This window comes from Thamnophis sirtalis, unplaced genomic scaffold (genome assembly GCF_051295495.1).
Source record: "Thamnophis sirtalis isolate CommonGarterSnake01/CBP01778 unplaced genomic scaffold, rThaSir2_p1.2 scaffold_10, whole genome shotgun sequence".
Taxonomy (NCBI): domain Eukaryota; kingdom Metazoa; phylum Chordata; class Lepidosauria; order Squamata; family Natricidae; genus Thamnophis; species Thamnophis sirtalis.
Window position 1 is genome coordinate 63,321,971 of NW_028261390.1, and position 72,089 is coordinate 63,394,059.

At 41.8% G+C, this 72,089-nt stretch overlaps 1 protein-coding gene across 1 annotated transcript; it reads left to right on the top strand.

Moving 5' to 3' along the window:
* Positions 1-18,184: 18,184 nt before the first annotated feature.
* CHIC2 (cysteine rich hydrophobic domain 2) lies at positions 18,185-50,240 on the top strand. The gene is made up of 6 exons (XM_087724734.1): positions 18,185-18,475; positions 37,549-37,603; positions 37,769-37,924; positions 44,963-45,019; positions 45,189-45,248; positions 47,946-50,240. The coding sequence occupies exons 1-6, from the start codon at positions 18,357-18,359 to the stop codon at positions 47,994-47,996; spliced, it is 498 nt and encodes a 165-aa protein (XP_087580860.1). The 5' UTR covers positions 18,185-18,356; the 3' UTR covers positions 47,997-50,240.
* Positions 50,241-72,089: the final 21,849 nt, after the last annotated feature.

Here is a 72,089-nt window from a genome sequence, read left to right on the forward strand (position 1 = left end):
CTCAGAAACTCTGGCATTTGAAGCACGCAAAGTCTTAAAGCTGTCAAGTGACAAGACCCTCGCACCCCTAACCCTTTAGAAAAAAAAAACCCAGGGGTGTTCAAACTTGACAGCTTTAAGACTTGTGGACTTCAACTCCCAGAATTCCTCCTCCAGTCATGTTGGCTCAGGAACTCTGGCATTGAAGTGTGCAAGTCTTAAAGCTGTCAAGTTACAAGCACCCCTAACCCTTTAGAAAAAAACCCCAGGGGTGTTCAAACTTGACAGCTTTTAGACTTTAAGGTTTAGATAGGACTCTTAGAGGCGGGCGGGGAGCCAGCCAATCAGTGAGCGGTGGGCGGGGCAAGCATGGTGTGGACGGGCGGGGGAGGGAGCTGGAACCGGTTCTAAACGGCATGGTAGATTTGTGGAACCTCTTCTATAGAAGAGGTTAGAACTGGCAGGAACCCACCCCTGAGGCACGCGCATCCCTGCGCATGCACATGCATCCCCAAGCACGTGCACACACATCCTCTGCGCATGCGCCCCATTCTCCCTTGCCTGTTTTTTGCTTCCAGGTTGGTGCAGGAGGCCTTCCAGGCCCAAAATGGGGTACAGTGTGTGTGTGTGTTGTGTATGTGTGTGTGCCTGCATGTAGATAGCCCCCCAAAATGCAATGCTAGTGCCCACCACCCATGTGCCCTGCCCTCCAAAGAATGCGGGCACGGGTCCCCCATATGCACTCCGCCCCCACCCCCACGCATGCGCAGCAGAGACCCAAAGACTCCGCTCTGACTTCCAGTGAAGTCAGGAAGTGAAGAAGCTTCTTGGATGAGAAGCAAAACCTCTTCAAAGCAAAAAAACCAGAAAGTCCAAAAGCCCCTTGGGAAAAGCACCTTTGGGAGATAGGGGTGAAATAAAATTCAAACCTCTGGTATCTTACGTATATGAGAATTCTGAGAGTAAGTGCTATTTAAGTGACTGGGTCATACCATTCTATCTAAGAATGAGAATGGTGGCTGGGTCCACGTGGGAAACTTCCATCACTTAATAGGCTAAATAGATTTTAGCTTACTGGGTGGTGCATACCCAGCCAATGACATTACAGTAGTTTATTCTGCAAACTCAGAAAATTAGGTTAAGGGAGCAAAAGGTGCTTCATCTATTCATGGATAAGTAGCAGTGGTGGGTTTCAAAATTTTTTGAACCTACTCTGTAGGTGTGGCCTCCTTTGTGGGAGTGGCTTGCCGACCATGTGTTCTCTCTCTCTCTCTCTCTCTCTCTCTCCTCTCTCTCTCTCTCTCTCTCTCTCTCTCTTTCCTTTTGTCTCTCTGTCCCTTTTTCCTTTTTTTCTTTCATCTCTCTCACTTTTTCTTTCTTTTTTCTTTTTTTCTTTCTTCCTTCCTTCCTTTCTCTTTCTCTCTCTCTCTTTCTCTCTCTGTCAATGGTGGGTTTCAAAAATTTTTGGAACCTCTTCTGTAGGTGTGGCCTGTTTTCTGGTGGAACCTCTTCTAACCGGTTCAGTAGATTTGACAAACCGGTTCTACCAAACTGGTAGGAACCCACCTCTGATAAGTAGGTAATAGGAACAGAAGTTGTGTGTTTGTGTGTGTGAGTGGTGGGATTCAAATAATTTAACAACCGGTTCTCTGCCCTAATGACTGGCTGGGTGGGCGTGGCTCAGTGGTCATGTGACTGGGTGGGCATGGCCAACTCAATGTCACTCACATCGATGGGTGCTTCGCCTTAGCTGTTACAATTTAATGAGGGTTAACCGGAGAGGCAGTTTCTGTAAGCAGGGCAATAAAGATTAGGCTAGAAACAACACCAGAATGTTTCCTTCCTGCCTTCCTTACAGGATTAGCCCTGTAAAGTGGGGGGAAAAATCAGATTTCTTCCAACAACTGGTTCTCCGAACTGCTTAGAAAGTTAACAACCGGTTCTCCCGAATAGGTGCGAACTGGCTGAATCCCACCACTGGTGTGTGTGTGTGTGTATGGTCAGTCTGTCATTCATATCTGAAGGAGAAGCCCATGTGTAAATGAAACCGAGCCAAGTGGCATTTATAGAAGGAATGAGGTAAATGTTGCATATTACTTTTTCCTCTCTGACTTCCAAGGAGTTCACCTCAATGGGGAATTATGAAAACTGTTGGGAAGGGCGGTGTTCTGACGTAGGCTTCCCCCAAAAAGCACCAAGCAGATTCCTGGTCCTGGTAAAACCCCTTTTATTAAACGAATGTGAATTCCTCTCATTCACATTCAGCGAAGGCCTGGCAAACAGTCTTTCAAAGGTGGAGTTATGACCACAGACCTTATCTAGCTTGGAAAGCTGCCATGCGAATGTTTTACAAACGCCAAGGAAAGATTTGACGCAGAGTCTCTGAGATTCACGGACAGATCTTCACACTCCTGAAATGAATGAACAAACGAACAAATTGTTTCCCACAAAAGCCCACTCCCCTTTCATTCCTTTTATTTCCTATGGGAGGGGCCATTCACCATCCACCTGTGGCTTTACTCCCACGTCGACCCTGATTTCTTAACTGTTCTTTTCTTCTGGTAGCTCTGCACATGCACACACTAGGAACAGGCTCCAGCTGTTCTTCTGCCTCATTTCTGTCTAGCTCCGAAGGCAGCTGAGAACTGCCAGGTGGCCTTGGCCCCATCTCTGCAGAGCCCTCGTCCAAGCCTTCCCCAGCCTCCAGGACTGGCCCATGCTCCTCCCCAACTTCCTCACTGTCTGACTTTGCTGCCAGCTCTGCTGGTGGGCCGCAACAGGCAGAAAAGGTTTCTGGGGATGGTGGTAGATTGAACGGTTCCACCACAAAACCGCGTTCGACTAAAGGGCGCTCGACGAAACCGCGTAGCTGACGTCATCACAGCGTGACAACAGCGCGGAGAAAAAAGCACGCTGTAAATGCTAAACCTAAAATTAACCCCTAAACCTAAACCTAACCCCCCTAAACCTAAACCTAACCCCCTAAACCTAATCCTAAACCTAACCCTAAACCTAACCCTTAACCTAACACTAAACCTAATCCTAACCCTTAACCTAACCCTAACCCTAACCCTAACCCTAACCCTAACCCTAACCCTAACCCTAACCCTAACCCTAACCCTAACCCTAACCCTAACCCTTAACCTAACCCTAACCCTAACCCTAACCCTAACCCTAACCCTAACCCTAACCCTAAACCTAAACCTAACCCTAAACCTAACCCTAAACCTAACCCTTACCTTAACTTGAATCGGCTTGCTTTCAAAGCGCTATTTAAAGCGCCCTTCTTTCTCCGCGCTCGCTGTTGTCGCCCTGCTGATGACGTCAGCGACGCGGTTTAATCGGGCGCGCTTTAGTCGAGCGTGGTTTTGTCGTGCCACGGATTGAACACTCCATCTTAAAAGTTCAGGAGCTCAGCCTTCCATGAGCCCCGATAAAAAAAGGAAGACTGAAGATAAATGCAATGATCATCCTTATCCTTGGGATGATCTATTTCAAGTAGGCCCAGTTGAAAACCAACCCATTCCTGGCTGCATTCTCCAAAGATTTATCAGCGAGTTGTTTCAGCATCACAGGAATAAGTGATCCCAGATCCTGGGTTACTGGGGATCTTACTCCCAACCTCTTAGGCCCTGTTACGACACGCAGCCTGTTTCAAAACTGTTCTTTAAACTCTCGGCCGTCCCACACCTGGGCAATCACTTAACTTGCTCGCACAAAAGGAAAGGAGAGCTAGGTCACTGAACAATTTATGGGTGGCAATCAAAGCTGGATGCCAGACCGCTATTTGAAGGCGATTAGGATTCAATTAGAAAAAGTTTCCTGGACGGAGGGGTCCCGGGAGGGTAAACAGGCAGCTATTTCAGAAATGCGCTAATCCCAGGTCTTATGACATCCATCAGGCCAGCCCAGCGGCGTGGATCAGCTGGGGAGAGCCCAGGGATGGCTTGCAAAGCCCATGTGAGACACAGCAGCAGCGGAAGGAGGTTTTCTGTCCCCATTTAGGCTCCTTTCTGGGGTAGAGAAAGCCATATTGCACCCCAGGTTTCGATGAGTGGGTCAGCCCCATTGCTATTCCTTTAAGGAATTCAGATAAGAGCCCAATGCATTCCGATGCCCCTCCATTTTATTAGATTGATTTGGTCCTTGCAAGGTTCAGACAAGTGTACAACTTCTTGACATCTCGGGGCCCAACTGGAAAAGGCCTCCCTCTGAATCCTCACTCTTTGGAATACAGATTCAAACATTCCTTTTCTGCAGTCCCGCTTCCTTTGGAGCTTCCAAAACTAAACATCTTGGGGATCTTGGAGGCCTAGTGGACAACCATTTAAACATGAGCCAGCCGTGTGCAGCAGCAGCTGCCAAAAAAGCCAACACAGTTCTAGGCTGCATAAACAGAGGGATAGAATCAAGATCAGGTGGAGTGTTAATACCACTTTATAATGCCTTGGTAAGGCCACCCTTGGAATACGGCGTCCAGTTTTGGTTGCCACAATGTAAAAAAAAAGATGTGGAGATTCTAGAATGAGTGCAAAGAAGAACAACAAAGATGATTAGGGGGTTCCACCACAAATGCGCGCACAACAAAAGCGCGCCTGACTAAACCGCAGTGTCTAAACCGCGGTGACAAAACCGCGCGACGAATGAGTGACTAATTAGCCCTAAAGTGCGCCGACAAAAGCGCGCCGACAGAAGCGCGCTGTAACGTAACCCTAAACCTAACCCTAAACCTAACCCTAAACCTAACCCTAAACCTAACCCTAAACCTAACCCTAAACCTAACCCTAACCCTAAACCTAACCCTAAACCTAACCCTAAACCTAACCCTAAACCTAACCCTAAACCTAACCCTAAACCTAACTGTAAATCTTACCTTAAATGAAATCGCGCTTCTTTCGGCGCGCTGTTGTCGGCACGCTGTTGTCGGCGCGCTTTTGAAATCGCGGTTTTAGCGCCGCGGTGTTGTCGGCGTGCTTATGACGTTCACGCTTTTGACGGGTCACGGATTAGGGGACTGGTGGCTAAAACATATGAAGAACGGTTGCAGCAACTGGGTTATGTATAGTTTAATGAAAAGAAGGACTGGGGGAGACATGATAGCAGTGTTTCGATATCTCAGGGGTTGGCACAAAGAAGAGGGAGTCAAGCTATTCGCCAAAGCACCTGAGGGTAGGCCAAGAAGCAATGGGTGGAAACTAATCAAGGAGAGAAGCAATCTAGAACTAAGGAGAGATTTCCTGACAGAACAATTGATCAGTGGAACAACTTGCCTCCAGAATTTGTGAATGCTCCAACATTGGAAGTTTTAAAGAAGAGATTGGATAACAGTTTGCCTGAAATGGTATAAGGTTTCCTGCCCTAAGCAGGAGGTTGGACTAGAAGACCTCCAAGATCCCTTCCAACTCTGTTATTCTATTCTATTCTATTCTATTCTAAACACCTTTCCTCAGACCCATTGGGTTTGGGTCGAGTAAATGGTTCAGGGCATTTTGTGAAAAAAGATCCCAGCAGCTGCTGCCTTGGATTTCAGTTTCCTACCCTAGACTCATCTACCAAATTCTTTCTACAATACAAATGAAAACAAAAATTAGCCAATTCCACAAGGATGCTTCCAGGCCTTCTGGTTTAAATAAGCATTTTCAGTTTTTGTAACGTGATGTTTTTTCACTTAGTTTATCCTAATATATATTCTGCCAGGCATAATACCTGGGGAGAGAGGAAATGAATAGAATAGAATTTGAATTATTTGAATTTGAATAGGAACAGAAGAGAAATAAATAGAACAGAATAGAATAGAATTAGAATAGAGGAAAAAGAATAGGATGGGATTAGAGTAGAATAGAATATGAATTTGAATTTGAATAAGAACAGAAAGGAATAGAATTAGAAGTAGAATAGAGAAAAAGGATAGGATGGGAATAGAGTAGAATAGAATAGAATTTGAATTTGAATAAGAGCAGAACAGAATAGAATTAGAGTAGAGGAAAAAGAATAGGATGGGATTAGAGTAGAATAGAATATGAATTTGAATTTGAATAAGAACAGAAAGGAATAGAATTAGAAGTAGAATAGAGAAAAAGAATAGGATGGGAATAGAGTAGAATAGAATAGAATATGAATTTGAATAAGAGCAGAACAGAATAGAATTAGAATAGAGAAAAATAGGATGGGAACAGAGTAGAACAGAATAGAGTAGAGTAGAGTAGAATAGAATGGAATTGGAATTGGAATTAGAATGGAATAGAATTAGAAATGAAATAGAATTAGAATTAGAAATAAAATAGAATTAGAATAGAGAAAAATAATGGGATGGGATTAGAATAGAATAGAATAAGTTTATTGCCACTTTGAATGCACACTAATTGGCATACATTAAGAATGAGATTTCGTTGCATACAACTCTTAAAGAGTCACCACCTCCAATTTTACATGATAAAGATAAATAAAGATAAATAAATAAACACAAAATTATGTATATACCCACATATACCCCCATTTACTACTGGTTCTGTAGGTGTGGCTTGGGGGGCATGGCATGGCTTGGTGGGTGTGGCAGGGGAAGGTTACTGTAAAATTTCCATTCCCTCCCGATCAGCTGGGACTCGGGAGGCAGAGAATAGATGGGGGCGAGGCCAGCCAGAGGTGGTATTTGCCGGTTCTCCGAACTATTCAACATTTCTGCTACCGGTTCTCCAGAAATGGTCAGAACCTGCTGAATACCACCTCTGCATTTTAACTTACGGTACAGGAGAAGTCTCTGTATAAACTGAATTCAGGCAGATCATCAGAGAGGGTATCCTTTCCCTTAAAGACTTCTCAAAGGCAGTAAGAAATGTGGGTCATCGGCCTTTAAATTGTTTTGACAAATCAAATGGAAAGGAGCAAAAGAGGAAATAGGAACCAGCCCAAGGTATTTCCAACCCAGGCGGAACGATGCAAGGCATGCGCCCAAATCACATTGGCCCCTTCCTGGCATTTTTTATTTTTATTTTTCGAGAATTCTGTCCGATAAAATTTCATTGTCCATTAAGTAATCCCTGAAACGAGCCTATAATGGGCTCTAATTGCTACAACTAGTTGAGCCACGTGGAAGGATTTAGAAGGTATTAAGGCAGTTGGGTACATAGCGTGGGTTGTTACCTAGCCATTACTTTCATAATTCAAGGAGAAAATTAGTCCTTTTAAGGGAAAATCCTTTGATTCCCCTTCATCCTGCTTGGGGTGACAGAATATAGCTTTGTCTGCTTTCAGTTCAAGACGGTGTAACAAATGAGAATGTAACAAAACCGCTCCTCTCTCTCTCTCTCTCTCTCCTTTTTTTTTTAATCACTAAAAGGAGAAAGGAGAAGAAAAGGGGGGAGAAAAAGAAGAAAAAAGAGCCAGAGCTTTTAAAAAGAACATCAGCAATTCCTGCATTGCCTCATTCACACAAATCATGTTTCCCCGCTCCTAGAAAAGAAAGCAATCATAAGCCAACAGGCATGTATGAAAGGGATTCATTCTTTTGAACTCACTACTAGGATACTCTTTTGAGGGCTTTTTCCCATCTCAGTGTAACCCTGAGTTTCATAACTTTAAGATGTATGGGCATATACTCCCAGAAATCCCCAGGAAATTCTGGGAGTTGAAGTCCACAATCCTGGAACACTGTAACCAATTTTGGTCACCATACTACAAAAGAAAAAATATGTCACCATAGCAGGGGGTGAAATCCAGCAGGTTCTGACAGGTTCTGGAGAACCAGTAGTGGAAATTTTGAGTACTTCGGAGAACTGGAGGGAGACATTTTGAATAGTTCGGAGAACTGGCAAATGCCACCTCTGGCTGGCTCCAGAGTAGGGTGGGAATGGCGATTTTGCAGTATCCTTCCCCCAGGAGTGTGGAGGGAATGGGGATTTTGCTGGAGTGGGCTGGGAATGTGCAATATCCTTCCCCTGGAGTGGGGTGGGAATGGCGATTTTGCAGTATCCTTCCCCTGGAATGGGGTGGGAATGGCGATTTTGCAGTATCCTTCCCCTGGAATGGGGTGGGAATGGCAATTTTGCAGTATCCTTCCCCTGGAGTGGGGTGGGAATGGCGATTTTGCAGTATCCTTCCCCTGGAGTGGGGTGGGAATGGCGATTTTGCAGTATCCTTCCCCTGGAGTGGGGTGGGAATGGAGATTTTGCAGTATCCTTCCCCTGCCATTCCCACCAAACCACGCCCACCAAGCCACGCCCACAGAACTGGTAGTAAAAAAAAATGAATTTCACCATTGCACCATAGCCATCCATGGGTTGGGTCCAGGTTCGGCCAAGTGTGAGGTTAGAACCGCACTCCTTGATACCAGCAGTGACTTTTGCTTCGGCCCCAGTGGCACAGCGGTTAGAGTGCAGGCTACGTCTGCTGACTGACAACTGTGGTTGTAAGTCGAGGAGTACCCACATTCCTGGGGGTGACAGGGGGAAAGGAGTGGTGGCGGTGGAGGTTTTATTTTTATCCCCCCCCCTCGAAAGTTTGCAAGCCAGTGGTTGTCTCTTCTTCAGGCACTCCCCCTGAGGTGTAGTGTGTGTGCATTGTGTGTGTGAGTGTGTGTGTGTGTGCATGCACACGCCTATGCATCAGCTTTCCCCACCTCCCTTTCATGAGGCCATTCCCGAAGCGTGAAGAAGCCCTGGAATGTTTTATTGAAAGCTCTTCGATGACTTGCAGCCATCCTTTTTCTGCTAAGCGTGGCATTGTGAGATGGCTGCTGTGGCACCTCTTCCCAATCTATCCGCCCCCCCCCCCCAAGATTGCTCCATTTCCCCCCCTCCCGTAACCAGGCAACACTTTCTGAATACCCAAAAATTGAAAAGAACCGCTTCGTCTTCCAGAAAGTCCTCAATAATAGTAGGGAAAAGAACAAAGATCCAGGAGACAACAAAATGCCACAGGGGTGACTTTTCAAGAGCAATTATCTCTCATTAATCAGAAGAACAGCTGCAATATTAATTTTCTCGCTTTCTTCCTCGCTTTTCAAAGTGTTGTCTTCCCCCTCCCCACAGCCCTCCCCGACATCTGAATCATCATAGATTTTTGGCTTCACAGAGAAGCCACCGATTCAGGGGCGGAAAAACTGCACACTGAAGAAAAAGTTGGCTGCTTTAAGGTTTTGGGGAGGGAATCAGAGTGACAATGTTAATCACAACTCTCTTTTTCTCTCTCTCTTTAAAAAAGAGAGAGAGAGAGATTTACTTTGGATCAAACCAATCCATTAGCCTGTAAAGATTCTGAGTCATCCAGATTACGGTTGTCCCAAAGGTGCTTTTTCAGGAGGCAACTGGCCTTTCTTGTTTTCCTTTCTGAAGAGGTTTCGCTTCTCATCCAAGAAGCTTCTTCAGTTCTGACAGGATGGTGGAGAATGGAAGGATTTATATTCCCTGCAGACAGCTGGTCATTTGCCTCCTTTTAGAAGGCCTTGGAGATTTATCTGCGTCCTCAGGGTCTACTATAGTGGTGGGTTTCAAAAAAGTTTGGAACCTCTTCTGTAGGTGTGGCCTGCTTTCCGGGTCCACTGGTGGAAACCTCTTCTAACCAGTTCGGTAGAGTTGACAAACCGGTTCTACCGAGTAGGTGAGAACTGGTAGGAACCCACCTCTGGTCTACTACAGGGGTGGGTTGCTAATCCCGTTCCAACCGGTTCGGTTGGAACAGGGCCGGTGTCGTCGTCGTGCACGCGCGCAGTTCACGCATGCGTCTTAGCGCCTGCATGATGCTCCAGCTGCTCGCGGAGACTCGCGCAGGCGCTGTATGTGCCACGCGCCTGCGTGGAAGCGCAGAAGCCTTCAAAGACCGGTAAGGAGCACGGGCGGGCGGGTGGGCCCTTCGCCGTTCCCGGAAGTTACTTACTTCCAGGTTCGCCGACCAACCGGTTCGCGGGGACCGCCGCAAACCGGTTGAAACCCACCCCTGGTCTACTACCACTCACTACTCAGGAGACCCTGACGGAAAGAGTGTTTCTGAGAACATGGACTACCATGGAGATGACTCACCTGGAAATAACCACAAGGGGATGTTCTGCCAATCTTTAAACACTGATTGGACCTCCTCCTCCATCAATGCGATGTACTGTAATGGCAAAGGTGATGTTAGGTATCCTGACCTCAAATGGTGTGTTTATAAACCACCAGCAAGACGATTAAAAAGAATGTAGTTCCTGTATCAACGCATACAACTCAAGACTGCTGATACAATTCTACGGAGGAATTATTCAGTCTGTCACAGAATCAAAATCACGTGAAGCACTGAGCCAAGGTGGCACAGTGGTTAAATGCAGCACTGCAGGCTATTTCAGCTGACTGTTATCTGCAGTTCAGCGGTTCTAATCTCACCGGCTCAAGGTTGACTCAGGCTTCCATCCTTCCGAGGTGGGTGAAATGAGGACCCAGATTGTTGGGGGCAATATATGCTGACTCTGTAAACCGCTTAGAGAGGGCTGAAAGCCCTATGAAGCGGTATATAAGTCTAATTGCTATTACTATTAGTACCACTTTATAAAGTCTTAGTAAGGCCGCACCTGGAATACTCCATCTAATCTTGGTCTCTGCATTGCAAAAAAAGATGTTGAGACTTTGGAAAAAGTGAAAAGAAGGGCAACAAGGACGATTAAAGGCTCGGAGACCAAAACATATGAAGAACGGTTGCAGGATTTTGGGCTTGGCTAGTCTATACAGTACGCGGTGGCTCAGTGGCTACGATGCTGAGCTTGTCGGTCAGAAAGGACGGCAGTTCGGTGGTTCGAATCCCTAGCGCCGCGTAACGGAGTGAGCTCCCGTGACTTGTTCCAGCTTCTGCCAACCTAGCAGTTCGAAAGCACATTTAAAAAATGCAAGTAGAAAAAAAGTAGGGAACACCTTTGGTGCGGAGGTAACAACATTCCGTGCACCTTCGGCATTTAGTCATGCCGGCCACATGACCACGGAGACATCTTCAGACAGTGCTGGCTCTTCGGCTTTGAAACGGAGATGAGCACCGCCCCCTAGAGGTAGGAACGACTAGCATGCATGTGCAAGGGGAACCTTTACCTTTTATCTTTAGTCTAGAGAAAAGAAGGACTGGGCGGGGGCGGGGGAGCACGATAGCAGCAATCCATTTATTTGAGAAGCTGCCACAAAGAGGAGGGGGTCAATTTATTTTCCAAAGCCTTAGAGGGCAGGACAAGAAACAATGAATGGAAACTAACCAAGGAGAGAAGCAACCTGAAATTAAGGAAAAACTTCCCAACAGCGAGGATACTCAACCAGTGGAACAGCTTGCCCTCAGGGGTTGTGGGTGCTTCATCACTGGAGGCTTTTAAGAATAACAATAGCAATAGCAGTTAGACTTATATACCGCTTCATAGGGCTTTCAGCCCTCTCTAAGCGGTTTACAGAGTCAGCATAATGCCCCCAACAACAATCCGGGTCCTCATTTTACCCACCTCGGAAGGATGGAAGGCTGAGTCAACTCTGAGCCGGTGAGATTTGAACAGCCGAACTGCAGAACTGCAGTCAGCTGAAGAACCTGCTGTGCTGCATTTAACCACTGCGCCACCTTGGCTCTATACTGGACAGTCACGTGTCTGAAATGGTATACGGCAGTAATGGCGAACCTTTTTTGGCTCGTGTGCCAAAAGTGGGAGGAGCGCAAGGGGGTCATGCGAGGGCGTGCCACACCCATAATGCTATGCACACGCCCCCCAGTGCACATGCGCGCACAACCAGTGCTCCCCCCCATTTTTTGGCGTGCTCTTTTCACCCTCCCCAGGCTCCAGTGGCTTTATAGGAGCCTGGAGTGGGCGAAAACAGCCTCCCCTGTCCTCCGGAGTGTGAAAAACCGGCCCTACGGACAAACCGGAAGTTCAGGAACGGACTTCCGGTTTGCTCGTAGGGCTGATTTTAGCCCTTTGGAGCCTTCAGGAGGCTTCCCTAAAGGCTCTGGATTGCAAAAAAACAACCCTACGAGCAAACTCAAAGTGACTTCCGGTTCGTCCGTAGGTCGTTTTTCGTCCTCTGAGCCCTCAGGGAAGCCTCCTGAAGGTCCCTGAAAGCTCCGGAGGGCGAAAACCGACCCTACGAGCAAACCGGAAGTGACTTCCAGTTTGTCCGTAGGTCGTTTTTTGCCCTCCGGAGTCTTCAGGGAAGCCTCCTGAAGGCTCCGGAGGGCTAAAACCGACCCTACGAGCAAACTGGAAGTTTATTCCCGAGCTTCTGGTTTGCCCGTAGGGCCGGTTTTTCGCGAAAAATGGCCTCAAAAGAAGGCTGAAGCATGCACGCTGGCCAGCTGACAGGGCAACGCCTCGTGTGCCCTGAGAGATGGCTCTGCGTGCCACCTGTGATACGCGTGCCATAGGTTCGGCATCGCAGGTATAGGGACTCCTTTCCAGCTCTATTCTGGTTTATTCCTCTTTAACTGTCTAGTTTGGTACCTGTCTTAAATAGGACAGGTACAAACTTTGAGAAAAAACAGCTGCAACCAGCCTACCATCCATTGAGAATCTGTATACTCCGCGAGCCAGAAAGAGGGCTGAAAAAAATATCTCCGGACGCCCTCACATCCCAGACAGAAATTGTTTCAACTCCTCCCCTCAGGATACGACTACAGAGCATCGCAAGCCGAAAAACAACTAGACACAGGGAGTCTGCTGAACACCGAATTCCCACACCTCAGTCTGAGGATGTTTACCCATGTAGTAGGACTGCATTGCTATTATTCTTCTCATCTTTCCTATTATCGTCTCCTATTGGTCTCTTACGATTATATTACTTTGTTGTTTATATGTACCCTGAGAATTTATGCACCAGAGACAAATTCCTTGTGTGCCCAATTACACTTGGCCAATAAAGAATATTATGTATTGTGAAGTTGGCTGAGCTGTGCAGCTGGTTTTGCAGAAGTGAAATAAGTAATGGGTGTGTAATGTCCCGCAGTTATCTATGCATTAATAATGATCTAGTAATATTTCCTTATACATTTTAGGGACCTTTCCTTACATAATTGGTGTTTTCTTTCATACTTTTGGATTTCTAATTTCTGTTTCCGTTAGTTGGCAATTGCTAAAATCAATCCCACGTGAAAAAGGATTCAAAGCCTTCTTGATTTTAATTGTCAATTTATTTAGTCCTGCACATTGTAATATTTATTCATTTACATATCTCTGTTTTTGCACTGTTGTGCAAACACAATTCCAGCAGCTGTTAACATGTGTAAAATTAAATATATATTATACTCCCTTTCAAATAGCCAAAAAAAATATTTCTGGTTTTAATTCCATATCTTGCTTTACGATTGCTTCTAACCACTAACTTCTGAATAGCTACTTGGACCGACCTAAGTACTAATTCATAATTTCATATCCGGTCACATGGGTGGCAAGCCACTCCCATCCGGTCACATGGGTGGCAAGCCACTCCCACAAAGGGGGCCACACCCACAGAGTAGGTTCCAACAATTTTTGAAACCCACCACTGATGTACACCATGTTTCCCCGAAAATAAGTCCGAAAATAAATGCTTGGCCTTATTTTCGGGGAGGTCTTATTATTTTTGAGGTGCCGGAGGCAGGCGAGCGTGGTCACCTCATGGCGGCTGCTGCTGTGTTGCACGTCGCTGGGCCTGCTGCTCTTTTTGCGGTGGCCATTAGCGTGAGAGAAGAAGCATGGTAGCTAGGTAGTTAGGTAAGGGAATATAGGGTGCATGGGGCATGTTCCCCACCCCTTTCCCCCATCTCCGGCCTCACCTCACCTCGTGTTCTTTGGATGGCAACCAAGCAGAGGAAATGGTAGGGACATATTTAAATAGTTTCGGGGAGGGCTTATTTTAGCACATGCGCTCAAAAGCCCAATTGGGCTTATTATCCAGGGAGGTCTTATTTTGGGGGGAAACAGGATACTATATGACAGTAGTAGGTTCCGGCTCCCATTCCAACCAATACAGTGCATGCGTCTTAGCGCCTCCATGAGCCTCCGTGACGCTCCAGCTGCTCAGCAGAGCGTCGCGCAGCCGCTGTAAGCGCCATGTCCGTGCGCAGAAGCGCCGAAGACTTAAAAGACCAGTAAGGAGGTAAGGGGGTAGGGGGTGGCCTCCGGAGCACCATACCAGAACAGTATCCGGTGCTCCGGGCAGGCTCTGGTACGCGCATATTGGGGGGTACAGCCTGCAACCCACCACTGCTATATGACCAGATGCACTATGGCTGCTATATATTTTAATTTTTGGCTTGAATCAAGGAGACGCTGCCTCAACTTAACATTCTGTGCTGAGGCAAGATTTCTTAGTTTTAAGATTTCTTAGTTTAATTTGTCTCTGACCAGGTAATAACATACCGTATTTTTTGCAGTATAAGACGAAGTTTTTCCCCTCAAAAAAGAGGCTGAAAATCTGGGTGTGTCTTATACACTGAATTACAGCATTTTTTGCCTCCTGAAACTCTTCCCCCTTCACCAAAATGGCCGTGCAGAGCCTTTAGGAGTTATTATTGTAAATAAATAAAAAGGTAGGGTATATACGTCACAATTTCCCTGCAACCCTTAATTCTTCAATATAAAGTTGGTATCTTGTTCAGTTAAATCAGGATAAATCACTCCCGATGCTAATAATAGAATTATTAATAATAATTCTGAGAAGCTTATGAGTATGTCCAGAAGAGCTTGATTGCTACCAAGATTAGTTTTTGCATATCAAAGGCAATGATTTTGGCTCCAAGGAAAAACATGCTTTCCTAAATTTTAAAAGGAGGCATGGATGCCATTGCTAAAATGCTAATATCACCCTTATGCAAATTAATTTTTAATCAATTTATTAGCCACTTCTAAGAGAACCGTAGGAAACCAAAGCTGTAAATAGCTGGAAAGACCTCTGAGGGGTGCTTGGTGTTCTCTGAGTTTGCTTGTTTTCTCGCAGACGTTTCATTACCCAGTTAGGTAACACCATCAGTGCTACTAAGGAGTGGTGTTTGCTCTCAGTTTATAGTCTGCTGATTTTCCTGTCTGTGTGGGTGGGGGCGGCCTTAGAGATTCTTTGGTTGGGCTGTTTACTGATGGATCTTTAGAAGTTTCTTCATTGGGGTATTATTTACTTGATTGCTAGTCTGAAGTTGACCTTGAAATTAATCTATGCTGATCTCAGCACTGATTACTGGTGGAGAGGTGCTGGTGTCTTTTCTCTTTTGGGGTGGTTGATTGTCTCTTTTGCATGGTCTATAGATGTTGTTAATGTCTATGTGTCAAGTAAACAATACCCCAATAAAAAAAACTGCCAAAGAGCCATGGGTAAATATTCCAAACAAAGAATCTCTAAGATCAGAGGTCTTTAAACTTGGCAACTTTAAGACTTGTGGACTTCAATTCCCAGAATTCTCCAGCCAGCATAGCTGGCTGGAGAATTCTGAGAGTTGAAGTCCACAAGTCTTAAAATTGCCACGTTTGGGGACGGACCCCTGTCTAAGATGATCTCCACCCACACAGACAGGTAAGACACCAGAATGAAACTGACAGCCAACAAAACTCCTTACTGGCATTGATGATGTTACCTAGCTGGGTAATGAAACATCTGCAAGAAGACAAGCTCAAGATCACCAAGGAGCCCTGATTTCAACTCTGAGTTACAAATATTATCCTTTATTGGAACCTCCAAGACTACCCCCACCCACACAGACAGGCAAGACACCAGAATATAAACTGACAGCAAACGGCACTCCTTACCAGCACAGATGATATTATCTAGTAGGGTAATGAAACGTCCGCAAGAAAACAAGCAAGTTCAGTGAGCACCAAGGACGTCTCATTTCAACCTTAAGCAACAAATATTCTCCTTTAGACCTAGACTTAGACTAAAGTTGTCACTTTGAATGTACACTAATTGGCATACATTAAAATGAAATTTCGTTGCATACAGCTCTCAAAGGTTCTCACCACCTCCAATACACACTACATAAACATGACAAGATAAATAAATACAAAATTATGTATATACCAATGGTGGGTTTCAAATTTTTTTAGAACCTCTTCTGTAGGTGTAGCCTGCTTTGTGGGAGTGGCTTGCCGGCCATGTGATTGGGTGGGAGTGGCTTGCTGGCTATGTGACTGGGTGGGAGTGGCTTGCCAGCAATGTGACCGAGTGGGAGTGGCTTGGCAGTCATGTGACTGGGTGGGTGTGGCCAACTTGTAAAATGTGGTGAAACTCATTTAACAACGCTCTTGCTTAGCAACCAAAATGTTGTCTCAGGAACTCTGGCATTTGAAGCACGCAAGTCTTAAAGCTGTCAAGTTACAAGACCCTCTAACCCTTTAGAAAAATGAAACCCAGGGGTGTTCAAACTTGACAGCTTTAAGACTTGTGGACTTCAACTCCCAGAATTCCTCCTCTCGCTCTTCGTCTTGATGATGTGCGGACAGGCAGGGGGAGGGAACTGGAACCAGTTCTAAATGGCACTGTAGATTTGTGGAACCTCTTCTATAGAAGAGGTTAGAACTGGCAGGAACCCATCCCTGGTATATACCCACATATATTATATGACACAGAGAAACAACAGTGTCTCATTCAGATGTATACATGTACATGGCGAGAAAAACGAATCTTGTGAGATGGATAGCATAGGAACAAATTATTCATTGGAAAGACCTCTAAAACAGAGTTTCTCAAACATGTTTGGTTTCAGATTCGGGTTATTGTCAGGGTTCCAAGTAACACCCCCAACGAAAGAAGACTCCGAGGCTTGAAGTTCCTCAAAGTTCCATTTTATTAGAGATGTCATATTGGCACACCTGGGAAAACCCGAATCTGAAAGATTCCAGGTTTTCTCCACCCAAACCAAAGTTCAAGTCCCTGCCCAGCACCAACAAGTCCATCACATGGTCCAATCAGGCACCGTCCCAACTGGAGATTACTGCCGATTACCTCCAATAGACCGATCAGATCCCACAGATTAGGCCTCCTCCGAATTCCATCCGCTGGCCAATGCCGACTGGCGACCACCCGGAGGAGAGCCTTCTCTGTGGCTGCTTTGGCCCTCTGGAACGAGCTCCCCGTGGATATTCGAACCCTCACCACCCACCAGGCCTTCCGCAAAGCCCTTAAAACCTGGCTGTTCCGACAGGCCTGGGGCTAAAGAGCTTTTGTCCCCCCCTCAAATGGTATGGTTGTTGTGTGCTTTTAAATTGTGTATTGTTCTGTTCGTCTTTTTTATTCCTTATTTGTACCCCCTCCCTTGACTTGGATTGTGAGCCGCCCTGAGTCCCCTTCGGGGAAAAGGGCAGCATAGAAATATAATAAATTCAATTCAATTCAATTCAATTCAGATGCCTCCCAGGCACCTCATCGCAGCTGCAGGGCAAGGTGGCCTTGACTTTCTGAGAAAGGAATGTTATTTTGACTATATATCACCCACTCTCTCTATAACCACCACCACCACCACCCCCCGGCTCCCGATTTCCCACCGTAGAAAATGTGGGAGGCCTGAAGGCCCAAATGCAAAAGATGGCTTCGAGATCTGACATTTGGCTGGAGAATTCATCCATCTTAAAGTAGCCAAGTTTGAAAGACCATTGCTCCAGAAGGTGCATAAAGGCAAATTATAATTCGGTAGTCAAGTGCATAAAGTCAGTTTAAGCTCAACTCTTAAAGCACAATGGGCTGGGCTCGCTTCCCGCCAGGCTTGTCTCCCAAAGGAACATCCTACAGACTCGCACTCAGAGCCCTTCCCCAGCCTCCCCCACCCCTCGCAAGAGGGGCCGCTGTCCTTCCTCCTCCCAACCCAACCGATTCCCAAAGGGGCATTTATGTATTTATTTGCTTGTTTGTTTTCCCAAAAGGCAACTGGACTTCCTTGCTTTTTCCTGGAAAACGTTTCGCTTCTCATCCAAGAAGCTTCCTCCGTTCTCGGATGAGAAGCGAACGGGAGAAGCTTCTTGGGTGAGAAGCGAAACGCCTTCCAAGAAAGCCCAGTTTAGTTTTGGAATAAGAAGAAAAAAAAAGGATTTAAAGAAAGCGCCCCTCTGGGACAACCAGGATGACTGAGAACTCTATAGACGTCCAGCCCAACGGACGCGAGAACCGGCGCATGCGTTTAGGGGCTCTCTCGCGCAGGGCGGGGAGAGAGGCGGGGCTTCTCGGGCCCACTCGGGCTCCTCCAGCCAGTAGCTGGCGAGGCTTCCGACGACCGGATGTTGTGATTGTGACTGTTCCTGTCCCTCCCCTTCCGGGGGAGCTCGACGGGCGCTTCCTTCCCGGCGGTTCTGAGGGGAAAATAATTTTTTTTTTTGGCCCGGGCGGTGTCGGTGGCCGCTTGGGCTGACCGTTTCCCTCGCTTCGCTTCCCGGCTCTCGAGTCTCTCCCTCCTCGAAGGGTCCTCGGGAGAGTCACCGTGGCCCGGCCTCGGTCATGGCGGACTTCGACGAGATTTACGAGGAAGAGGAAGACGAGGAGCGGGCCTTGGAGGAGCAGCTGCTGAAGCACTCGCCGGACCCGGTGGCGGTGCGCGGCTCGGGCCATGTGACCGTGTAAGCAAGGGCCGCGGGGAAGGGCGAAGAGGGCGGCGGGCATTAGAAGGCCGGGCGGGCAGCCTTTCCGGGGCTGCTGCTCCTCCGCCTCCTCCTCTTCATCCCTCGTCCCCACCCGACCTTTCACGCGGCTTCTTTGAATCCGGTTTGAGGAAAAACCGGCCTCTCCTTTCCACACAAGGCGATCCGTAGCGAAGAACAGTCGCTAAAAACGTTCCCTTGGGAATTTCCCCCAAGCTGCTGCTGCTTCTGTCTCCCTTTTTTCTCCTCCCTTCTTCTTATCCCTCTTCATCCTTTCCTCCCTCTTTTCTTCTTCTTCCTCTTCCTCCTCTTCCTTCTTCTTTCTCCTCCTCTCCTCTTTCTCCTTTCTTCTTCCTCTCCCTCCTTTCTTCTTCCTCCACTCTTTTCTCCTCCCTTCTTCTTAGCCCTCTTCATCCTCTTCCTTCCTTCTTTCTCCTCCCTTCTTCCTCATCCTCATCTTCCTCCTTTCTTCTTTCTCCTCTCCTCCTTTCTCCTCCCTTCTTTCTTCTTTCTCCTCCTCCCTTCTTAACCCTCTTCCTCCTCTTCCTCCCTCCTTTCTTCTTCCTCTTACTCCTTTCTTCCTATTCTTCTTCCTCCTCCTTCCTCCTCCTCTTCCTCCCTTCTTTCTTATTTCTACTCCTTTCCTCTTCCTCCTCCCTCCTCTTCCTCTTTTCTTCCTTTTCCTCTTCCTCTTCCTCCCTTCTTTCTCCTCCTTCCCCCTTCTTTCTTCTTTCTCCTATCTTCTTATCCCTCTTCCTCCTCTCCTCTTATTCCCTTCTTTCTTTTCTTCCCTTCTTCCTTTTCTTCTACTTCTCTTCCCCCTCCTCCCTTCTTTCTTTTTTCTCCTCCCTTCCTTCTCCTCCATCTCCATCATCGGACATTGGTCATCATGTTGGCAATCCTATTTTTGTCAGCAGCCACATGAAAAAGTGCTGCTGAGTTTTGTCCAAACCAGTCAATCCCTTAGGTTTTGAAGCCATGATGTTCTTCTGCCTGGACCTTGTTTGCCTTCAATCTTTCCCTGGAGGATTAAGTGAAGGATGTCTTTTGCTAAGTGGGTTCCCCCCCACCCCTTTCCCCTTTTGGTTCCACCACTTTTAATGATTCCCCCAGGAAGCGATTCTTGGGCTATTATTCTGGTTCCTTTTACAGGTGGCTCTCGACTTATGACCACAGTGAAGCAGAGTTTAGGTTGCTAAGTGAGACATTGGTTAAGAGAGTTTTTCCCCGGTTTTTCTTTATATGTTAGAGTTTAGGTAGACACGTGTGTGTATGCATGTAGCTTGTCTATGTGTGTATGTGTCCACTTTTGAGAGCAGCCGACAGGATTTCCCTTTCAATGGGTGCCAGAGTGCACGGGGGTGGGAGGGGATGACAGTAATGGTTATCTTATCTTGCCAGGTTTGTTAAGTGGATCATTGCAGTCGTTAAGCTAATAACACGCCTGTTAAGTAAGGGGAGGACTAGCTGTATGTTAGAGGGGTTAAAATGGGGACTCGACTGGTGCTTTGGTCTTCGGGCTCCAAATAAAAACCTACCCAAAGCCACAATGGAATATGAGATGCCTTTTACCTTCTCCCTAGTTGTTACATTAGCTCAGTACCAGGTAGTCCTCAATGTATGACCACAGTTGAGCCCAAAGTTTATGTTGGTGAGACATTGGTTAAAGGAGTTTCCCCCCATTTTATGACTTTTCTTTATATGTTAGGGTGTAGGTAGACACATGCGTATGTATGTATCGTATCTACATGTGTGTTGTGTGTGTGTACACTTTTGAGAGCAGGTGACAGAATTTCATTTCCAAGGGGTGCCAGAGGGCCCATCGGAAAGAAAATGACAATAAAGGTGATCTTGTTTTATCTTGCCACGTTTATTAAGTGAATCACTGGAGTTGTTAAGCTAGAAATACGGTTGCTAAGTGGCTTCCCCCATTGACTTCACTTGTCAGAAGGTCGTAAAAGCAGATTGCCTGACCCTGGGACACTTCAACAGTCATAAGTCAGTTGTTAAGTATATGAATTACATGACCATGGGGATGCTGCAACAATCGTAAGTGTGAAAAATGGACATAAGTCACTTTTTTCAATGCCGTTGTAACTTTGAATGGTCACTAAGCAAACACTTGTAAGTCGAGGACTACCTGTATCTGGTGTTTTGTAAGATCTGGTAAAACCGAGATTACATCGCGGGTGTGTGATTGAGTCATTTTTGAAACACAGGTGTCTCGTGAGAGCAGAGAAAATATATAGTTTGCATAGTCTTTCTTCTGGTATTGATTAACATAGATAGTATTTTTCAACTGCCATCACTCTGCTGAACATTTAGTTCTCACAGCACGGTCTCATTTTTCAGCCTCTCATCTTTCCTACCATCTTCTATTGCTTTCTATGATTTATAAATCATTTGTAATATGATTAATTATTTATGACCTATTACTTACTGTTTATATGTACACTTTGAGCTTATGCACTGGAGACACATTCCTTGTGTGTGATCGCATTTGGCCAATAAAGAATTCTATTCTATTGATGGGGAAGTAAAGCATATTTGATTATATGTATTTTTTTTACAGTACTATAGAAGATGAGGAATAGAGACAAAAAAAATGTGGTGCAAGATTGCATTGTAAATCCACGTTTGAAGGTCTTTAAAAGTATAGTTTAAAAGTCTTGTCTTGCCCAAACTTTAATGGGCAAATTAGAGGATAGCTCTGAAAAGTATTATTGGGAATAAAAAAACTTTAACTTCTTATATTGTGTTTCAAGTTTTTTTCCTCAAACTTCATGTTTGCTCGTTTTTCTCCATCTCTTCTTTTGAATTACTGAAATCAAACATAAAATTTGTAATTAGAATTTGCTGAATCTTCATCTGTTCCTGTCCTCCACTTTTCCTCTTCTTTGGTTTTAGAGCAGGTAAATCAGATTAGATCAAAATATTGAATATTGTATTTGCTCCATATTCAATTGGCAATTTATTCAAGTGCATTATGATGCACAAATGCTAGAGAATTGTTAGTTTGCAAAGGGCTTACATTTTTCATATTTCCTGTAGGAGACTCTGTTTTGAAGTACAGATAGTCCTTGACTTAAAACCAGTCACTTAACAACCATTCAAAGTTATAACACAGCCACCACTGCCCCCAAAAGCTACTTACAACCTAAATTCAAAGTTCCAATGCTCTCCCTCCTACAGTAATGCGACCATATTCGGAGAACTCAGCAACTAGTCCACATTTATGACCGTGTGCCCTGCGATCATGTGATTTATGATGCTTTTTGCTGGAAACTGATATTTATTTCTAGTTTTGGCAAAAAAAAAAGGCTATTACAGACAGTGGGTTTGCTTAACAATGGCTGCATTGGCTTAAAAATTGCCACAAAAAATGTAAAATCATGTCAGTCACATACATAGGTATCTTGACCGATGACCGTCATGACATATGATGAAAATTCCACGCTCGATTACCATCATAAGTCACATGCTAGCTGTACTCTTCAGTAGTATATTAAATTGTGCCTTCAGTCACACAACCTGAAGGCAAAGGATCCTTTGTTATGTGCTATATTGAAATCCTGGGGAAAATGTGTTTGGTTTAAGGAATTGCAGATAAGTGTATACAATTTTGGTATTGTATACAAAACATTATTTCATGTAGCTAGTGATGACTCATGTAGTAGATTACAGGATCTAACTTACCTGGGCTGATACTGAAAAAGCTCAGTAGGGTCAAACTGGGCTAGTACTTGGATAGAGACCATTATGAATTTCAGAATTGTAGATAATGTGAAAGAAGGCAATGCAGAAGTAGATGTCTTCTGTATTGCTGAATCTGTCCATGTTGAATTTGTCTTGAAGGAAACTAAACTTAAACAAAATGATTTGAGTCACTTTGATTAAGATTCATATATTACATATACCCATATACACTTGCATTCAAATTGTACACTGTGCAAAGCCTTAAGAGTGACTGTATAATTTGTCTGATTGTTTACTTTAGACCAAGGGAATATTAGATTATACACTACTACTATGCTTGTAAGTTGAATTCCTTTTTGGGGTTTTGGTATGTTGTATATCTTATTTGCCTGGACATATTTGTAAAAATAATAAAAGCAGGATATAAAGAAAAGAAAACAAACAAACAAACAAGAAACCACAATGTCTGGGTCAGTAAGGAAATTCAGCTAATTATGACTAAGGCAACATATAATGCAACAACATAATGATGACTTGTCAGGTAGAAGAATGTTTGGAATATATAACAACAGCAATATTGTAGCTAAATGTAAAAACTTAATGCTTCTTTTAATCACAGCCTTGACCTACTCATGTAATAACAAGTTTGACCTTTTTTCTAAGGCATGAAGAAGCCACTTTAATATATAGTTTGTAAATAGGACATGCTTGGTTATTTCAGCATGATTGCCCTCATTATATGGAATATAATGTATAACTTGCTCTGTTTTTTTTCTTACGAACCTGGGCTCGTTTCTTGTAGCTTTATTAGTATTGTTTCTCATGATCCTTAGCTGGAGCATTTTCAGGATACTAATCAGTGTAAGAAATAGTGCAAAATTATAGATTTAATTTTGATTGTTTGAAATTATTCTGGAAAATGACTAATTTAAATTATTGGCTTAAATCATATTTCCAGTACTTGAAAGTACAATATCTTGCAACTGAATATGCTCTTAATATCTAGGAGCAGAGTAAAATATTGTAAGCGGCCCATTTACCGTACCTGTTGTATTGTGTAAAATATTTGTGGAAGTGAGTTTGAGGGATTACCTTAAAATGATTTTCTGTTTTGCTGGGTATATATACAGTGACTAGTAACATATATCCTTATCTAGATCATTAAGTCTGGAAAATACATGATTTATATGCAGTATGATATTTTGTGTGGGAGTTCAGACCTTAGGGAATGATCACACTGAAAACAATATAATATAATATATTCGAAAACTAAGTTATCTGCTGCTAACTTCAAACTGGAAGGCAGTGGGCAAAGAGAATGTGAATGATATAATTTCAGTTTTTCAAAATGTACAAGGAGGCTAATGGTGAAAATGGGGAAATCGTTTTTTTAATGAAGAAGAAAGAATATCTAGGAGTAATAAAATAGTTTGCCGGAATGCTCGCTGGAATATTTTTTTTTTTTAATGGAGTCACAAAAGTATGTGAAGGAAGTTCAAGGTTAAAACTATATTGCTTGGATGCAACTGGCCAAGAAGCCTCCCCTGCATCCCAGCAGCTTTTTTCTATTGATTTCAAAGTCATGCAAAGACAGGTCTTCCAAGTGAATAGAATATTTTTTTTATTATGGCCACTGACTAGAATTAAAAGAGCTGAGGTGGCGCAGTGGTTAAATGCAGCGCTGCAGGCTACTTCAGCTGACTGCTATCTGCAGTTCGGCGGTTCAAATCTCACCGGCTCAGGGTTGACTCAGCCTTCCATCCTTCCGAGGAGGACCCAGATTGTGGGGGCGATATGCTGACTCTGTAAACCGCTTAGAGAGGGCTGAAAGCCCTATAAAGCGGTATATAAGTCTAACTGCTATTGCTATTACAAATAGAAACACATTTAAAGTAAATCTTCCAGGTGTCATTTTGGGTTTCTAACATAAACCCCAAAATGCATTTATTTGTAGTTAGGAAAGAACTCACTTTGCCAGAGACCCAATCATAGGAATTTTTGTTGCAGTGTTTTGCACGCCCAAAAAGTGTTCACAATAGTAGTCTGACCTTGAGAAAACTGAGGTCCATGTCACTTAGCCGTGTCAGCCTTATGAAGAATGAATACATTTGAAATACCTTCCTAAGGTTAACACCTGAAATTTAGTAACAAGAAATTAACTTATTGCAAGTGTGTTTTCAAAAGGAATGCTACCCCAATTTAAAAAGTCTGAAATACTGTTCTCTGATTCAATTTCCACAAAAAAAGTTTGGTCTATTAGCCACAGCATCTTTTCTTGATCTCAGAAATTATTCAGATCCTGGATAGACTTGGTAGCTTGTGAAAAATGAGAAGAATATACTACCAGTTCTTGATGAAATTCTTTAGCAGTAATTGTCTGGTTCAGGCTGTTCAACCAGATATTTATACAGGTGAAACTCAAAAAATTAGAATATCATGCAAAAGTTCATTTATTTCAGTAATGCAACTTTTAAAAGGTGAAATTAATGTATGAGATAGACTCATTACATACAAAGCAAGATAGTTCAAGCCGTGATGTGTCATAATTGTGATGATTATGGCTTGCAGCTCATGAAAACCCCAAATCCACAATCTCAGAAAATTAGAATATTACATGCAATCATGTACATAGAACAATATTGGACCTCTGAAAAGTATAAGCATAAGTATAAACATGCTCAGTACTTGGTTTGGGCCCCTTTTGCAGCAATTACTGCCTCAATGCGACATGACATGGAAGCTATTAGCCTGTGGCACTGCTGAGGTGTTATGGAAGACCAGGCGGCCTTCAGGTCTTCTGCATTGTTCGGTCTCATGTCTCTCATCTTTCTCTTGGCAATGCCCCATAGATTCTCTATGGGATTCAGGTCAGGCGAGTTTGCGGGCCAATCAAGCACAATCCCACGGTCATTGAACCAGATTTTGATGCTTTTGCCAATGTGGGCAGGTGCCAAGTCCTGCTGGAAAATGAAGTCAGCATCCCCATAAAGTTCGTCTGCGGAAGGAAGCATGAAGTGCTCCAAAATCTCCTGGTAGATGGCTGTGCTGACCCTGGACTTAATGAAGCACAGTGAACCAACACCAGCAGATGACATGGCTTCCCAAATCAACACAGACTCTGGAAACTTTACACTGGACTTCAAGCATCTTGCAGTGTGTGCCTCTCCATTCTTCCTCCATACTCTGGGTCCTTGGTTTCCAAATGAGATGCAAAATTTGCTCTCATCAGAAAAGAGGTCTTTGGATCACTGAGCAACAGACCAGGTCTGTTTTTCTTTACCCAGATAAGACGCTTCTGACGTTTGTTGTTCAGAAGCGGCTTGACAAGAGGAATACGACATTTGAAGCCCATGTCCAGGATCCATCTGTGTGTGGTGATTCTTGATATACTGACTCCAGCCTCAGTCCAGTCCTTGTGAAAGTCCCCAATACTTTTGAATGGCCTTTTCCTGACAATCCTCTCCAGGCTGCGGTCATCCCTGCTGCTTGTGCACCTTTTTCTTCCACACTTTTCCCTTCCACATAACTTTATATTAACTTTGATACAGCACTTTGGGAACATCCAACTTCTTTTGCCATTACTTTTTGAGGCTTTCCCTCCTTATGGAGGGTGTCAATGATGGTTTTCTGCACAACTGTCAGGTCAGCAGTCTTTTCCATGATTGTGATTCCTACTGAACCAGACTGAGAGACCATTTAAAGGCTCAGGAACCCTTTGCAGGTGTTATGGCTTCATTTGCTAATTAGAGTGCGACACTTTGAGCCTAGAATATTGCATCTTTTCACAATATTCTAATTTTCTGAGATTGTGGATTTGGGGTTTTCATGAGCTGTAAGCCATAATCATCACAATTATGACAAATCACGGCTTGAACTATCTTGCTTTGCATGTAATGAGTCTATCTCATATATTAGTTTCACCTTTTAAGTTGCATTACTGAAATAAATAAACTTTGCACGATATTCTAATTTTTCAAGTTTCACCTGTAAGTTAGAATTTATTTATGTATTTATTCAACTTATATGCCGTCCAGATCACTACGTGACTTATAATTATTATGAGTTTGAAGCCCTGGTCTTTCACATTTGAAGTGGACAGTTTTTATCATTTTGGATAAACTATTTGTTGAATATTTTGAGATGAATAAAATCCTTGATTATATTTTAGTCCAGTAGTTGTCCAACTTTGTAGGGGTGGAAATGCTTAAATATCCTAAATATCTATTACTATAATACTTGTTCTTTTTATCTACCCTGATATTACAAACCAGGATATTTTTTAAAAGTTGTATTTACTATATTTGACATAATAACCCCTTTCTTTTACTACCTATTGCTGTTTTATTGTCTTGGAGCACAACTGTTTGTTTCTGTGACATTTACTATTCTTACATCTCTATGGGATGCAAACATATACCATAGAAATTCTCTTATAGCATGGTTATCTTCTGGATATTTGGTCAAAAGCTTGCCTCAAATTCGACTAGTAAAAAGGAAATATAAAGAGAATGTGAATATAAACAATATAAAGGTTTTCTACTGTATCCATGTTATGCATTTGTATTGTTCTGTCCAACTCTACTTGGGTATATAAATATATATATATATTTTTTTCTCTGACAAAGGTATGTCTTGATTCTTTGAAGTTGACATAGGGGAAAATATATTGAAGACCTAAAAATACTTTTTAAATTGAAGCCCTACTTCAATTCTTTAAAGAATAGATACTGTGTTCCCCCGAAAATAAGACAGGATCTTATTTCTTTTGACCCCCGAAATAAGCACTTGGCCTTATTTTTTGGGGAGGTCTTATTATTTTTGAGGTGCAGGAGGCGGTGAGCATGGTCACCTCATGGCTGCTGCTGTGTTGCAATATTTTCGGGGAGGGCTTATTTTCGGAGGAGGGCTTATTTTAGTTCATGCATTCAAAAGCCTGATTGGGCTTATTATGTGGGGAGGTCTTATTTGGGGGGAAACAAGAATACTGTTTTTCATATAAAACTTTCTATTACTCTTGCTGTATAATTAATCATGGTACTTGTTCTTAGTGGGTAAGGAAAGTTTGAAATTATAAGGTCATCGGACCCAGGTGATTCCTAGAATTGAGTTTCAGTGTTGGCTGAGAATAGGTATGAACTGTAAACAGTACGTTGCTTGTTGATATAAATTACAACATTTGTCTTCAGGGGGATTTGCCCTTAGAATATCTTTTAAAAGTCATTTATAATCTAAATGATTCCTTATAAACTGTTGGGATATCGTTTGGGGCTTATTTATTTCTTTAACAACTTCCGATTGAAGAAGTTTTTCCAGCATGACCTATAACGATGACATCTTTTCCCTCCACCTTACAACCAAGAAGGAAGAGAAGGCGGCAGTGTTTTTAGTCACCAAGTTCTTGTAGCCATCAGCTTAAACGGCCTGGCTCTGGCCTCACAATGCAGGCAGTCCTCCGGCTTTCCTATCCTCCCTCTGGTAAAGCTTTATGACGTGGCGGCTGCCAGGAGACTGTTGCTGTAGAGAAGCTGGCTGCTCCAAAAGACTGGTATATGGTGGCACAGTTTCCCTTATTGCAGCCCGGTGGATTAGCAGCTGCAAGGTTTTATCACTGAGTCTGACCTCTTCGATTGCTTAGCATTCTGTACCACAGTGCTGCTGTAATTTTCTAAGAGCAAGGACTTACTCAAATTCTCAGTGTCTCCTGTTATGGCTTAGTCCTTGTACCATTTTAGCGGATTCTAGAAAAGTAACGGGAAAGGCTTATTGGAAGTAAAGCCATACATACATGTGTCTTGCAACATATAAAAAGATTGCAAATTGCCGTAACTTTTGGGAATTGCAATCCACCTCATGAAAATAGAGGTTTTGTTTCCATCTGGCAAAAGTGTACAGACAGACACACAAACACACAAGAGAAGCTCTGGAATGTTTCCTATTTCATGCCTTTGAGCCATGCTGTTTAGACTGCAAGACAGTTTTGCGAAGCTCAAATGTGTATAAAATAAGTGCAGCAAACAGATACAATAGTAGAACTTGGCCGCATTACATTTTTCTAGCTGTCTGATGTTATTTTAATATGTATGGCAAGAGAAAGGCTCCCCCCCCCATTTCAGTGGCGATCCTTTTGCAGAATGTCAGTTTGTTAACAGATAACACTGAACAGTTTAAAGAAACATAGACGTAAGAAATACAGCTGACTATGTTATGTGCATAGCAGGTTAAAATTGTACTCGGTAAGTATCAGAATTACTTCTGATAATTTACTTTGAAATATTTTTTAAAAAATTACATGCTTATTGCTTTTTAATTAATAAAAGAAAAAAACATGGAGACACATACCGTATTTTTCAGAGTATAAGACACACCTTTTTCCCTCCAAAAAGAGGGTGAAAATCTGGGTACGTCTTATACATTGAATGCAGCATTTTTGGTCTCCCGAAACACCCCCCCCCCTTCTCCTTAGCAAAAATGCAGAGGGTTTGGGAGGCTTGTAGGGTGCTCCTGAGGGCTGGGGAGGGCAAAAAAGAGCAAAAAATGGGCCGTCTTTGCCCCCCAGCCCCCAGGAGCACTCTACAAGCCTCCCAAAGCTCTGCATGCCCTTAACTTTTATATATGGAATTGATTTATTAATAACAAATATCTGTAAGAACTAATAGTAGGTTTTCTAGTTTTAAAGGGTTTAATAAGTTGTTCTAGTATCTCAGGTGGCTTCAAACTCTGACTATGCTGCTAATCCAAACAATGTTAAGGAATGTAATTTTAAATTTATTTCATTTCATTTCTATAGTCTCCCTCTCCTTGTCCCATTTAGTCATCACAACCTCTTGTCTTTACCCCTTTGGAGATTTCCTCCATAGCAGGTTGGAAACCTTATTAAAAAGGAGCTTCAAACTTCAAATATTTGGTTGGAGATTAAGAATTTAGGTTACATTTTGCTTTATTCTGTGGACAGTGATCTAGGCTTTTATGACTCTGTGTGTGTATGTGTTTGTAGCTAGAATGGGGGAGGATTCCTTTATAGACTAGATTCATAGATTGGAAAGTTGATATGTTAGGCCAGGCTGCAGTTGAATAAATCATGGCAAACCTTTTATGAAGATGTGAATTGGATAAATATGATTAAGATACTGTACAATTGTATAGAAGTTAATTGAGAAGTAACTCATGCTGAGTTCATTAAAGCATATGTAGCCTTCCTTTAGATGCAATTGTTTTTTTACAATTTTTAAAAAACTGTATGGCATGAAAAATTGCAGAACAATAACATTGTACGCTTATAACATGGAGTTAATAGTGTTTGCGATGTAGGAAGTAAGGGTGTATTGTTATTCAGCACAAACCGAAAACAAAATGGCACAGTTTGGAGTGATAGTTAACTCAGTGGACGGTAATAGAGTTGTCAATCTTAATCTTTTGATAATAAGTTACTTGAAAACTTAATGTAGTATATAGAAATGCAGCATGACATGCCCCTGATAAGTGAGAAAAAGAAACTTTAAACATGATCATTTAGTGCTTGTTAGCTTTGCTGTATGGGAATATTGGATTCAGTGAACTTTGTAATAAAATATTGTTTTTCATAGCATCCAAGTGGTATGGATGTGGAGACAAGAATCAATCTTAATTTGACTATCACTTCACTGTGTCCCATCATCTATCCTTAGAATTTGTAATTGCTATTTGATTGGCTTAGGGACAGTGTTTTGTTTTATGAAAAGATTATCCATCCATCCATCCATCCATCCATCCACCCCATTGTCCAAAGCGATTCTGGGTGTCTTACAATATAATAAAAGCCCAAATATGAAAACATTAAAGAACATTAAAACAAGGATTAGATAAAACCCAGGAACAACATACACAAGCATATATTTTATAGAATGATTGAAATAAGATTTATTGTGGTAAATTACAATATACATTTACTGAATAAGTAAAATATTGCTGTGCAAATGTAGCCCCTCCTCCTAGCCAATATGGATTAGTGGTTAAGGTATCAGGCTAAAAACTGAGAGACTGTGAGTTCTAGTCCCTTAGGTATGAAAGCCAGATGGGTGATTTTGGCTCAGTCCCTCTCAGCTCCACCCACCTCACAGAGTTGTGGGGAGGAAAATAAGGAATATAAAGTGTACTTGACTTCAGTTATTTATAAAAATAATAAAGGTGGGATGAAAGCAAATAAATCAAAATCTTTTGTTAGTATACAGCTCTAAATGCTTTGTGAAAGTAAAGCAACTATGAAATTAGTGATTGGGAATACATGTAAACAGTTTCATTTTATTTGAGGATAATTCTTTTCAATTAAACTCTGCAGCTTATTCTATTGTTGGCTGCAGTGGGAAAAAGTAGATGGGGGTTAGAACAATTTGTGAGGGGACAATGGATGGAGCGGCAGTAATAAGATCCTGAGAACTTCATTTCTCTCATTCACATGCCTCATTCATTCATTCTTCTGCCTGAAGCATACATTATTTCTGAAGTAGATCTTGGTCAAATGTTTCAAAGAATGCAGTTTATTTGACTTTTCTCCTTTCTTTTTTTCCTCAAACTCCCCCCCCCTTGTTTCCTTGAATTTATTCAGACCAAATTAATTTTAAAAAAGCAAGAGAAATGTGAGATAGACAGGTGTTTGCAAGAGCCTGGAAAACTAGCAGCAAAGCATAATTATAATACCTTTCTGAAGGATGCTACACAGCTCTGCATTCAGCTTGGCTTTCTGAACTCATATGCTCTTGGCTGCTCTTTTTTCGTGCTCTATATGACAGTGAAAACAAGCGATCTATGTGGATGTTTTTATGAAGGAGTGACCACAGTAGCTAGAGCCTCTTTCTCAAGGTTCATGCTTGTGCCTGCAAAGTTGTGTGTACCTCTGTGTACTTATTCTGAAACCTGGCTGTTCAGTTCTTTGTAAAGTCCTTCAACAAAAGACCTTACCAAATACCCTGTAAGGCAGTGATGGCTAACGTTTTTGGTGCCAAGTGCCCAAAGCATGCCTGCGTGAATCCCCAAAATGCAATGTGAGCACCCCTGTGCATGCGCCCCAACCCCCTCACCCATTTTTGGCTTTCATGTTGGTGCAGGAGGCTTTCCAGGCCCAAAACAGAGCATGGGGGTGGTGGCCCTGTGCAGTCGCACAAACCCCCAAAATGCAATATGAGTGCCCCCCACACATGCGCACACTTGTCCCCTGCATGCACTCCACACATGCGCGGCAGAGACCCGAAGACCAGTTGGCTGGCAGGAGACACGCTGGGCTGGGTCAACGGCTGGCGTGCCTGCAGAGAGGGCTCAGTGAAATTCTTTAATAATCTGCGTATTATTTTCCATCTCTCTTCAGTTTCTGATTCCTTTTCCTTTAGTCCCATTTGTTTCTGTCATATCCAATTCATTGTTACTTTTGATTATTTCTAGCTTGCTTGGAAGTTCTAATTTCGGATTAAAAATAGATCTTTTTTTCCGTATTATTTGCTAACATTCTGGACTGAAATATTTTTTTACAATCTTTTCCTATTTGGTTAATGGAACTTTGGGTTGAGTCATCCTACATGGTTCTTATTGCCACAGGCTGCTGTCCTCTGTCTTTCCCTGGGTATCATGACAGATTGCTTTGAAAGCATTTGAATCTCTTCTCCTTTGCATTGCTAGCAGTGATCTCATCTTCTGCTTCTGAGTTTTTCCATGCAGAACTGCTATCTATTCCATATTCCCTCAGGCTCTCTTTCATATAAGTTTAATGCAGGAAATAAGGTAGTAAGATCTTTTTTACCAGTGCTGTGAGCAACATACATGGAGGTCTTACCTTGGAATCAAATAAACTCAATCATAGGGAGTAGAAAATATAACATTCAATCTCATCATCCAGGTTGCATCTGTGTGAAAATTAGGGAATATACCATAAATTACTCATGTCAAGTTTGTAGATTGAATTTAAAAAGAATATTCAACAGATGTTGAATAGATCTTGGAGGGAGATGGGTGGTTAAGAAATAGAATAAATAAATTACATACATACATACATACACACATATATACATTTAGCATTACATTTAAAGTTTATTTTAATTAGCCTTTTAAACATGTACATATTTTTAAGATGAAAAATAGGGTTTTAAAACTGATTGATGTATATTAGGCAGGTACTATAGAAGCTTTTAATACTTTGTTAGTGACACATGAGTTGCAACATATATTCAAAACTTGGAAGGCACCTGAGCCTTCCAAGTTCTTACATCATGAAATTGCTTATCGTCCTTAAAAGCAGTAGTTATACCCAGAGTCTGAGGATGAAAACAAAAATGATAATACGAATAATGACACGGTAAATGCAGCCCCAGTTCCTGAGGCCTTGCGCTCATATTTTTGGATTTTATAAAGTACTTATTCCTATGTTCTTATTCTCAGCACGGGACTTATTAGTGGCTAATTATCAGGCCATCATGGTTCATTATGAATCTTTTATTATGGTATAATCTCTTCTCCACAGTTAATTGTGTTCATGGGAGCAAAAGGTCAGCCTTTTTTTGCCTACTAGAAAAAGGGAGGTCAAGATGAGAGAATAACACATGCCCCAAAAGCTTAAGATACTTGGAATGAAGTTGCTTGACCTTGCTGAGTCACTTTTGGTTAAGGTTGACATGATTACTTCCAGAACCTCTCCTGAGAAGAACTCCTCCTCCTCCTCCTCCTCCTCCTCCTCCTCCTCCTCCTCCTCCTCCTCCTCCTCCTCTTCCTCCTCTTCCTCCTCCTCCTGGTTAACAGTCTGAGAGAATGGACATTATTTAAGTGTGTTTACTTTATAGAACTTTGAAAGGAATATCGACTGTACAGTTCCAATTGTAACACTTTTCATCTTAACATTTTAAAAGACTCTTCCTTGTCTATGTCTACCCCCCAAAAAATTATAAAGGTGAAGGACAGTTGTGGGGGTGGATGGGCAATGAAAACAGTGTTCCCACACATTTTTTCAGCGCCGTTGTAACTTTGAATGGTCACTAAATGAATGATTGTTAGTTGAGGATTCCCTATATATTAGGACTCAACCATCTAAGTGTATTATTATTCGGGAATAAAATATCCAGGAGAACTTTAGATTCGGCGTATGACCACAATGGAGCCCAGAATTTATGTTGCTAAGTTAGAAATACGTTAAGTAAGTTTGGTCCATTTTACGACTTTTCTTGCCACATTTGTTAAGTGGATCACTGCAGTTGTTAAACGAATAACACTGTTGTTAAGTGAATCTGGCATCCCCATTGACTTTGCTTGTCAGAAGGTCACAAAGTGGGAATCTGGCAAGCAAAGTCAATGGGGAAGCCGGAATCACATGACCCCTGGACATGTCAAACTGTCATAAATGTGATTCAGTTGCCAAGTGTCTGAATTTGGATCACATGACCACGGAGACGTTAGAACAGTCGTGTGACAAATGATCATAAGTCAACTTTTTTCAGTGCTGTCGTAACTTTGGATGGTCACTAAATGAACCGTTGGAAGTCGAGGACTAGCAGTATTTAGAGGCAAGTATGGGAATATTTTTGGGTGAGCTAATCTTATAAATACAATAATCCCAGACTTCCGAAAGTTATAAAGGAGATAGAACTGTATTCTGAGCGGGACTTTAAAGCTAATCAAAATTGGATAGAAAATTAACTGAGGTTGCAAGTACTCCTGGTTTCCTTCTCAGTGGAGAAGCCTGTTTTGTCAACACAAATATGCTAGGCACATGTTGGGAAATTGCACTTAGTTAGCAGGTGTTGATCACATGCTTAGCGAAGCAAGATTTCTCATCCAATGTTCCTTTTATAGAATGGCTTAAATCAGTTATTTCTGCTTTCTTCTTTGGTGCATTGTCGTAGAATGCAGCACTACAAAAGTAAATAAATCAAAGGCACTCTATATATTTGTAGAAGTGCTTGTGAAGTGAAGCAGTGCATATTGGTAGATGTATAACATTTTAGCAGAGCATCAAAACATCATCGAGCAAATGCAACTATATTAAAGCCAGTAAAGCCATTAATTTAAACCATTGTTGATTCCTGGCTGTTAGGCATCCTTAATAGCCAGATCTTAACAAAAGGACCTGCTTGAATTACTGTTTCTATTGCTTTCCTAGAGGCGAGCAATGTTGGTACCACCCAGATTTTTGGTAGAAGGCTGTTCTATAGAATAGATGCTACCAGAAAATCATAGTCATCATATAGATGCCTCCTCCATCTGCTGGTTGCTGCTTTGCTTGAGACTATTGCTCAAGGCTCAGCTCTTTCAATCAGTAAGACTATATATCTGTGGAGGTGGTGAGAGAAAAAGTATTTTCAATTTGAGCTTCCCTCTGGATGTCCCAAAGATGCTTTTTCAGGAGGCAACTGGACTTTCTTGTTTTTTCTTTGAAGAGGTTTTGCTTCTCATCCAAGAAGCTTCTTCGGCTGTGACTGGATAGTGGTGAATGGAAGGATTTATACTCCTTGCAGACAGCTGGCCATTTGCATCCTTTTAGAGGATTGTCAAAGCACTTGGAGGTTTATCTGTGTCCTCAGGGTCATCTGAGTGATGCTCCTGGTTCCTGTAGTCTACAGTTTTTTCTCTGGAAAGCCATTCCTACAGATCTTTAGCTATACAATTTGGGATGAACACCGTTTGAATGGTGTGGAAGTAGGAATCGCCATGGCCAGCTCACCACGGGATAAGAGTTATGCTAATATCAAGAAATGGTGGAATAGAATCATTAAACAAAGGATGCAAAAGGAGGGACAAAATGAACTCTGAATGATAAAAATTAAAATAATGTTTAAATAATTTTAAATACTTAAATTGAATTGTTGAATTGTCCCACAACGACCTGTCCTGCGGTGGGTTGGCCGTGGCAATTTGGACATGATGAGTTGGTCACAGCGGGTTAGCTGCACCAAGGTGTCCCATTCCTTCCTACAGGCCTGTTACTCTTGTTTTGATCTCCCATTCACAGACTAACCAGACCAAAAACTGCTTAGTTGCCAAACTTCTGCAAGATTGGCTAGGTGCATCCACCTGTTGGGGTACAGGTGCAGCAAACCCAGGCAAACTTAATAATTAGAAATGTAACTGCTGGATAAGATTTCAAATTGCCACATAATTTTCTTAAAATATGGAAAATTATTTATGAGTAAAGGGACATAGAACAACATCATAATAAGATACTCAGAGATGATTCACACCCCGGTCAGTGTCCTTTCGCACTTCTACCATCGGGCAGAAGACATCAAAGCATAGCCAGACGAACAAATAGGTTTAAAAATAGCTTCTATGCTTGGGCTGTCAGACTCTTAAACACAACCACAATCACTCCATGCACACCCAGAAACACATGACTAGTTTTTCTTTAGCTTTCGTTTTTCTTTTCCCCTACTTACTTGCATGGGGATTATTCTTTATACTATTTATGTTGTTTGTATTTGTTGTCGTGGATTGCACCAGTGGGCTAAAACCAATTTCGTTGTATTTATTTTGTACAGTGAAAATAAAGGCTATACTATACTATCCCTGCAAGGATGAGGGTTGGGTGAAAAGTAATGTTTCCAACAGATGGACATCCTGAAGCTCTACAGAGGTTCTGTCATGTTATTTCGTATATATCCCTTCACTTCAGTTAGTGAGAAGTTGCTGTGAGAAATGGTTATGCGACTATTGTTCATGAAATGGAATCCTGCTATGAGTACTCATTATTCTGCTTTAAGCATCACACTGTGATGTAATTTTTAACTGCTGAATTAGAATTCACTGCCATGTACAGATTGTTTTATGGTAATGACTGTGTTGACGAGAGTCTAGATGTAAACATGAGAACTGGGAAGAACTGATTGATACGATCAAGAACAAAGTGGCAGCAACCAACGAGTTGCACATAAGAAAGATTGAGGCACAGGCTTAATGGTCCATCATACAGCAAAGGGTCATTGTTGTCAAGTTTGGCATTTCACAAGAACGTATGGGTAACATTATTGATCTTCGGCATCAGAAGGCTTGGGCAAGATGGGCGCCTCACATACCGACGGCAGAAACGAAACCCTCAGGAACTGGAATTTGCCAACAGTTTTCAATTTATAAGAATGAAGATGGAGAATCATTACCATCCAGAAACTAAGTGCTTGCCCTTGGAATATCATCACAAAGTTTCCCCTGTAGAAAAAGATTCAAAACTTGGACGCTGTTGAACCTGGGAGCTCAAAGCACCATACTGCAGCACTCAAAACTTTGAAACAATGACTAAGGATACTTTTGAGGAACAAGAAGAAAACTTTGCTGCAATGTGGTAATGCTAGGCTTCACACCGCATGAACCAGGTTGAATCTCATCCTCTTACCACACAAGTCTATGCTTAGCCACATGGATCTTCCACCCTTTTCCAGAATTGGAAGAATGCCTTCAAGAGCATCTTAGTCAAACAAAGAGGTGAAAAGGAGATGATCGAAGGGACCAAAATACGAAGTTTCATGATGCCTCTTAAGAACCCTGTCCATCATTGGCAAAATTGTGTGGTCAATGGTGATGATCATGGGTAGAAAGAAATACAGGTGGCCTAAGTTCTCATTTCAATTTATTGAAATACTTTTATTTACACTAAATATGACGATGGAAGCATTACGTTTCATTCAGCCCCCCCCCCCCCTCCATATGTGTGCACATGATGCTATTTTCCTATATATACAATGAAAACTAATGGTCTAATGATCTGTAAATAAAAAGCTGGTTGCTGAAGGATAATTCTTCAGCAACTGACGGGAACCAGCATAAAATGAGGCACTGATCTACTGGAATAGCTCTGCAAGGGCAACATTACATGCCAGAGGAATCCAACCACTGATCTTAAAGGACAAAGTAATCCACATGAGAATAAGTGGTCCTTTAATAACTAAATCATTCAGTTAAGTAACTAAACTATTATTTATTTTAAGAGAGAAAAAATACCAATCTCATGTTAAAAAAATGGCACTCTGAAATTTAGCAAAAACCCTTAGGTTGTGTCTATGTGTACTTTGATTTTGTTGAAGCCATACAAGATACTGAAATCTTTAAAACAGCTGGAAGTGTACTTTTCAAATGGATTCTTGAGAAGACATTTCATTTAGAATTGCTACACAATTTTATGCATGAGTTGTGTTTAATAATTGCACTTGCTGCGCTAAGATATGTCAAATGCGAGAGAAGGCAAATGTCTTCCCTTGGCCTCCTGTTTGGGCAACGGTTTATAGAATGTAGTTCTTTACAAATGTTTTTTTAACATGTCTTGGGCATTGCCATAAATGTCTTTATGCTAACAAAATATTAAGACTCTCTTTGTCCTAATAAGTTGAGTGAAAAAAATGTCTTTATTTTGTTTGTAGGTTTGGGCTGAGCAACAAATTTGAAGCAGAGTTCCCTTCCTCATTGACAGGAAAAGTAAGTATCTTGAAAGAAAGTAAAGTTAATAAAACTCCTTAACACATTACTACACGTTGAATTTGATGCTGCTGCTAGAGCAGGTAAATGGTTTCTTAATGCATACCAAGCCTTAGAAATATATATATATATTTATCTTCCTGCTTTCTGGGTTCATTCTTGAAGGTCGCACCTGAAGAGTTCAAAGCCAGCATCAGCCGAGTGAACAGCTGTCTTAAGAAGAACCTTCCCGTTAATGTCCGATGGTTACTCTGTGGCTGCCTTTGCTGCTGTTGTACCTTAGGCTGTAGTATGTGGCCTGTGATTTGCCTCAGTAAAAGAGTAAGTTAGATACCACTTATTGTCATAAATGCTCTAGACCATGTGATTGTTTTAATGCTTGGGAGGACATCAGCAACTGTGTGTGTGTGTGTGTCTGTGCGTGCGTTCGTGCACTGGGTGGGTGGGTGGGTGTTGGTTATTTAAATCCCAATCAACCTTGCATAGGCAGAGTGTGAGCATTGTAAAAATGTGTTTCTGGCTTTGCTCCAGGCCCTGCCTGTCTGCAATCCAGGGAGCATTGAAGTACCTGTACATTTGATATCATTTAAAATCTATCGTATTTTTTGGACTATAAGAAGCACCGGAGCATAAGACGCACCTTAGGTGTTTTTTTGGGGGGGGGGGGGAAATAAGAAAAAAACAATTCTGCCTCTGCCTACCAGCATCCATGGTATTCATCTGGCTAGCATCCTGTCAGTGTGTGAGAGAGTTGAAGGCTGTTTGGAAACAAACAGTATTTGCTGTGTGAGCAACAAGGAAGGAGACAGCAAGGAGCCTGGGCGTGGCTTGTTCTGTACTAAGGCTGCATGCTGTGCTGATATCTGAAACTAAAACGGAAAGTGAAACTCCTCCTCTGCTGAACTACCTCGTTGGAAAACCTGCTTTTGGTATTGTATATTTACTTAATGTGTTGTGTTATATCTAAAGAGAAGTTATTGAATCCTGCTGAATCAGTTACTTGTGTGTGCTTTCTGAATGGGATTGCTGCTGCAAACTCTGACACCTCCTTGCAGCAAATAGCAAACAGCCAGGTCAGCTTCAGCACATTATTGCAGCCTGATTCAGCATGAGCAGCTGATTGGCGGGTGGATCGGCCTCCCGGAATACCCCCAATCAGCTGTTCCAGGCTGCAGGGATTGCCATAGAACGTTGCCTCCTCTGTGCCTTGCGTTTATACTCCGAAAAATACGGTAATCATTAAAATAAATAGTATATTTACTTCTTGACTAATCCTGCCATGAAATGTTTAGTTTTCTTTGGGAAGGGTTCGTCTAATATCATTTTAGGAGGGTGCAGTTTGAGGACCCTTATCCTAATGAGTTGAATTTTGTTACCAGTATCTTCTGCATCCTTTCCCCCTGCAGGGAAAATTTCTAGATAAAAATAGAATAATTGTTATTTACTTAATACTGTACATGGTTAATATTTCTGAAGCTGGGATCTACAATACAAGTAGTCTTCGATTTATGGCCACAACCGAGCCCAACATTTCAGTTGTTAACTGAAACCTTTGTTAAGTGAGTTTTGTCTCATTTTAAGACTTTCCTTGCCGTGGTTGTTAAGCGAGTCACTGAAGTTGTTAAGTTAGTAACCTGGTTGTTAAGTGAATGCAGCTTCCCCATTGACTTTGCTTGTCAGAAGGTCACAAAAGGGGGTCACATGATCCCAGGACACTGCAACCGTCATAAATATGAGTCAGTCGCCAAGCATCTGGATTTTGATGACATGACCATGGGGATGCTACAACAGTCATTAGTGTAAAAAACTGTCCTAAGTCACTTTTTTCAGTTCCATTGTTACTTTGAATGGTCACGAAATGAACTGTTGTAAGTCGAGGACTACTTGAAGCAGTAACAAAAGAGACCTATACTTTTAAATCCCCCTTCTAAAGGATGCTGTACTTCAGAGTTACAGTATGTTTTTGTAACATGCAATATCTAGTGTGGTCTGAACCTTGCCTTCTCTTCTTCGGTGAAGTCTAAGAATATTGTCATGTACACCACATCCCTGGCTTTCAGTCTAATATTAAATTAATCCCAGCAATTATACTGAGGATCCAGTAATATTTTCCTGACACCATTTCCTATTTACCAAATTTTTCCAGCCACACAGGAAGTACTGTTCTTAAGGCAAACAGGAACAATGATCAGAATTAACAATACAGCATAGTTGTCAGCCGTCGCGTTGGTAAATGCAGCAGCAGAAACTCCTGGGACATTATTCTACCAAGAGTAGAACTTTACTAATAATTCCACATAGGCACAGACCTAGCAAAACCAGTTTCCAGGAATAAATTCTCGCAAATGGGCAAAGGCAAACTTTTGTGCCTTCAGTGATACATCTAGGAATAATTCATGCACTTCCAGTCTCACTTCCTTGTGCACTTAGAAATGCACGTAAATATTCAGATACGTGGCAACTCCTTCATCCGTATGTGAAGATTTTTATGAACAGATACACACATATGTACTTCCCATTACATACAGCTAGACACAAACACTTTTTCTCGCGTAGCACTAAAGTTGTTGTGCTGTGCAATTATCGGCAAGACAATTTTTGAATAGCATGCCCTAGACGTTCTGCCCGTTTTGGTGATCCCCTTCCTTTTCCTGGCTTCTGCTATCCAGGTTACGCTCTCCGTGCTTAGCAATAAGAATGATGATTGTCAGATCATCCTTTTGTAATATTTACCATCCTGTTGTAATGGCTGTAAGGCCACCTTTTAAATAGCATAAAATGTAGTTCTTCTTATCACTCGTTATTGTAAAAGCAATTCATGTACAATGTACAAAATATGTTACCTAAAATTTGCAGCACAATGTCCTAAAGTTATACCCGTGTTTCATCAAAAATAAGACCGGGTCATAGATTAATTTTTGCTCCAAAATATACATTAGGGCTTATTTTCAAGTGATGTCTTATTTTCAGGCAAATACGGTACTAAATGCATCCCTCTGGCTGACAATCTTAACTGGGTTTTTTGGGGGAGGGTAAGGCTTATATTATGAGGATCCGGAAAAATCATGCTAGGGTTTATTTTCTAATTGGGTCTTATTTTTGGGGAAACACAGTACTTTCTCAAATTACGCTTCCTTAGTGTTTCATGGTTCCTTGTCTCATTTTAACATAAGGTCAGGTTTAATGTTCAGAATGAAGTTGGGGCTCTTGTTTTACTGCTGATTACAAAAATGTCAAATGAAGTTGAGAACATAATGCCTGAATATACCTCCAGTGGATTACCCTGTTTCCCTGAAAATAAGCCCTCCCCGGATAATAAGCCCAATCGGGTTTTTGAGTGCAAACGCTAAAATAAGCCCTCTCCCAAAAATAAGCCCTCCCTGAAAATATTGCAATAAAGCAGCAGCCATGAGGTGACTATGCTTGCCACCTCCTGCAGCTCAAAAATAATAAGACCTCCCCAAAAATAAGACCAAGTGCTTATTTTGAGGGTCAGAAGAAAATAAGACCCTGTCTTATTTTCGGGGAAAGTATTGTGTTTATTTCTGTAACGCTATTGATGAGTGAGCTAATTTTGCCTTGTTCATAACTTGTTCAACCAGTGAGAAATACAACATTTTCAGACTAAGTTCCATTTTGTAATTAAGCTGAAGTAATATCTGACGGTCCATGGGCTTTTTAAAAAAAATAATTTTCTAAAATATTAGAAAGGAGAAAATCTCCCCCCCCCCCTTCCTTTAGAACAGCCTTTAGAAAGAATACCATGATCTCCATTCTGAGGAATAATTTGACTCCAATTGAAAAGGCACAGCAGGTACTGTTGCGTCAAACATTTCCAAAAGGATGCTGTCTTTTATTTATACAATGAATTAAAAAAAATAGTCAAAAAGTCTTCCTAGCGCGTTACTACTTTTAAATTTACAAGAAATCCTCTTGCCCCAATTTAGTTACAACTATTTTCAGAGTAGCAAAATGAGGGCTTTCTATGTTCAGGATTTTCTGATGGAGATATAATCCGTATGCTTAAAATAAAATTGCAGTATATGTATAGTTATTCCTATTGTTAGTAAAACTGTTGTGCAGTTTTATGGATAGCATTTATCCTCCCATGGCCATACTTTCCTTTGGTCTTTCAGACCCAGATCTTTTTTTGAATAATGTGTTGTAGACCATTAAAGATGCCTTGAATTGACAGCTTAAAAATTATCTTTTATGTAAGAATCATCTTCATGATAGAATTACATTAAAACCAGTAGTTAAAATTTTTATTGTATAATTTTAGAACTACTTCATTAAGTTTCTCTAAGTAATAGAATTTTTTTTTTTTAATGGTTCATCGTACACAAAGGGAAGTCATGTCCATTACTCCTCAGTAAATCCGGATAGGATAAAATGGCTTCAGTATTGTGACCCACTGTGACCCTTTTATTTATTTAAGAGCTATTAGGTTGAAGTGGTTTCCATAAATAATCATACCTTGTTCCCAGATAAGAAGTATTAATCTGGTTTTAAAGAAGAAGAAAAAAACCACATTTGATGGTTAGTGTTCAAAATCTTCCTAATGTCTTTTCCCCTTTTAGTTTTGTTTTGTGTTATCAAATGTTCTTAGAAAGTTCTCTGTATGGCTGTGATTGAAAATCTCCAGTCTTGTTCTCTAGATCAAGAGCCCCTCTTGGGCTGTGAATGTCCTCACCTGCTCCTCACTGTAAATCACTGAGCTGTCAAGTATCATGATTAATTAAGCTGCACATGCCAGTCTCTCTCTTTCTTTTCCACCTGGCAAATAGAGGGGAAAAGGAAGCTTGATCTAAGAATTGAGTGATGCTCTTTAGAGTCACCTTTTCTTCCTCGGCCTTCGAGGTACTTGCAAACGTTTCATTTAAATGTTCATTCCCATTTTGTTTAGTGGCCAGGGGTTGAGCAGATTTAAATACTTGGCAACATTTAAGTAACGATGAAATGATTGACAAAACTGGAATATTTTTTATAGAGGGAAACATCAGTGGGCATCTACATTAAACCTTAGGACGGGATAAATTGACGTGAAAGTATTTTTTAAAAGCTTGTTTTCCACATGTTTAATATTGTTTTTTAATTTATTTTTTTTAAAAAATGGGTTTTTATGTCCCCTTAAATCTGGATGCCGTTCAATTTGTGCTTAAGATTTCCTTCAATTTAAGAGTAACAGTCATTAAATGTTAATTTTTTTTTTTAAATCTGCAGAAGGCTCCTTCGGAGGGTTGCATTGAACCTTCCTGTGTTCACTTTCCTATTTATAATGTAAAGTGTTTAATTGTGCTAGTATTTGGGAAGCTGGTTTCTTTGCCACCCTTTCTCCTTCCCCTCCATGCAAGCAATGAAATTTAAATTGTACAGCAGCCGTAATCTATTATTTAAAAGGCTCTGGCAAGAAAGATTACAAGGTAGCTTCACATTTTTTGAATCGGGTTTTGCCATTGGTTTAACAGCGGGTGGGCACAGGCAGATGCCCTATTGCCATTTTTCACCATTGATAGAGTAGCCTTTCAGAGTCAATGAGCTCTGTCAATGTGAGCTTGTCAAGGCTACAACTTCATAGACCTGAGAGGCGGTTTGAGAGGTCAGCCCTTTTCAGGTTTGCTGTGATGCAAATGAGCTTTAATGCTTAAACAACTATTGGAATTTTTATGTCTGCTCCTTGTTCTTTTTTTCCTTCACAAAGTCATTGACGAGACATTCAGTGCTTTTTAAATTGGAAGTTGCATTGTGCTAAAGACCTAGTACAGATTTACTGAGGGCTGAAAGCAGTTAGATCATGTTCTTTTCATGGTGCGATTAGAATCAAATCGATTTCCCTACAGCCTTCAGCATTCAGATGGCAATTTTAACAAAGCTTAGGGGGCTAGACAAGGGACAAAACGACTGAACTGAATGTTAATTACACTCTGCAGCCTTATTTTCTTTTGATTTGGAGCTGACTGGCAACTAAATTAACAAAAGTGTGACCATAACTGCTGCCCTATTTTCATTTAAAAGGAGAGCAGGCTCTAAAAGGCTATCTTTACAAAGAAACAAGAGAGGTCTGCTGATCATTGTTAAAGGGCAGGCCCCGTCTTTCATAAAATAAAATAAAAAGTATTAGCCAAAAGTAACAGAACTTCAAAAACTACAATGCGGTAATTTAGTCGTCACTATTTAAAAGCTGACTGGAATCCCTTCTTTTTAGGGAAAAAAAAGATGGCACAGAACCTTACAATTCATACATAATAGTTGGATTCTTTCATGTAGGCACAACTGAGATTTGTGCATTTGCCTTGGTTGGAAACGCAAAGAATCTCTACCCCCCCCCTCTTTATTTTAGCCCATAAATACTTGCATGTACACATGTTCACTCACAAATATGTTTGCCTATAGAACAATTCACATACTGTTTTCTGCTTCTTCTTTTTTTACGATACTCAGTAGATTTGGAGAGTAAGTTTAATTATTTTTTTTAAAAAAAAAAATCTTGCTGGATCAGGGATGCAGTTTATAACACCTCTTGTTTAGCTTCAGTTGAAGTGCAGGATGCTTTTCCACCCACCCTCCCTCTCCCTCAGTGCCCCCCCCTTCTCTTTGCCTTATAAGGAAACTGCAGCTGTACAAAGTTGAATTTGCCACAAGGCTCAGTGATCCATGCCTTTGCACCTGCAACACTGGTCTCATCTCAACACCTGGTGTCATGATTTATCCTCCCTTATGCATAAAGACTATAAACCCCCGTCTTATTGTTGTGTGGTTGATGGCACGGCCGTCAAATGGCTATAAACAGTAGGATGTATTTCTAATACAACTCAATCAGAACGCTTACTTGAGTGTTTAAACTTGCGTGGTTTTGCAGGAAGATTTAATTCCTGTGGTTTAGAACTGAGTATTGAGGTGCAGGAGATTTAAGGATCAAATGCTTTTGCATAATTTTACACAATGTGTTAAGTGAGAGAGCATAGATTTACAACTCGTATCTGTTTTATATGAAAATCTCTATTGTTCTTGTGTAGGTTGCTTGAAAAACGCATCCCATTAGATTAGATTCAGTGGATTGTGAATTAATGACTCTGTTCCTAAAAAACCCTTTGTTAATGCATAGCTTCATAAGTTTTCCAACTATTTGGGTATTTCTTAAAAGTTGCTTTGCTTCCATTTTACTCTCTATAAGCGTGCATAACCTCTAATTACTACGACCCCAACAAGTAAATGTAGAGTACAACAAACTACCCTTTACTGAGTTCTCCTTTCCGCCTACACATTTTCACATACAGCCAGTTGCAAAACAAACTCCCCCCCCCCCCCGCTCCCCACAAAGCAACTTGAGAGTAAAAATTCTTTTTACTTGCCTTCTAGACACGAAGATCGATTGAGAAGTTATTAGAATGGGAAAACAATAGATTATACCACAAGGTGAGTACTGCAGGGAGCAGCTTCGTACTGCTGGGGCTAGAGTGGCTCAGTATGGAAACAGATGCTTTTGTTGAAGGCCAAATATGAAAAGTGAACAAACGGGGGTGTCTCAATGCCGGCAATAAAACATCGCTCATTTTTCTTCTTCCCCTTTCTCTCCGTTGTCTAGCTGTGCTTGCATTGGAGGCTAAGCAAAAGGAAATGTGAATCGAATAACATGATGGAATATGTAAGTTAAAGGGCTGTTTTGTGCGTCTCTCTATTAAATGATCATTTATTTTGCTTCTGATCTTATTCTTTCCACGATTATTAATCAGCAAAGGTGTCAGCAGGCTTAATCGCCCGAGTGGCATAGATTTTCTACGGTTCACAGATTCATGGCTTCATGCGCAGGGCTGATTTATAAAAGTTATGAATGACTTGAAAACAAGGCTTCACTGTGTCCTTGGAGGGGGGAAAAAAATAAAATAAATTAATTGCCAAGATAAAAATGGCTTGCACATGTGCTGATGGGGTGTGAAATTTTCAAATGCTGTATAAAAAGAATAACTGCAACTTTGGTTACGCAGTGAATTAGAGACGTGGGCTGTTTTATATAATGCTAATCAAGTCTTGGCGTATGGAAAAGACCTTTCAACTGAGCAGTTGGAGCTTAGGAACCTCTATAAAGACTTTGTAGATTTTAACTGCTCCCATATCTCAGCAGCCCTGAAAGTGCAGCCGTCAACTCTAAATGTTTTAAAAGCCTTGATTGTAAGAAAGGAAGTTTAGGTCGTCTTCCTGCTTCTGAAGCAGAACTTTGCATGTTGTTATAAAGACTTGTGAAGATGCAAAAGTTCTCCCTTTTGCAGCCTTTGCAACGGAAATCTCTCTGCTTTATTGTTCTTTGTATTTTCCTGGGGCGCACAGGGGAATTGACTGCAATAAAACCAGCCCCCCCCTAACAAATATACTATTGCAAAATATACCAGCATTGTGAAAATTTAAGATATAAGCAGGGGTTAACAAATTAAGACTAACCTGCAAAAGTATCTTGCTTTAGCTATTTCTAACATCCATGCCTTTTAATTATATATCTTGTCTATTATTTAACACAATGCACGCATTATAGACAGTATGTTAGAAGATTGATTTAAAACAGTGCTTAAATAGTTCCAAATTATCTTAAAATCATCTTTTCTGTTAGCACTGAAAAAGCGGAAATACTAAGGCCTATATCTAGCCTAAAACATAAAAGACTGCCTAAAATGCCCTTTTTACAGAGTAGCTCTATTCAACAAACTGTTTCTTTTTAACATCTATTATACTTAACATGTTAATTTATGATCATCTATTATAGCGAACATGTTAATTTATGATAGCAGACACATGATAACTTTGCAATAATTGAAGGCAAGAAAAGAATTTTTGGCACTGGTTTTTAAGATTGGCTATGTAAAGAATTCAGCACTTTATTTTAATAATTACTTCAAGCTTCTGGCCTTTATAAGACCATAATAAAAAAACAATAGACTTTTTGCCTGCTCCTATAGAGATACTCTGATTACAATTACCGCTTTTTCAGTAAGATGTTCAGAGGGTAATAAGTTAATATCCCAGCCTTTGAGCCTATTTTAATAACATTATAATGCACACAACAAAATCCAGGTCAGTTTAGAAAGCAGCTGTGCATGAGTGTGCATGCCACACCTGATGGCAGCCCTCATAAACCACGTACCAATTTTCACAGGATCATGCTGCAGTGGTGGAGGCAGCCACACAGTTCTGAGAAAAAATGCAGCTGCTTTAAGCAGTTGCTGGTAGGTAGCATGAGAGGGCTGCTACCTGGTTCAAAGATGCAGTTTAGCTTTCCCTTGAAAATATGAAAATATTGATGAAAGCTGCTTTCGTCATCTATCACTTGGTAAATGGGCTTATACTGGAGCCATTTTTCTTCCTCTTAGTTAACCTTCAGAATTAACCGTTCTGAAATGGCTAGTAGTTCTTTGACCAAGAGACTTTAGGCATGCTAAAATGGGCATGTACACACAGCCTGCATTTTCTACGTAGGCCCTATCTCAGTGATGGTGAACCTTTTCGGCACTGTTGTGTTTTATATGCATGAGCTTCAGGTTCCTTCTTCCTTTTTCCAGTTAACATGATCACACTAGAATCGATCTGTAGGTTACCTTCCATTGGTCTCGGAGAGATGCTGTCCAGCTGAAAACATGCCCAGATAGTTAAAACAGATAGAGACCCAGTTTGGAGTAGTGGTTTAGGCATCAGGCTAGACACCACGAGTCACGAAGCCAGCTGGCTGACCTTGGGCTAACCACTCTCAGCCCTAGGAAGAAAATGCAAGGGCAAACAACTTAGTTAAACAAATAGATTCACTTTTGGAAAAGTAACTTCCTTTGTTCCCGACCACATGTACGTCAGTTGCAAAAATATTTTTAAACTGGGAGGAAATTCAAAAACAACCGTTTATGTACAATAAGGGAGCAGCATAAAAGCAAAATTAAAAGCTCTCTTGGCTTTGCCTGTAGCAGTGATGGCTAACCTTTTTGTTGTTGCGTACCGAAAGCGTATGCGCCCATAATGCAATGCCCCCCCACATGCCCCGCCCCCTGCGTGCATCCCCCACATGCATGCAGGACCCCCACGCTCCCCCTGCCCCAGTGCATGCATGTGTGTCTCCCACATGCACCCCACACATGGGCAGCAGAGACCCGAAAACCCGCTGGCCAGCGGGAGGTGCGCACACATGCGGGGGTGGGGTGGGGGAGCTGAGCTGGGGTGCCATAGGTTCGCCATAACAAGCCTATAGTAATTTGGATCCTGGCTATGGGTTATTCCCTTCTCATGCTGAAAACATCTGCTAAGAAACTTTTGACAATAGCAATGCTGCCCAATAATTAATTTTCTCTTTCTCTTTCTCTTTTAACAGGTCATTCTTATAGAATTTTTACCAAAGACACCGATTTTCCAACCAGATTAGCATTTGCTTTACCTAGAGACTTCCTGAGTATGTTTCATTTCCAATGGTGCCTTGCTTGGTGCTCTCCTTGTAATGATACAGAGTTGGTTCTACAGGATCTTGTGGTGGTCTTCGTTCTTTTCCTTTCCGGATTTTTTTTTCTTTTTTTTTTTTTGAACAACACGTTCAAAAGTTCATTTTGTCAAATTTGGCACATAGCATTCTGTGTGATTTAAATTATTACCTTCACCCCCTTTCTGTTAATGAACCCTGGTCTTGAGGTATGGCTAATATGTGTGGGTATATGTTTGAATACGCACACACACACATACATGTGTGTGTTTCTATGTGTATATATGCATAGCTATTATATACAAATGAAAATAGCTACAAGTATTCTAACCCCAAGATAAGACGTGAAAATTGGCAATCATTTTTAACCTATGCACTTGCATCTCTAAATCTACATCTCGCCATATTTGGCTGATGACAATATCTGTTTGTATCAGATCTCCCCCCCCCCTTTCGCTGGGATATAAAACCAATCTCTTCTGAGCCAACAAGCAGTATTCCTTCATAGCCCTAGCATCCATTCCTTTCCTTGTATCTTGAAAAAAAACTCCCATCTGCTCAGAAGATGTTCCTCCTCCAGAAACTTGAACATAGAATTGCTATTTCTCCACGAGAAGACGTTAAGTCGTAGATTTGCAGGTGTCTGATGGCTCAATCCTGCTCAGGACTGTAAAATTGACTAGTATTTCCCCTAAGAGGGCTGCTGCATGGAGAACAGTTAGGTAATCTTCCTGTGGCTAAGAGATTCAGAAGTGACTGAAAGAGAACCCGGGGTTCTACTCCTAATCTCTTAATCATGGTGAAAAATAAATAATTAAAAGTGATATTTTGTTTATACCAACTCCATATGTGTTTGTGCGGGTGCTTGTGAGAGAGAGAGAGAGAGAGGGGAGAGTGAATGAGTTGAGTGAATATGTCTGTCGGCGTGCAAGCCAGCGAGCGTTGTGGTTCATGCCTTGTAACAGCTTTCTTATTGTTTACCCGATTGAATAGTACACGAGGACGCAAGATGGGCAGAAATATATTTGTTAATATTTCAGTAGGTTTTTTTTGGAGTTATTGAATGTTACAGTGTTTGGCTCCAACCCTTAGGAAGCTGTATTTAAATCCCATTAAAACCACTGGGCCTAAGTGTATTGGTTTCTAATGTTCTCAAGTTCTATTTATTTCATTAGGACTTAAGTGCGACTAATATTCACCTTTCTTTTTATTTTGAAGCTTTCCCTTGGGTTGGGGCCTTTGTGTGTAAAAACATTAACAGCATTTGTACCAGATGCTAGATGTGTCGTTAATGTCTTGATTTTTACATCTGTATTTCAGGTGGATGAATTTTTAAAAAAATGGTTATTTGAATTAATAGTTTACTGAATGTCTGGAGTAAATACTGCATTCTAACTTTTAAATTTTATGTTTACATGGTTAGCTTTCTGTTTTATTTTATTGTTTGCACAAGGAAACATTTAAAAAATATGAGTATGTAATATTATGCTTTGGTCAGGCCAGTTTTTAGTTTCTTGGCTGTGCATATCTTCATGTATTAAGTTCAATGCCTGTTGTATGCAGTTACTTCTGAAACATTTGTTTCTGGATTTTAATGTAGGTGAAATGTTAACATATTTTAAGGGCCTGTTCTTCATGTAGCAGAGCAATAATGTGAATAGCCAATGAATACAGTTTGCATAATATTTGTATTAATGAAATGTTTATCCCACTACTACAACAATATCAGTTCTTTTCATTTAAATATGTGTTTTGCTTTATTGTCATATACAGATACGTTTATTGTGTATTTGCCAATGTTCGCTACTCACAGCAGATTGATAATTATTTAGAACATATTTTGTGACAATTTGAAGCTCTGCTTGCATATCACACCATATAGTGGCTCCAATATACTTTCATTGGCTAATCTTCTTGTTGTTCATTCAGAGTCTGGCATTTCTGAATCTCAGAAACTCAATGGGAGACAAACGGAGCATTTGCATAGGCCCTTCTGTTACTGAAAACAATACAACTGGCTTTAATTAGATGGCATGCATTGTACTTTGCTCGAAATATGTACCCCTGGACTCTCTTTAAAATGGGTAGTTTCCTTATCATTTTAAACCACGATACAGTTTGCTTGTTTGGGGCTGAGCATGTTGCGTGAATGAAATCATGGTTTATTTTAGGGCATTAAACTAAGGTTTGAAACCATGGTTTGTTGTTGGCTTGCTGACTGCAACCTTGATTGAGCTAATGTGGAAAATGAACAGATACATATGGGTTGGATTCTTTCCTGGTTCGCTTTCGGTTTGATTCTGTGCCCTACCAAGGACCACATTAACTGCGCCTCAGAAAGAAGGGTAACCAAAAAGAAGGGGAAAAAAATAAATTTGCCCAAACCTAAAATTACTTTGCCCATCTGCAAAACTGATTCTAACTTGATTTTAAAAAACAGTACTAAACGATTATTCCATGGTTGATTATAATGCATGAATGCAGCCTATGGAATAACTTTGAAATACATAGGTAGTTTTATTCAGGTATTCCAAAACCAGGGGTGGGATTCTACCGGTTCAAGTAAACCGGTAGCTCCGACGATCAGCTGGGAGCGAACCAGTTTGCTCCGACAATCAAGTGCACCCCTCTCCCCGCCCACTCCTGGCTTTACTTACCTTTATCTTCTCAACTGAATTGCATGGCAGAATGGATTGCTGTGCCTCAGATGTTTTCCTCCCTAGCAGTAATATGGAAGGTAAATTTTCTCCAAACTCCGCACGCAATCTGCGAAGCGCGCGATCACCGAACCGGTTGTTAAAATGGTAGGATCCCACCACTGTCCAAAATTATTTGCTATCCTTCAGGATCTGCTTTTTTCCCTAACAAAAGAAACCATGTCAAGCATTTTCTCCTCTTCTTTGAAATTTCCAAAGTGTCTTAGAACATCAATATTAATAATGAAGACCTGGGCTGTTTTCCAACACGTTGTGCTGATTGATTTGAATGTGCTTATTGCCCTTCTATCTGTCTTGTCGTCATGGAGTCTTAAGTACACAAGACGTAAAATTCACCTCTGTCCCTAAAGTGGAGAGAAAAATGCTATTCACCCTGAGCTTCTCTCTCTTTTACTTCTGTGAAGCTAGGACCTCTTTCCAAGGATCCATTTTGCATTATTTAGTTTTCCTGGGGAAAGAAATTGGCAATTTCTTGCATGTGCAAGAAGCTTGGCCTGCACGCTAGAGCTCCTGTATATCAATATATCTGCTGAGTAGGTTGAATGTTTGATTTGTTACATTAGAAAAAACCTGGCTTATAAATATTTTCTTTCTGAAAAGTTGTTGTCAGTCGGAACTTTCCATGGATAGTTTTGCAACTATCAGGACACTAGTGAAATGAGGACTGCTCCAATATTATATTTCTCTCTTAGTTAAATAATACATCTGAGCTAGCTCAGGTAATCTGTTGGATGATGGTGCAACCCCAATAAATCTGGTCCAACTAACAAGTTTTGCTAAGCAGCATAAGTTCTCATGAGCTGAAGCTCACTTTGCAGATGTTTAGAGCAGTGTTTCTCAACCTTGGAGACTTGAAGTCTCCAAGGTTGAGAAACACTGGTTTAGAGTCGCTAGGATGATGGAAAGGCAAAGTCACCCCATGAAAAATCTTGCTTTTAAAAAAAACTGCCCTAATGAGTAGATCTTCTCCATAATAATGATTTCCCTGAACTTAGCAACTGAGGTAGGCTTGTCACCTTCTAAAACCATGGATACACTTTTGCTAGACTCATAATTGTTTATACAACTGTGTTAATTTGGCAATATATATATATTTTTTAAAAAGCGTGTCCACTCCTTTGATTTGAGTTGCTTTATATACATTGGTTCCACCATGTCTTTTCTCTTTCTGATATGTACTGGATTTTTAAGGAAATATTGGGGTGGCGGGCCTGGTTGGGATTTACTTGAGTCGCAAGCACAAAACTTAAGAAATTGCTGGTTTATTCATGCATGCCTATGTATTAGAGCAGTGGTTCCCAAACTTGGCAACTTTTAAGACTTGTGGACTTCAACTCCCAGAATTCTCCAGCCAGTTCTGGGAGTTGAAGTCCACAAGTCTTAAAGTTGCCAAGTTTGGGAACCACTGTATTAGAGAACAGATTTACATCACACGGCAGTAGCAATACGCATATTAAAGCTGATAATAAAAATGTTGGAAATATGAAGACTAACGAGGCCAGAAAAGGTATAATATTATTGTTTAAACCTTGCATTCACAGAGGGACTTTTCAGAGAGAGTTCACATTTAGTCCCTTATGAGTGTAACAGAATTACAGTTGGTCCTCAAAATATTATGTTGCATTTACATTGCTCATTTAAAACAATCCTATGGTTACATGCCTTTCGATATGCAAATTACTTGATGCTCCTCCCTGCTTATTTGTGATTTTCCTCTGAACCAGATGTACCTCAGGGTACTAACCACTAAGTGCTTGTCAGTCCCCTTGTTTTGCGTATAAGGCAAGTAAGGAAAAAAAATGTTTCACTGGCTCCTTGATGGGTCAGTGTAAGGAAATCCTTAAAATTTGATCCTTAAAATGAAACTGTTGTGTAATTATGCAGGTCTGCCTTTAGAAATATATGTTCTTTATGAAATCATCCCCCCAAAAAAGTTTTAAGGCTGTACGTACCCAAGGCTAATCTTACTGAAGAGTATGTAGCCTTGGACATGTTTAGTAAGACTGTAATGTAACCCTAACCATTTGGACAGCTAATAAAGAAAATCAAAACCTCTTATGAGGATTAAGAAAACACAACTCTGCCTAACCAAGCATTTGTGTCTGTGCGTGTGCATGTGTAAGTGTGTATTTCCTGATTTGGTCCAGAGACTGAATGCCATTCTGCACCATGAAATCTATGATATACAGACCCACATACGAAAAGTTGATCAAATGCTACACAAACAAATAGATGAACAAACTTTTACATTATGCACATGATCTGCTTTTAGGGGGTTTTTTTGGGGGAAAAAATGTAACCTGTCCATCTTTCCAGAATAATTTTAAATGATGTCCAGATTGCTCCTCTTAGATAGGAAATCTAAGAGCATGTTCTGCTTAAAAAAAATGTTAAGTTTTGAATAAAATTGCCTTGTCTATATAAAAGGAGGTAGTGAATAACATTTTTTTTAAAAAATTGAAATAATTCTTCATTTCTGGGTATCTGCATTGGCTTATTTTGAATTTAACCTCATATTTCGAATGTACCTTTAAACGAAGATACAGCCTTAATACTTTTGTCAAATACACTGACAGAATGTCCTTTGAAGATGTCTCTGGAATTGTATTGCATACTGCTTGATTAATTCCTCAATTGTTACGTAGTTAAAATGATACTAAGATACATTCCTAGCCTGTTAAAGTGCATGAGTCTATAAGAGCCGAGGTGGCGCAGTGGTTAAATGCAGCACTGCAGGCTACTTCAGCTGACTGCAGTTCGGCTGTTCAAATCTCACCGGCTCAGGGTTGACTCAGCCTTCAATCCTTCCGAGGTGGGTAAAATGAGGACCCGGATTGTTGTTGGGGGCAATATGCTGACTCTGTAAACCGCTTAGAGAGGGCTGAAAGCCCTATGAAGTGGTATATAAGTCTAACTGCTATTGCTATAAGAGACATTTTTTTCACAATGTGGCTTTTGGCTTGACATCAAGCTTTGGGGGAGACCATAGTTCTTAACCATTTTGAGAAGATTGTATATTAGATGTTTCACCAGCATCCTTTGATGAATTATATGACTTTTGGCCAAAAGAAAAAAGTTGCAGTAAAGCTGAAAACCGATTCTTAGCATACAGTCTCAGGTCTTGCCACATTATAACTGCATTCCTGGTCATTGTGGATCTTCCTTTCTGAAGGTTGTCATGAAACTATTTTATACAATGTTATCTAGACCAGGAAGTTTTGGTTTGGCACCACTAGGTTCTGAAGGCGCACCCCAATCCTGGCCAAATAAAGAAAAACGCTGAAATGTCATGGGAACACTTTAAGTGGGCTTAATGGTGTGGACGACCTGGGCTTGATACTCTATTCATGGCTGAGGTCAGCATTCCCACGTTGAAATGTCTGTCTCTTAATTGTATTTGGAGAGTCTCAGTCATCCAGGTCAGAGTTTTCATTCCCCACCATCCAGTCAGAGCTGAAGAAGCTTCTTGGATGAGAAGTGAAGCGTCTGCAAAGAAAAAACAAGAAAGTCCAGTTGCCTCTTGAAAAAAAGCACCTTTGGAACTTGGTTGTGCTGCAAATGCTTATATGAGTTGGAGCTACTATGCTGTATTCCCTCTCGCCCCCTATCTTTCACCCCCCCACCTTCAAGGTAAACTGGATCCAAATAGTTTGAGCCTTAGATATGTCAAGTTCCTGTAGCCGTTGCATGAGAAATTATGCTAGAAGCTGTTTCCCATTACCTCTTGGAAAAGAATCCAAAGGGCAAGATAGCCTTTCCGGCAGCCCTGGGTATGCCTATCACCGGTAAAACTGCCACTTAGCAATCTCGGAGGGCATTCCTGTGACAAAGAAACCGGGTGGGTTGCCAACTAAATGTAGGCAAAAAGTGGGAAGTTAAGAACTTGGGTAGTACTTGGAATAGAAATAAGGGAACAGAAGCAGGAAAACCTTGGTAACAAGGATAAATTAGGAAAGGGCTTTCTATTTAAGATCTTTGTTGCAGTGGAATATTATTGCATAATTCCTGAAGGTAGGGGTATTAACAGTCAAATATACCATGACAATATATCTTATTTTTCAGAGTATAATACACCCCCCCCCCCGCAAAAAGGGTGATAAACTGGGTGCGTCTTATACACTGAATACAGTATTTTTGGCCGCCTGAAACCCCGCCCCACGCATCCATTTTTCGCAAAAATGGACGTGCAGAGGGTTTGGGAGGCCTGCAAAGTGCTCCTGGGGGCTGGGGAGGGCAAAAATGAATGAAAAGGGGTCGGTTTTTGCCCTCCCAAGCCCCCAGCAGCATGCTATAGGCCTCCCAAACCCTCTGCATGCCCTGTTCTTTTGCAAAAAACAGGCCCATTTTTTTGCTCGTTTTTGCCCTCCTCAGCCCCCAGGAGTATTTTGCAGACCTCCCAAACTATTCTTTCACAAAAAACGGGGTGTGCAGAGGCTTAGGGAAGCCTGCAAGGTGCTCTGGGAGCCAGGGAGGGCAAAACCTTTTTTTTTAAATTTACCTCTTCAAAATCTTGGTGCATCTTATATTCTGGTGCATCTTATATTCTGGTGCATCTTACAGTCTGGAAAATACAGTACTATTTTAAAGTACATTCAGTAGAAGAGCAATTCACTGCAGGACTTATTTCTGAATAAACCAACACAGAATCAAGTCTTTAGGCTGATGAAAGTTGGATTTTAATGCAATTCAGAAACCCCTTCGTTATTTTTTTCCCCCCAGGTTTCTTCATGTAGGAAAGGTAGTCTCATTATAAGAACTCTCAAAGAATCCAGCTTGTCAGTTTAAGAGTAGCCTCCCATCTCGTGCAAAATGGCAAACACTTTTGAAATAGAATTTCAAAAACCATTTCTCATCTAGTATGGTGGTCTGCTATTCAAAGAGGACTTTTTAAAAGAGGGTATATGAATGCCCTTGGGCATATGTTTTGTGTGCGGTGGTGGGTTTTATTTCTGGATCTCAGCCATGGCGTTTAGCCTTTTCTTACCCAGCTAATGGGTGCTCCACTTGTGGCCTTCTGGATTGTCATCGTTGTATGTCACTGTTGGTTTTTCTAAATAAACAGAGGGCACATTTGACTATTTGTGGAAAATCATTTCAATCAGGAATTAATCTTAATATTCTAATATATTTTAGATTATTACTATGAAATACACCTATCCCTTGCCAATAAAAAGCTTCGTATAAAAGAGAGGAGGTGAATCAATGTTAGTGAAATACATTTTTATTTACAGCTTATTATACAGAGGTCTGATAAAATTGGATGTCTTAATAAAATAAGAGCATTGGTTAATCTTTCTCCTGGGGAAAAAAATGCTGTTAAAGTACTTTAGCATGTATCTGATAATGTGTGTATATTCAAAGACATGGAAAGAACAATTAATAGGGAGGTTTTTTTTAAAATGCACAAAATACACTTTAAAACCAATCAGATATGGTGGTTTTAAGTTTATCCACTCACCAACATTTCATAACTTTGTCTCTTTATCAAATATCTTTTCCTGACCCGACCCAGCCTTAAATAATGTATTCCGGTCCGAGATCTCTCTAAGAGAAAAACTGTTATGTGTTACAAAGGAATAAAATTGTGAAGCTATTTTACAAAGACTTGTTTTCCTTTCCTAACTGAATGAACTTTGCATGATTTCACCAGAATGCTTTTAATCGACAGTTTTATTCTTCAGAACATAGGAAGCTTCCTTCTACTCAGCTAAGCCTTTAGTCCAGATAATTCAGTATAGTCTGGCTGGAGCTCTGCATGGCTTCCCAACCTTAATGAGATGCCAAAAATTAAATTAGAGACTTTGCCACCGTGCTGTGGTCCTTTCCTGGTAGAAAGATATCTCACCGACTTGAATCACTTTGCTCAGGCTGAGCCTTGCTGGATTTCAGTTGATACACAGAGAATTCCCCCCACCTCATAGTTAGCTCTACATAAAGGTATGGAACTAAATTTCATGCCCATTAATACTGCAGAGCTGTTGGGTGTATCTTAAATTTTGAAAAATGTGTTACGGGTGTATGTTAAAAATTCAAACAAGGATATTCTGATTGGATAGCATTGCTGAGTAAAGGTTTTTTTTTTAAAGAAAGCATCTTCATTTTCCTAAGTACCATTTAGCTTCCTGTGTGTGTGTGTGTTTTTAAGCGTACGTTTCGCCATATGTTGTCCCCAACCTGTTTGGAGAAATGGGAGTTTTGACAATGAAGGATCTCTTAATATGAATGGAATGGCTCTGCAGACTTTAATAATACAATTGATGGGAAGCAGAGAGGCATTAAAATCATTTTAAAAGTTTTAACTTTTTTTTTTTAAAGGATTAAAAAAAAAATTAACTGAAAAGCCATGATATAATATCCAGGAAAATTGTGTTGGAAAAAATTTTTTTAGAAGAAAGGGGAAATTAATTCATAGGTGAGAGTTTGCCAAATTCTGTCTTCCAAGCTAGAAAGCGTGAATAAGTATGTAATCAAACATAAGCTTCAGCAAAAGCTTTACCGCCAAGTTACTATCTAAAACTTTAGACCTTTGAATATTTTTAAACTCGGGGGTCTCCTCTTAGCAGAAGTCCAAGAGCCTCTGAAATGAAGTTATCTTCCAAAGTCTTAAACTTAAGCATTAAACTCTTTTGTGTGCATCTTTCTATTTTTGCAGGGTCTTTAGATGTTGTCTCTAAAAAAATAAAAAAAAAGCAACTGGCAAGAAAACCCAGCTAACAATCTCTTTATATGTATAATTAAAAAAAAAAAAAACCACACACCCCGGAGCTACCCGGAGCTACCCTGAACCGTGCAGGGTGTTGTAATTTTCGGTTTGCAAAGCAGTATGATACAATGTTGCTGAGCAGAAAGGCCCAAGATAGATTTAATGTAGCCAATTGTGCCCTTCTTTTTTTTTTTTTTTAAAAAAAAGGTAACTGTTCAGTGTGAGTTAATTTTGGGGAGGGGGTGGTGGTGTTTCCTCCCCTTCTTCTCCAGCATCTCTCCTTTTAGGCTTTGTGCCACATTCTTCCAGACAAATGCGTATTCCGTGCGGACTGCTGTTAGGCTAAATGCTCTCAGTTCTCTCTTTGCAATCAAGATTATGTTGCTAAGGAGATCTTGCTTTTATTGGTGCCATTGATTTGTGTTAATACGTTTTGAATACCTCTCGGGCATTCTTCCGTAGACAAGGGGCAAAAGAAAAACTCCCCCCCCACCACCACCACCACCCCCAAGTTCCCCCCCAATTTACATGACAAAATGGAGCGGTGGTGTAATGAAGCCGATAGAAAGTGGCCAGTTGAAAAGCGGACCAAAGAAGGCCACTCAAGTGAGAAATGAAGCAATGTGCCGGGGACAGTCTGGCCTGCGTTTGCTCCAGCTGCAGGATCTGGCTTGAGCTTGGGCGAGAGATGCAGATGAACCGGGCGCCGAGAGAGAGAGAGAGAGAGCGCCTCCAATCTGCAGAGACCACCCACTTCTCAAAGCCCCAGCTTTCCCTTGGATTACCTCACTGGTTTTAAGACAAACGCTCACAAAGCCAAACGGCCTTGGGAAAGAGCAGAGGCGACCTTCTCTTCCTTCGTCCCAAGGAAGACTGTTGAGATTTGCAGCTCAGCCCTGAAGGCCCATCCTTGAGAAGTGTGGAATATGGGCAGTACTAGACTTAACAACACTTATTGAGCTGAGCTGGCAGCAGATTCGGACAGTGAGGAGGTTGGGGAGGAAGATGGGCCAGTCCCGGAGTCTGGGGAAGGCTCTGATGAGGCCTCTGCGTCGGAGGCAGAGAGGGGGCCAGAGCCGTATGCCAGTTATCAGCTGCCTTCGGAGTCAGACATCAGTGAGGCAGATGAACAGCTGGAGCCTGTTCTCAGTGTGCGCATGCGCAGAGTTGCCAGATGAAGGGAACAGCTAAAGAACAGAGGTCGACTTGGGAGTAAGGCGGTGGATGATGAATGGCCCCTCCCAGAGGAAATAAAAGAGGAGCGAAAGGGGAGTGGAGTTTGCAGGAGACAATTAGTTCGCTTAATTGGTTCGTGACTCTCTGAGACTCCTTGCCAAGTTCTGCAGATATCAGCCTGGCAGCTCTCCAAGCCAGATAAGGTCTGTGGCTGTAAATCCACCCTTGAAAGACTTTGCTGGATGTGAATGAGCAGAATTCACAGTCAATTGATAAAAGAGGTTTTTATTGGGACCAGGAGTTTGTTTCATGCTCTTGGGAAGCCTCGGTCAGAACAACACTTTGTTTGTTGACCGGTCAAAAAATGGGACTTTTTTTTGCAGTTATGACTTTGGAGCAGCATCGTCTCATGTGATCGAAATTCAGATGCTTGACATCTGCAACTGAATATTGCAGTGTCCTGGGGTCACATGATCCCTTTTTTGTGACAAGCAAAGTCAATGGGGAAGCCAGATTCACTTAACTAATTTAACAGTTGCAGTGATTCACTTAAGAAATGTAGCAAGAACAGTCGTAAAATAGGTCAAAGTGACAGGAATTTTGGGGTCAATTGCAGTTGTAAGTCGAGGATTACCTGTAGTAAAGATGGTAGGGGGGGATATGGAGCAGGGGTTGAGTTCAACCCTCCTCTTCTTTCAAAATGGAAAAAAAAGTCAGCTAGTTTTGGAGAATGCTTACTTGTAAATTATTGCCTTCATTTGGTAGGTGGGTAAATGATTGTGATTCTAATAATGGAGAATATTTGCAGCTCAGAGTTGAAATGAGGGGTCCTTGGTGCTCTCAAGAGCTTGCTTGTTTTCCTTCCACACATTTCATTCCCCTAGCTAGGTAACACGGTGGTTGTGAAGATTGTGATTCTGTCTGCGATCTGGAAGAGAAGTTTGTACGAATAGACCTTGGCTTACAATTGTTGACTGAAGTTTACAACACTGAAAAAAAGTGACAAGACCTTTTTTTTTTTTACATGACTATTGCAGAATCACGTGGTCACATTTTGTACACTTGTCAACTGGTGTGCATTTACGACAATTGAGGCGTCCCGTTGTCATATGATCACAGTTTGCGACTTTCTGATATGCAAAGTTAGTGTGGGAAGCCAGATTCCCTTAATAACTGCGTATACCGTCTTCACAGCTGCAGTCATTCACTTAACAACGGTGGCAAGAAAGGTGGTGATAGGGCAAAACTCACTTAGCAACTGTCTCACTTAGCAACAGAAATGTAGGGCTCAATTGTCATCCAAAATTGAGTACTACCTGTATATCTGCGAGACCGTCTTCTGCCGCATACCTCCCAGCGGCCGATAAGATCACACAGGGTGGGCCTTCTCCGGGTACCGTCGACCAGACAATGTTGTTTGGCGACCCCCTAGGGGAGGGCCTTCTCTGTAGCCACTCCGACCCTATGGAACGATCTTCTGGTTTGTCAGCCGCCCTGAGTCCCTCCGGGAATAGGGCGGCATACAAGTCGAATAAACCACTAAACCACTACCCCCGGAGATCCGGACCCTTCCCATTCTCACGGCCTTCCGAAAGGCTACCAAAACCTGGCTATTCCGGCAGGCCTGGGGCTGTTGACCTCATGTACGAGGTCCAGCCCCGCCTAGATTGAGTGTATGAAGTGATCTTTTAATCTGTTTTTATTCTCTCTATTTTAATTTTTTAAATTTTGAAATGTATTTCTGGTAAGCCGCCCAGAGTCCTTTGGGATTGGGCGGCCTATAAATTTATTAAACAGTTAAACAGTTAATGAGTACCTGTTATGCATGAAAGTTACAGCTCGGTTTTAGCTTTCAGGAATCTACCTGGGACAGAGGAAATGTAATTTGTGCCAGAACATACATAAGAAACATACATCTTTTCTAAAAACAGAATAAATGGGGAAAGAGGATCACGCAAATGTACTATTTGTAATATACTTAATATGGTGTAAAGAAGGAAGGATTTACACAGCATGCGCCTTGTAGAGGCTTGATGTGTATGAAGTTGGATTTAACACCACATTAAAACTATTTTAGGAATGGGAAGAAGAGGGGAAGGGTAAAGGGGAGGAAGGGGAAGGAGAGAAGGGAAAGGAGAGGAGGAAGGAAGGAAGGAGAGAAGAAAGAGAAGAAAGGGGGTAGGAAGGAGGGAGGGAAGGAAGGAGAGAAGAAAGGAGGGAAGGAAGGGAAGGAAGGAGAGAAAGGAGGGAAGGAAGGAGGGAATGTAGGAGAGAAGGATGGGGGAAGGAAGGAGGAAAGGAAGGAGAGAAGGAGAAAAGAAAGGAGGGAAGGAGAGAAGGAGGGAGGGAAGGAAGGGGAATAGGAGAGAAGAAACGAGGGAAGGAAAGAGGGAGGGAGGGAAGAAGAAGTAGGACCGTTGTAAGATAAGATGGATCTATGGGATGATAAAAAAGCAATCTTCAAGTATATTGTCAACAGTAGGGAAAAATTGTTATATATACATATTATTAATAACAGTTATGAGATCATATAATTGTGAATGTATATATGAAATTGATAAAATAAAATTAAAAAAAATAAATACAACTATTTTAGAGTATTTCAGTTGGCATACTAAAAATTGGTGGAGAAACATGTCCGGGACTAGCTATTGTAGAAAAGTTATTAGTGATAGGGTTGAGAGTATCTCAAACTGGTCCCTTAAATAGGGTAGGACTACCTCAATAGTGAAGGACTAGGAATTGGGTCCTATAAACAATGATGAAAGAATTGGTTGTGTTTGGCTTTCAGAAAGGAAGATTGAGAGGAATTATGATTGTCAGCTTCATCTATCTAAAGGGTGAGGAGGTACCAGTGGGTTGAAACTACCAGAAACCAGATGTGTATGGAGGTTCTCAGACATCCAACCATCATGGTTGTCCCAAAGGTGCTTTTTCAAAGTATATGCAGTACAATGCAGTGAGTCATGCAGATCTGTGCATTGGGGAAACAAAACAACCACTTCATAAACACATGGCACAACATAGGAGAACAAACCCATCAGGACAAGATTTAGCAGAGCATCTGCATTTAATAGACAAAGGCCAGTCTTTTAAAGACAGCAAAGTCCACATTTTGGACAGAGGACCACTGGGTCCAAGAGGCCATCTATGTCAAAATTGAACAGCCCCCTCTCAACAGTGGGGGTGGGATACAATGTCATCCATCTCCAGTCTACAACACAGTCCTTTCAGCAGTTCCAAGGAGGCTCCACACCCATTTGCACCGTTCAGGTGACCCTGAGGACAGAGATAAAACTTCCAAGTGGCCTCAACAGCTCTTTAAAAGAATGCAAATGACCAACTATAGCAATAGCAGTTAGACTTATATACCGCTTCATAGGGCTTTCAGCCCTCTCTAAGCGGTTTACAGAGTCAGCATATTGCCCCCAACAACAATCCGGGTCCTCATTTTACCCACCTCGGAAGGATGCAAGGCTGAGTCAACCCTGAGCCGGTGAGATTTGAACCGCTGAACTACAGATAGCAGTCAGCTGAAATAGCAGTTAAACTTATATACTGCTTCATAGGGCTTTCAGCCCTCTCTAAGCGGTTTACAGAGTCAGCATATTGCCCCCAACAACAATCCGGGTCCTCATTTTACCCACCTCGGGCTGAGTCAACCCTGAGCCGGTGAGATTTGAACCGCTGAACTACAGATAGCAGTCAGCTGAAATAGCAGTTAAACTTATATACTGCTTCATAGGGCTTTCAGCCCTCTCTAAGCGGTTTACAGAGTCAGCATATTGCCCCCAACAACAATCCGGGTCCTCATTTTACCCACCTCGGAAGGATGGAAGGCTGAGTCAACCCTGAGCCGATGAGATTTGAACCGCTGAACTGCAGAACTGCAGTCAGCTGAAGTAGCCTGCAGTGCTGCATTTAACCACTGCGCCACCTCGGCAAGAAAGATGAATCTTTCCATTCCCCACCATCCATCCAGAGCTGAAGAAGCTTTTTTGAATGAGAAGCGAACCATCTTCAAAGAAAAACAAGAAAGTCCAATTGTTTCTTGAAAAGGCACCTTTGGGACTCCCAGAAACTAGATGAGGTATTAGAAGTGAAAATGATTCTAACTGTGTGGGTGTGGTGTGGTGTGGTGTGGTGTGGTGTGGTGTGGTGTGTGTGTGTGTGTATGTATGTATGTATGTATGTATGTATGTATGTATGTATGTATGAAAATCCAAACAAGCATTTAAGAAAAGGGATTGAGTTCTATAACTAGGATCCTCCTAAACACATTCAAATTAACCAGGTTGTATTTTGAAGTAATTGCTATTTGGGGCTCCAGCCAAGAAACAGGTGTTGAAGAGGGACCTTAATTTGTCAGGGAAAATAAGATTTTAAGCATTGAAAAATTCCGCGACTATGTTTTTTTTTTTTTTTTAAAAAGGATTTTTATGGATGTATTTCTAACTAGCACACCTGTGGCCTTTCTCCAAAAGTGAAATAATGTAATGACTGCTTTTTCTTCCTTGTCTATAAAAATATTTCCTGAAAGAAGATTGAGGAACTGGATTTATTTTTCAGTGCGGGAAACCTGAGCTGTCTAATTTACTGAAATTTCTTGCAATTCAGACAATACCATTAACAGTATGACAGAAAAGCATTCTGGACATAATGTTGTATGGAGAATTCAGTACCTGATATAAAACATAGAGAATACTTATAATGTCACACATCTATTTTCTTAATAATCTGGTAGCATCTAAATTTGTCTCTACAATCTCTGCAAAGCTTTTCAAACTTCTCTCTTCTTTTCTTGTTCTGTTGCAATCTTTCTTTTCTAGTGTGTGTCACACTGAAGTTTCCACGCTCTAGTTAAGAAATGTAACATCTGGACTTTCTAGAATTCGGAGGTGAGTCTTTAATGCCAACAGATCACACTATCTATATATAAATTTCTGAAAGTAGTCATTTTAAATGACTCATCTGATTTGAACAAAGGCAAGGAGGTAAATGTTCCATTAAAAACCACTGCCAACATAATTTTACCATTAGCTTTTATTCTCCGCCTTTATTTCACCCTTTCCATTAGCATGTTGATTGCTTTAATTAAGGACCTTCCCTTCCATATGCAGAGATAATCTTTTTGAATGGCTTTCAAAGCACATGAAACAAAGTCTGTGGTGCACTTTGATAATATAAATAATCTGTTCTCCTCTCTCTACAAAAGGTCTGATCCTACAACCCACAACATGGCTTACAAGAGATCTCAGTGGTTTTCTTTAAACCAGCAATTGCTAGTTAAAAACTCCAACTATTGCAAGACATTTTTTTGTTGTTGTTAGTTGCGAAGTTGTGTCCTACCCATCGTGATCCCATGGACAATGTTCCTCCAGACCTTCCTGTCCTCTGCTATCCTCTGGAGTACATTTAAACTCATGCCTACTGCTTTGGTGACTCCATCGAGCCACCTCATTCTCTGTTATCCCCTTCTTTCGCCCTCAAACTTTCCCAGCATTAGTCTCTTCTCCTGTGACTGTTTCCTTCTCATTTGGTAACCAAAGTACCATATTTTTGGAGTATGACACACATTCCCCCCCCCCCAAAAAGAGGATGAAAATCTGGGTGCATCTAGAGCCGAGGTGGCGCAGTGGGTAGAGTGCAGCACTGCAGGCTACTTCAGCTGACTGTTATCTGCAGTTCGCCGGTTCAAATCTCACCGGCTCAAGGTTGACTCAGCCTTCCATCCTTCCGAGGTGGGTAAAATGAGCACCCAGACTGTTGGGGGCAATATGCTGACTCTGTAAACCGCTTAGAGAGGGCTGAAAGCCCTATGAAGCAGTATATAAGTCTAACTGCTATTGCTATACATTGAATACAGCAATTTTGGCCTACCGAAATGCCGCCCCCTTTGCCAAAACGGCTGTGCAGAGGGTTTGGGAGGCTTGCAAAGTGCTCCTGAGGGCTGAGGAGGGCAAAAATGAGCAAAAAATGGACCGTTTTTGCTCCCCCCCAGCCCCCATGAGCATTCTATCTCCCAAAGTCTATGCATGCCTTTTTTTGTGTGTGTGCAAACAATGGGCTATTTTTTGCTCAGTTTTGTCACCACCACCCCTGCAGCGCCCAGGAGCACTCTACCAGCCTCCAAGGAGACTGGAACAGCTAAGGAACCAGGATCGCCTTGGGCGTAAAGGTACAGGTAGACAATGAATGGCCCCTCTCATTGGGAATAAAAGAGGAACAAAAGGGGAGAGGAGTTTGCAGGAGACAATTAGTTCAATTCGTTAGGGTGAAGATCTCTTCCTGACTTCTTTGCCAAGTATTGTCTGCTACAGAGTGGCGTTTGGAAGATATCGGCCTGGCAGCTCTCCAAGCCTGATCAAATTTTCTGTAGTTGTGAAATCTCTTGAAAGACTGTTGGCCGGGACTTTGCTGGAGAGGAATTCCCTTTAAACTAAATAAAAAGGGTTTTATCGGGACGAGGAGTCGGGCTTCCTGCTTTTGGGAAGCCTAGGTCAGAACACAGCCATCAATAGATATATAGACATTAACAACATCTATAGACAATGCAAAAGAGACAATCAACCAGCCTAAAAGAGAACAAAACATCCCAGCTCCTCTCCACCCATCATCAGCACCCAGATCAGCATAGATTAACTCCAAGGTTAACTTCAGACCAACAATCAAGTAAGTTAATACCCCAGTCAGGAAACTGCCAAATATCCCATCAGTAAACAGTCCAAGCAAAGACTCCTTAAGACACTCAGCCACTCAGATAGGCCAGAACATAAACTGATAGCAAACATCTTCCTAGCACTGATGATGTTACCTAGTTAGGGTAATGAAATGTCGGGGGTGGGGGTGGGGAAACCAAGTAAGCTCAGAGAGCATCAAGGACCCCTCGTTGTCTGTGATAGTTTTGCAACTTCCTGCCATATTTTTCAAGACCCCAATGTAAATCCTGTGTCCCTTGGGCTGCAAGGCGATCAAACCGGTCAGTCCTGAGAGAAAATTTTTATAAGATGTTCTATAGATGGCATTTAGATCCTAAAAAGCTGGCTTTTATGTATCCGAACTTACAGCCTAAATGTTGGAGATGTGGCTCTCCCAATGCTACATATTTTCATATATGGTGGACCTGTCAAAAGGTTAAGGCATTTTGGATAAAAATATGGTGGATTATGCAAAATATCTTTAAAAGAAGGATAAAGTTTACTCCTCAGCTATTTTTACTAGGTATATGTACTGACTTTACAGTGGTAGAGACTAACTTGATTTTGCACCTAATAACGGCAGCAAGACTGTTGGTGGCGCAATACTGGAAGAAGGAAGACTTGCCTACAACTCAAGAATGGACATTGAAAGTTACAAACTTAGCCGAGATGGCTAAAATATCGGCATATCTTAAAGATCACTCAAATGAGAGATATAAACGAGACTGGAAAAAAATGGATTGACTATATACAAAATAAATATGGGACCAAGAAATTCCAGTTAGCTTATGCTTAAGATCAGAAATGATTTAAATTGTTTAAAGTTGGTTCAGCAAGAAGAAGCTAAGGTCAATGTAGAATGTTATTAATTTTTTTATTTCTTTTTTTTCCCCAATAGATTTTAGACTGTGTTTGTTAGAAATCTATACCGTGTACGGGTTCTGGGAAGTCGGGGGGGAGGTGGAGGGGGGTTGGGGGAGAGGGTGGAGGGAGGGAGGGGTATATATTAGGCTGGACAAGAATTTGGTGGTAAACTAGAATTATTTTGACATACAAAAAATTGTACTTCGATGTCTTACTGATTGAGGAATGATGAAATGTTTGCCTTAAAAGAAATAAAACCTTTGAAATAGCAAACCGGTCAGTCCTAGAGGAGATCAATCCTGACTGCTCTTTAGAAGGGCAGATCCTGAAGAGGGAACTCAAAGACTTTGGCCACCTAATGAGAAGGAAGGACTCCCTGGAGAAGAGCCTCATGCTGGGAACGATGGAGGGCAAAAGAAGAAGGGGACAACAAAGAATGAGGTGGCTGGATGGAGTCACTGAAGCAGCAGGTGTGAGCTTCAATGGACTCCAGGGGATGGTAGAGGACAGGAAGGCCTGGAGGAACCTTGTCCATGGGGTCTCAATGGGTCGGACACAACTTTACAACTAACAACAAATGTAAGTCATGGAATCCAGAGAAAGTAGCTGAAAGGTGCCTTGTCAATTGGTAGAACAAGAAGACCGCACCAATTTGGGGAAATTAATGTAGACAAATGAAAAGGCTCAAGAGTATCTCAAACTGGGCCTTAAGTGCCCTTCCTTTTAGCAGCATCTCCTTTCCCCCTTATTTAATCTGAACGTTTAGCTGTCTCCAACATTTAACTAAGACGTTGCTTTTAAAAAATATCTGTCCAAACGTGAAGACACCCCCAGCAACCAGCAGTAGGATGGAAGTCCTTTGAAGGCAACTTCAAATGGCCAGGAGAGAGACAGGAGAAAGCAAGATTCTGAGTTTTCTTAGTGATGCTTCCACCCAGTTCCTAAGGGAAGACTTGCTGCTCGGTTAGATAGAGAACGCTGTCAAAAAATCACTTCCCAAAGAGGTAATCTCTGGTATTCTTGTCTCTTCACCCCACCTCCAAATGTTTGTTTTGACAAATCAGGTCTTTTCCTTTATCTCTCTTTTAAACAGGAGAAGGTTTTAAAAGCTTAAGAGGTCTGAGCCCTCTGAGAATTCAAAACTTCGTCCTTTGGAACTTGCACTTAAGTATATTTATCAAGGATTTATGACAAATCCCCCCCAGAACAGGGGAGAATGCTTAAAATACATTTCAAATAGGCTGGGACTTAAGCTAAATAAGGATGAATCGATACCACTCTGGTTCCTTCGCAATAGATAGATGTCACTATTCTCAACCAGAAAGAAGAAGAAAATGAAAATCCTTTTTTTTTTTTTAAACTCAGGTTGAAAGTGACATTTCAAAAGTTACACAGCCAAATATGTTTTCTCATCCTTTTTATTAGCAGTTTCATTCCTTGTTATTTTGGGCATTGAATATTGCATCTTTGCCAGCTCTGCATGATAGTTGTACATATCCTCTTGTTTGGAATGACTGGACTTGAGATGCCAGAACGGGCACGACGCCAATAAAATACGACTTTTGAACAGACTCTGCCAGGGTTGTAAAGTAGAGAATTACTCTTCTCACATTTGTAATCACCTGTTCCGATATAGAAAGGTACAGCTCCATGTTCTGGGTATCAGCTCTTTTTCCCAACCTACTTTTTCAAAGGAAAAATCTCTAGAATGCAATGAAATGGAACAGAATAACTTTATTGCCACTTTAAATGTACATTGATCAGCATACATTAAAATGAGATTTTGTTGCATGCAGCTCTCAAAGGGTAACCACATCCAATATACACTACATAAACATGGCAAAAATTATGCATGTACACACATACACATACACATATATGACCCAGAGAAACCACACAGTCCTGTTCGGATGTATACATATACATTGCGGGGGGGGGGGGAAGAGAATCCTATGAATTTACAGGACGGATGGCATAGGGAATAAAGCTGTTATAGGATCAAGTAATCCTGCTAGAAATACTTCGGAAACCCCCTCCCAGAGGGGATCAACAGAAACAGACCATAAAGTGGGTGTGTGGGGTCTCTAACAATGCTTTGAGCTCTAAGTACATAGCACTTATAAGCAGAATGCTGAATAATGGGAAGTGAGCTTCCTATAATCTTCTCGGCTGTCCTTACCACTCTCTGTATGGACTTTCTATCTGAGGCACTGCCACTATCTGGTCCACTATGTAATTTTAAAGTCTCCATGGGGGAGGGAGGGAATAACTGATATATATGTGCCTAAAGTGGGTTCCTACCAGTTCGCACCTATTTGGTAGAACCGGTTCGTCAAATCTACCGAACCGGTTAGAAGAGGTTCCACCAGTGGACCCGGAAAGCAGGCCACACCTACAGAAGAGGTTCCAAAATTTTTTGAAACCCACCACTGGTCCTTGGATATGATTATTCGACACTATCATGCTCATATTTATAAAACTCAGTGCCTCTGTGAAAGGTAAGGATGACTACTGCGTTTGTGGTGCAATCAGAACATTGCATGTGTTGAAGTTGTTTTAACGCAAACCAAAATGCCTTTTAAAAAACAAGTTTACATCATATTCTTATGCATGCCAGTGCTGTGTCTGAGGTAATTTAAGGTGGTCCTGACAAGTGTCGTCGGCATCTTCATATCCGGTCACATGGGTGACAAGCCACTCCCATCTGGTCACATGGGCAGCAAGCCACTCCCACAAAGGAGGCCACACCCACAGAGTAGGTTCGAACAATTTTTGAAACCCACCACTGCTTTTCATCCAAGAAGCTTCTTCAGCTGTGACAGGATAGTGGGGAATGGAAGGATTTATTATATTCCTTGTAGACAGCTAGTCATTTGCATCCTTTCAGAGGGTCATTGAAGCATTGGGAGGTTTATCTATGTTCCCAGGGTCATCTGAGTTAGTGCTCCTGGTTCCTATACTAAGGTCTTTGTTAATGAGGGAGAAAACCAGAGGTGGTATTCAGCAGGTTCTGACCAGTTCTGGAGAACCGGTAGCGGAAATTTTGAGTAATTCAGAGAACCGGTAAATACTCTGACTGGCTCTTCCTCCATCTATTCTCTGCCTCCTGAGTCCCAGCTGATCGGGAAGGAATGGAAATTTTGCAGTATCCTTCCCCTGGAATGGGGAGGGAATGGAGATTTTATAGCAGTGATAGCGAACCTTTTTTGGCTGGTGTGCCAAAAGCGGGGGGAGCGCAAGGGGGGGTCATGCACAGGCATGCCACACCCATAATGCTATGCGCACAACCCCAGCGCGCAGGTGCACAAGACCAGCGCTCCCCCCCCCCATTTTTGACATGCTTTTTTCACCCTCCTCAGGCTCCAGAGGCTTTATAGGAGCCTGGGGAGGGTGAAAAGAGCCCCCCCCCCACGCCCCAGAGGCCCTCCAGAGGCTTCAGGAGCCTCCGGAGCACGGAAAACCGGCCCTATGGGCAAACCTGAAGTTCAGCAACAGACTTCCGGTTTGCTCATACAGCCGATTTTAGCCCTCCGGAGCTCGGAGGGCAAAAAACGACCCTACAAGCAAACCAAAAGTCACTTCCAGGTTGCTCGTAGGGATGGTTTTAGCCTTCTGGAACATTCAGGGGCCTTCCGGAGTCTTCCCTGAAGGCTCTGGAGGGCAAAAAATGACTACGAGCAAACCGGAAGTGACTTGGTTTGCTCATAGGGTCCTTTTTTGCCTTCCGGAGCCTTCAGGGAAGCCTCCGGAAGGCCCATGAATGTTCCAGAGGGCTAAAACCAGCCCTATGAGCAACCCGGAAGTGACTTTTGGTTTGCTTGTAGGGTCGTTTTTTGCTCCGGAGGGCTAAAATCGGCTGTATGAGCAAACCGGAAGTGAGCAATGTTTGTGTCTGTTGGGAGAGGCGGACAATCTTGCGGCTGACCCATTTGGTTCCGTTTCCCTTCGGCTTTCTTCCTGGGATTTCCCACCAAGAACCTAGAAGGTGCAGAAAAGAGAACCATGCCAAATGTGCGCCGTCGCTTCGTGTGATTGGCCGAGTAGCAAGCCTCTCCGACATCTCCGGAGGCTTGTTAGTCTTCATGTCTGAGGCATTTTCCCCCCTCAGCTCTGGGCAGGCGGACCGCCAAGTCATCTCTAGAGACACGCTTGAAACTGGTGGCCACTGGCGCGTCACGGGCCATGGAAGCCAAACTTGCGGTTAATGTCTTCCCTCCTGGGATCGAGGAGGTCCAAAGTTGAAAATAATGATCTGCCGCAAGCACAACACAGCAACTGCTTTGATTAAGAAAACATGTGTGTTGTCTCCCAAGTGAAAGCAGATGGGACCTCAAAAGGGCGGTGAAAAATGTGATCCGTTTGGAGGCAACCCAATCAAAGGGCTCCCCTTGAGAGGATTGGACCAGCTCTCTGCTCTTTGGAAAATATAAGAATAAGTTTGTTTTTTGTAACTGGGAATACACACAAACACACACACACACACACACACACAATACAAACACACACACTCACACAGAGCATTCTTGCCAATCTTTAATTAACAAGGATGCACGCAGTACCGTTCAAGTTCTGACGGCACTGAAAAAAAAGTGCGATCAAAATTCAGATGCTCGGCTACTGACTCACATTTACGACGGTTACAGTGTCCCAGAGTCCCACAGAGTCTTCTGACTGATACATTCCATGGGGAAGCCAGATTCACTAAAACAACCGTTGAGTTAATTTAACAACTGCAGTGATTCACTTAACACCCGGGGCAAGAAAGGCCTCCAAGTGGGGCAAAATTCACTTAAATGCCTCACTTAGCAACGTACATTTTGGGCTCAATTTTGGGTCGTAGATCCCGTAGTTACATGTTTTCATTGTGACCCATCGTTTCCCCCCAAAACCCACTTAAAACACGAAGAATATCCTTACGTCACTAATTTTAACAAATAGAACTACTTCATTGAAGATATAGCTTGATTTTATTTATATATGCATCGATATTTATATATTGTTGTTACCTACATGGACTTCTGGGAGTTTGTCAAATCCGTGAGTGTGCGTTTGTGTGTGTGTGTGAGAGAGAGAGGGAGAGAGCATGTGTGTGAGAGAGAAATTCATCTGCCAAGGTGAATAGAGTAGATGATCCAGAGATGGTATTCAGTAGGTTCTGAACAGTTCTGGAGAATCGGTAGTGGAAATTTTGCATAGTTCGAAGAACCGGTAAATACCACCTCTGGCTGGCCCCGCCCCCATCTATTCTCTGCCTCCCGAGTCCCAGCTGATGGCTCTTTTCACCTCGTCTCTCCTTCTCTCTCTTTCCCTCTCTCTCTTCTTCCCTCTCTCCTATACACACGTAACTGGTTTAGTGGGTTTATTAATATTAAGAGTCGAGGTGGCGCAGTGGTTAAATGCAGCACTGCAGGCTACTGCTAGATCAGCAGTTCAGCGGTTCAAATCTCACCGGCTCAGGGTTGACTCAGCCTTCCATCCTTCCGAGGTGGGTAAAATGAGGACCCAGATTGTTGGGGGCAATATGCTGACTCTCTGTAAACCGCTTAGAGAGGGCTGAAAGCCCTATGAAGCGGTATATAAGTCTACTGCTATTGCTATAATATCCCCCCACAAGTGGAGTGGTGCAGTGACCTAGTGGTGGTTCCTTGCCTCATAATCAGGAGGCTATGAGTTTGATCCTAGGTAGAGGCAGATATTTCTCTCTTTGGGCATACTGAATCTACTGAACAAAACTCCGCATCAGCAACAGGAAGGGCATCGGGCCAGTAAACACTCTGCTAGCTCCATTCCGTTGCCTAGACTCCACCCCGCAAGGGATTATGGGGTCGTTTAAAGAAGATGATGGTTAATATTCCCCCACAAATCCACCAACAACTCAGGACTT

Coding starts and splice junctions, on each gene's coding strand:
- CHIC2 (XM_087724734.1), top strand. CDS start 18,357: ATGGCGGACTTCGACGAGATTTACGAGGAAGAGGAAGACGAGGAGCGG. Junction 37,604..37,768: donor CTTCCTCATTGACAGGAAAA/GTAAGTATCTTG, acceptor TCATTCTTGAAG/GTCGCACCTGAAGAGTTCAA. Junction 37,925..44,962: donor TGATTTGCCTCAGTAAAAGA/GTAAGTTAGATA, acceptor CTTGCCTTCTAG/ACACGAAGATCGATTGAGAA.